This window comes from Corythoichthys intestinalis, chromosome 5, assembly GCF_030265065.1.
Source record: "Corythoichthys intestinalis isolate RoL2023-P3 chromosome 5, ASM3026506v1, whole genome shotgun sequence".
Classification (NCBI taxonomy): domain Eukaryota; kingdom Metazoa; phylum Chordata; class Actinopteri; order Syngnathiformes; family Syngnathidae; genus Corythoichthys; species Corythoichthys intestinalis.
In genome coordinates, this window is record NC_080399.1 from 57,753,448 (window position 1) to 57,825,536 (window position 72,089).

General features: G+C 38.5%; 1 protein-coding gene, 1 long non-coding RNA gene and 1 other non-coding gene across 3 annotated transcripts; 2 read left to right on the top strand and 1 right to left on the bottom strand.

Annotated features, from left to right (window-relative positions):
- Positions 1-4,031: 4,031 nt before the first annotated feature.
- LOC130916530 (uncharacterized) lies at positions 4,032-7,463 on the bottom strand. Its single transcript, XM_057837319.1, has 2 exons — positions 7,436-7,463; positions 4,032-6,771 (listed from the first exon to the last, which is right to left on the bottom strand). The coding sequence occupies exon 2, from the start codon at positions 6,757-6,759 to the stop codon at positions 5,515-5,517; it is 1,245 nt and encodes a 414-aa protein (XP_057693302.1). The 5' UTR covers positions 6,760-6,771; positions 7,436-7,463; the 3' UTR covers positions 4,032-5,514.
- A 15,989-nt stretch (positions 7,464-23,452) lies between these two features.
- trnal-uaa (transfer RNA leucine (anticodon UAA)) lies at positions 23,453-23,535 on the top strand. The gene has a single exon. It is a non-coding gene; the product is annotated as a tRNA-Leu (tRNA).
- A 14,515-nt stretch (positions 23,536-38,050) lies between these two features.
- LOC130916531 (uncharacterized) lies at positions 38,051-38,902 on the top strand. Its single transcript, XR_009063302.1, has 3 exons — positions 38,051-38,133; positions 38,668-38,713; positions 38,847-38,902. It is a non-coding gene; the product is annotated as an uncharacterized LOC130916531 (long non-coding RNA).
- The last annotated feature ends 33,187 nt before the right edge of the window (positions 38,903-72,089 follow it).

Consider the following 72,089-nt stretch of genomic DNA (forward strand, 5'->3'; position numbering starts at 1 on the left):
ACTCTGAAGCGTCTACTTTTTCCAAAGCTAGACAGCTAGTGAACGACGCCTAAATAATTAGACTTCTTCCTTTTTCATCTGATTTATTAATAAAATGGCCTCAAACCATTATCCTCTTTAGACCGTCGTAAAACTACAAAAAAAAAGTACACAAGCATTGCATTAGCAACAACGTTAGCTTAGCACGCTATACAGGTTCACTAAACATGAACAAAAAGCGTCTCATACAAAAAATATAACATTTCGCTTACTAACATAATATGTACATTCTTTAAAACAACCATACTTACGGACAAATCTTGTCCAAGGATCATATAAGCACAACATTATCAGCCCGAGACGTCGTGCAGCCATAATGAACTGGAAAGAAAACAATAAACCATGTCGCAAAGCGACCACAAGAGTTCACTGTTGGACAGCACAAAATGTCTTGCTGTAAAACTTACCAAAAGGCAGAATACTTTCTGAGCGGGACATGTGCGTTAATTGCGTCAAATATTTTAACGTGATTAATTTAAAAAATTAATTACCGCGCGTTAACGCGATAATTTTGACAGCCCTAATATATGTATATATATATATATATGTGTATACAGTTTCCTTTTTATTTTATAGATGATAGAGTTTGACCTGAAACACAAACAAATGACATTTAACAAATATTTCCTGCAAAACAACTAAATTTTGAATATAGCCTCTAATTTTAGCAAAACCAAGCCTGACCTCATTTTTCATTTTGGACCCAAGCAACACAAAATTTACAAGACAGGAACAACATTTTATGATGTTATTATTATACATTACACCATGTTGAAGAATAACTGATTACCTTTGATAAAAAAAAAAAAATCAATATTTATTGAACAATTGATGAAATTGGTGTCATGGTTCGTTGTTTACACCTAACATCTTATAGATCAGTGGCCTGTGATGGTTGGTTGTGCAGCATGGTTTCCCCAAGGACCAAGAGCAGCAGAAAAAATGGATGGCAATGGTCAGTCGTCAAAACATGGGGAAAAAAGGCTTTTTTGTTTGTTTGTTGCTATATAACAGTGCTTCTCATTTATTTTCGGTTACGCCCCCCCCCAGGAAGACATAAACGTTCCACGCCCCCCCAACTTTCTGCCACCACTGTAAATATACTGTAGTATCATTTGTCTATAAAATTCTTTTTATTATAAGTACAACTCTGCATAACATACAATGTTCTTTTTAATATTAAAGAAAAAAGTAATATAGATCAACTTACAATAAATTGTAAAAAAAAAAAAAAAAAAAAAAAAAAAACATCCATTCTGTAAAAATACACCCAAGATACATTTTTTGACCGTTTGATGCTGAAAAATAAAATTTAATAAAATCAATAAATAATAATAAATTCAAATTGATTAGCAACATTAACTCATTAGGACAATAGACCGACCAATTAGACCGAAAAAACAAAAATTAATACAACAAGAAGGACAGTGTCATTGGACAGAGGGACAGTTTTTATTTTATTTATTATTTTGCACTGAGCAGCTTGGTATGCTACCTTATATGATGCTGACAGTGCTCGCTGGTTTACTTATGTAACACTAACAAAGCAGGAGGATTGTTGGCAATATTTGGCACTCGCTGAAAAAAAAAAAATTCCTGCTGTCTGCTGCGAAAGTAAACAGTCTGGTCTTTCCTCGTCTCCCACTGTACTAAAAGTCGAAGCCAAGAGCTAAATGCTACATATGCTTCGTCATATTTCCTTGTCTAAGCTTTTCATATCTCCAGAGCTCTTTGCTTTGTGCTCTTGTTTTGTTCAAAAATACTGCGCACACGCTGAAAATGAGAGTGGCACTGCCACCCACTGAGTGGATGTGCAATTACACTTAATTCTAGTATGACAAAAATGTATGTTCCCCACGGTCACATGCGCCACCCCCAGCATTGCTCTGCGCCCCCATGGGGGGGCCTGCCACACTATTTGAGAAGTACTGCTATATAAAAATGGGTTTAGCGCACAGCCAGCAGTCACCATCAGCAGGCACCACCAGCAGCATGATGTCTATCCATCCATCTATAATCTTCCGCTTGCTCCGGGGCCGGGCCGCAGGGGCAGCAGCTTTAACAGGGAAGCCCAGACTTCCCTCTCCCCAGCCACTTCATCCAGCTCCTCCGGCGGGATCCCAAGGCGTTCCCAGGCCAGTGAGACATAGTCTCTTCAGCGTGTCCTGGGTCGTCCCCGGGGCCTCCCGCCGGTGGGACATGCCCAGAACACCTCTCCGGGGAGGCGTCCAGGAGGCACCCGAACCAGATGCCCGAGCCACCTCAGCTGGCTCCTCTCAACGCGAAGGAGTAGTGGCTCGACGCCGAGTCCCTCCCGGATGGCCGAGCTTCTCACCTTCTCTGACGGAGAGCTTGGACACCCTGCGGAGGAAACTAATTTCGGCCGCTTGTATCCGGGATCTTGTTCTTTCAGTCACGACCCACAGCTCGTGACTATAGGTTAGGGCAGGAACGTAGATCGACAGCAGCATGATGTGGATCATGAAAAAGTAACCTAAAAAAATAATATACATTAAATTAGTTTATTATAAATGTGTCTATTATTTGTTGAGATCACGTTTCAATATAATATACATATAATATATTCTCTTTATATGGCTCTGCTTACTACTACTACGGCTGCATTAGGGCCATATAAAGAGGGTTGCGATTGTAAGATTTTACGATTTTTAGTTCCAAACATGGATTCGACGAGGGCGGACCACATTCATACGAATGGCTGGCTGTCAAGTATATTCAGAGTTAAGTTGATGATAAAAATGTTCCCTTTTGAATTTTCAACAGTCCTTATTCTATCAGAGGCGCTTTATGATGTATATGTTGAGCTTTATTTGTAGGTGCGTGGTGTAATTATACATAAATTTTATCTTGGTGACAAGCGATTTTCTCCTACTTTTTAAGCTGACTCTGCTAACTGGGAATGTATAGCCAGGAATAAATTCATTAAATCGCTACCTCTTTTAAATTGTCATTTCTTTCAGAGGCCCTTTGTGATGTTCACACTCATCTGTATTTGTGAGTATTGGTAGACGACTGGCGCTCACGTGCTCATTAGCGCAATTTTGTAAGCTTTGAACTAAGGTATCACCCTCATGGAAGAGTACCAAGTCAATGCATGACAACCTGTATTCTTTACACCAAAATGTTTGCCATTATTATATTTTAGAGATCTGTATAGATTGAAAAGTGATGTCAACAAACAATAAACACAAATTTATAATTATAATAAATTAAAAAAAAAATTTTTTTTGGGTCACATTTTCATGATCCGCTTCTGCTGGGGACTGCTGCTGTTGCCTGCTGGCTGTGGGCACGAAGCCCATTTTTCAAAGCGCAAAAAACATTAAAAAAGCCTTTTCTTTCATGTTTTGACGGCTGACCATTGCCATCCATTTTTTTCTGCTGCTCTTGTCCTTTGGGGAAACCACGCTGCACAACCAACCATCACAGGCAACTGATCTATAAAATGTTAGGCGTAAACAATGTACCATGACACCAATTTCACCAATTGTTCAATAAAAAATATTTTTTTCTTTATCAAAGGGTAATAAGTTGTTATTGTTATACATTACACAATGTTACAGAAAAGAATACAATTTTGTTCCTGTCTTGTAATCATTTTATTTGTGTTGCTTGGGTCCAAACTAAATGAAAAATGCCTCTAAAAAGGCACAGGTTTGGTTTTGCTAAAATTAGAGGCTATATTCAAAATTTGAGTTAATTTCAGCAGGAAATATTTGTTAAACATCATTTCTTTGTGTTTCATGTCACACAGTCTATAAAATAAGAAGGAATATGTACACACACACACACACCCATATATATATACAGTGGGGAGAACAAGTATTTGATACACTGTCAATGGGTTTTCCCATTGGCAGTGTATCAAATACTTGTTCTCCCCACTGTGTACAGTAAAGGAAAGTGGAAATACATCTAAAAGTTGCCCATTTTCCCACCAATATCAAGAAAAATTTGCTTTCAAATAATGTTTTGAACAATATTTATTCTTGAATTAAGAACATTTCTGACTTTTCAAAGCTTTTTCAAGATGAATTATACGAATTTATTGCTTAAAATAAACCTGTTAAACCTATTTTCAGCTAACTATTTATCTTATTCTAAAAAATCAGAGTAAAATCTATTTGAAGCACTGCCAGATAATTTCACTTACCGTATTGGCCCGAATATAAGACGGCCCTGATTATAAGACAACCCCCTCATGTTATTTTGCCTCATTCATATCTTAATATCTGAACATTTAAATATGTAAACTAAAGTGCAATCAAATTCGTAAATGAATGGCTTCTGGTTTTTGAAATGTAAATAAACCAATCTATTGTGATAAAACAAAAAAAAATTGCAATAACTGCATTAACCATCAAAGTGAAGTCCAACTGTAACTGTAGTCTTGAAACAAACCTGAATAAGGAAAAACATTGCAATAAAATAATGCAAACTGGTTAAACTTGAGAGTAGCTGAGATCTGTCATGACAGAACATTGCTTCAATGATATCTGGCGCCATCTAGCGTCGTGAATAGGGAGATTAGCTGAGATATGTCATGACAAAACATCGCTTTAATGATATCTGGTGCCATCTAGCGTCGTGAATGGGTATAATGTCGCGACCGCGAATATAAGACGACCCCCTCTTATTCAGTCTTATTTCAATGCAAAAAACACCATCTTGTATTCGGGCCAATATGGTATGTGAAACTGATTTACACTAAAAACAAGGGAATTTAAATAGTTTAGAGAATGGTGTGTTCTTACAGTGTACACTTTAGCTGTTGCAACAGGCGTGTTATATCCATCGTCCTGAGCCATAAAATATCATTAAAAAAACAACAACCATTTGCACGTCTTATTTTAATATTGAGGAAGGCTGTTAAAACATATCTTTGAACATTGTAATCAACGATAAATGAATTCATATCATGACAATACAATACAAGGCAAGACAGGACATACAGTATTTGGGTTTAACAGGGCACAGTGAGGGTTGAAGCAGTCCTTGTGCAGTCAGGAATCCAGAATTAGGACGAATTACCTGTTTACTATACTAATATTATCAATCCTTAAACCAAAAAGGAATGACTGTATTATTGTTAGGTTTGTGAGTCTTCGCTATGTTTCTAGATTAATGGATTGCGATTCGATACAAAGGATATATCTTGAAATCATAGCGTTTCGATTACGAATTAATTACGTTTGGAAGCAGTATGATGCAATACGATAGCTGCAATGCACAATTGAGTTGTCCATCTCGTTTATAAAACCCCAACATGCTCCAGATTTTGGATTTTTGTTTCCCTAGTGCGCTGACAGTTGACAGAAGTGATTCTGTAGTCACAGCTGTACTTGTGCCATAATCTACATGTTTCTTTTTTTAATGTTATATCTATCACTGTCAATAGCAGCGAATGAGTTCAGATGAAGCATTGAAAATGATAGTTCAAGGTGTGCAGTACTCTCACTTCCACTCCCCTCTGCTCAGTTGCTGGGAGACATACTGACAAAAACAGACCCCTCCCTCCAGGTGACCTTGGATTGGGCACGGCTGAGCAAACGGGAAGTGCTTTTTCGCAAGGCAGCAAGCATACTCCGACGAAAAGCGAAGTAGAGCTACTTTAAAGCACTCCTCCGCGCTGGTTGAATGCTTAAATGTCGTCGCAAACTCCCCTTTGCAACCTTCCAGAGAAACATACACCAGATACATAATGGAATTGGACCTAAAGCCCATCAGGATATTTTGCTCAAAAAGGATTATATTTGCCTGACCAGCGGCTTTTTGCATCTCCTTCACTATAAACTTCTCGTCATCCATCTTCCAAAGACAAAGTTGAATGAGCACACCAAATGGAATGGAGAACAAACATAGGAAGATTACAATATCTATGGGAATGCCCTCGGGTGTATCTTGTAAAATAGATCCTGCTACATTTGTAAATATTAACGTAAAAATAACAACCAGTAACACTATTGCTATTATACCATAAATATAGAGAATAACTCTGATCCAGAGTGGACGCAGCCATACTTTATCTAAAGACACACTGTTGATGATGCCAATGGCCTCCCTGTACTTCTCTTGGTTCACAATGATCAAGCGCAGTTGGTCCGGTATTTCCATGTCACTGAATTGTCCCGCATCCCACTTGTAAAGATTTTCTACATTAGCAGCAGTTAAAGGCTGTAGGGCCTTCCCGTGGTAGATGGACGGAGGCTGGTAGGGAACCACTGTGGAGCCTTGGAGCTGCCGGTTGGGGGTGCAGAGCACCTTCAGCAACTTGGGCATAAACTCTGGGTCGCGGGCCTCCAAGTAGGTGAGGTGGCACAGATGGAGCGGGATGGTGACCCCTGGCTCCAAAAGCACAGGGACAAGGGGCTTTCTCTCCAGGCAGTCTCTGAACAGAGACATGTTGGCCTCCAGGAGACACCAGCGGCTCCTCACGAACTCCGAGCTGAGGACCAGGAGGACTTTCTGGCTCTCCTGGATGCACTCAGACATGTTCTCCAGCACGGTGCGACCTGCCGTGAAGTCGCGCTCGTGATAACACACGTGAAGGCCTTGGACTTCCAGCTGCTCTATGAGGGTGTGCGTCCACTGGTAGTCGGTACTGCTATGACTGATGAAGACATGGAACGTCTCGCCTTGCCTCAAAGGAGGAGGTATGTGGCCAGGAGTGGCAACAACATTGCATGCATTAGCGCTCATTTTATCCAGCTTCTGGGGGAGAAAAATCATAAAGCTTGATGGAACAGGTTTGACAACTTTAAAGCAATAATCTATGCCTTCATCAAATATCACTGTAATGCGCTTTGTAGTAAACTAGTCTGGCAAGTCCTCTGTAAATTCTTTGGTCAAAAAGTGACTCCATAACTTCTATTCTGGCGTTTGTCCAATGTCTCACTGTTTGTCTCACCCTTGCCTGGTGCTTCAAATTAGCTGACTTGGGGTTAGTCTTGGGGTTACCAAAGTTTCAGGGGGGCTGACTGTAGCATTCCAATTTAATGTCAATTAATTTAACAGGACGGAATTGTATATACTTTATATAGGTATTAGATATACCATATGTCATTCATACTGATACATTATATCCTGTATACTGGTAATAGACAGTCAATGTCAATAGATATCAAAAACACATGGAACTGATGAAACATGCAATAATTGTAATGCTGTTGGATTGTGGTATAAATATGTCAGTGCCATGTTTAGATAGCCTTGAGACATTTCAGTTTGCTATCTATTGATACAAGATGAAAGGAATAAGCAGAAAGCATTTTTTTTTCGCTGCTTGTGTTTTTCTTGAATACTTTTAAACAGTACATTAATTTTGATTTTCTTATCTTTACACTGGTATACAGAAGTAATCATTGGATTTACTTACAGGACGTTGAAGTGAAGCAGCCTTCCTAGAACTCGGAAATGAAAAGTGAAACCTAGCACAGTTAAAACTTTTCTTTTAAGCCATGCACTGTACTGGAATTTCACCTTTGCCCAACAGCTTGACTGTTCAAGGGCAAGTTGAGAGAAGAGACTGCAATTTTTTTAATGTTGTCCCGGTTGTTTTTGGCAAACCCATGACAAAAACTTAGTTATTTATTGGTATTTGAAAGATGGACTGAATTCATGTTTAAAGCAAGTATCAGTTATCGGTCTTCAAATATATCAAATAATTAGGGCTGTCAAAATTATTGCTTTAACGGGCGGTAATTAATTTTTTAAATTAATCACGTTAAAATATTTGACGCAATTAACGCACATTCCCCACTCAAACAGATTACAATGACAGCACAGTGCAATGTCCACTTGTTATTTGTGTTTTTGGAGTTTTGTCGCTCTCTGCTGGCGCTTGGGTGCGACTGATTTTATGGGCTTCAGCACCCATGAGCATTGTGTAATTATTAACAACAATGGCGGGCTACTAGTTTATTTTTTGATTGAAAACGTTACAAATTTTATTAAAACGAAAACATTAATAGGATTTTTAATACAAAATTTCTATAACTTGTACTAACATTTATCTTTTAAGAACTACAAGTCTTTCTATTCATGGATCGCTTTAACAGAATATCGATAATGTTAATGCCATCTTGTTGATTTATTGTTATAATGAACAAATACAGTACTTATGTACCGTATTTTGAATGTATATATCCATCTTGTGTCTTATCTTTCCATTCCAACAATAATTTACAGAAAAATATGGCATATTTTATAGATGGTTTGAATTGCGATTAATTACGATTAATTAATTTTTAAGCTGTAAGTAACTCGATTAAAAATTTCAATCATTTGACAGCCCTACAAATAATATGATAAAGAGTTCTTCACCCGAGTGGTTAAGGCGTTGGGTTTAAGTTCCATTGGATGACAGTCTTCGTGGGTTTAAACTTTCAGGCACTTTAATATGCCAAACAAGCTTGTTGCGAACCTTCCCCTGCCTTACTCAATTTGCACATTTCTGTTGTACAGAATTGTATTTGGACTTAAATTCCCTTGGTATTATTCTGCAGCCATTAACCTGTGTTTTTGTAAGCAAATATGTCTCTATTGATTTACTTCTTAGCATTATTGTAAGCTCTGTCATAATTGTATTTCCTAATTGCGTGTTCATGGTTTGACGGTGACAAATGAATAAATGTCAGTTGTAAGAAGAATGATGGTGTGATCGATGATACAGGAGGGAAAAAATATCTATCTGATATATGAGGCCTCATGAAGTGTGTCGACACAGTGACACACTGTGTTGACAGTGTTGATACTGTGTCATTGAATACTGACACCTGCTGGACATCAAAATCCCTACAGGTGAAAACAATTTTTTTTTTTTTTTTTTTTTGAAGCAACTTTTTTGATTGAAGTAATGTTTTGGGTTTGGGCCACATTTTGGCTGGGACATTTGTGTCTTTATTATTCAATCAAAAAATAAGTTGCTTAAAAAAAAAAAAAAAAAAAAAAAAAAAAGAAACACAAAAAAAAAAAATCAAAAGAAAAATCGAATCAAAAAAAAGAAAAATTTCAATCATAGAAAAAAGTTTTTGAATGCGGAAAAATATTTGAAACTCAAACATTTGCATTTAAACACTTAATTTTTCATTGAAAATGTTTTCTCTGATTGAAGCAATCCTTTTTGTATTCAGGCCATATTATGAGAAGGACATTTGTGTCTAAATCATTCAATCCACAAAAAAAGTTGCTTCAATCAAAAAATAAATAAATAAAAATAAAAAAATTTGAAAAATAAAATTGCCCTCACCATTTTTTTATATTATTAAAGTGTCACTTTTTTTTAAGTGCAATAATTTTTTGAACTGCATTTTTTTGATTGAAGAGGAAAAAGTTTTGAAGGCACTTTTTTAATTGCAATTTTGACACAAATATTCACTTCCCGCTATTAGTCAGACATGTTTGTGTGATGAATAATTACGCCGATGGCATAAACCGTAACAGTATGATGAAACAAGAATCATGGCGACCACTCGTCAGCCCCCAGCCTAAGCTCATCCATAAAAGTTAGCCATTTTTCACCTACATTTGAAAGAAATTGCTTTCAAACTATGTTTTGAACAATATATATTCTTGAATTAAGAACATTTATGATATTTGAAAGCTATTTTAAGATTAAGTAAATATCACTAAAAGTTAGTAATTTTTCACCCAAATCAGGAAGAAATTTCTTTCAAATAATGTTTTGAACAATATCTATTCTTGAATTAAGTACATTTCTGACATTTCAAAGCTATTTTAAGATTGAATATTATGATTTATTGCTTAAAATAAGCCTGTTAAGCTTATTTTCAGATAAATTTTTCCTCTTTCAAGAAATCAGAGTAAAATTTTATTTAAAGTAATGGCAGATAATTCCACTTTCTAGTAGATTTACACTGAAAACAAGATAATTTAACTAGTTTTAAGGAGGTATGTTTTTGCAATGCAGGCTTAATGCAACAATAAGAAGAGGATTGGACTATTTTCAAGATCCTATTATCCAGGACGACATTTTCCATGTTGTATAAATCAATAAAGTCACATTTGGGATGCCTGGAATGGCGTGGCTCAGTGGTAGAGTAGCTGTCTCCCAACCCAGAGTTTGTGGGTTTGATTCTCTGCCCTGATGAACTCGCCTAAGTATCCTTGTGCAAGATGCTGAACCCCACATTGCTCCTGGTGCTGCGTCACCAGTAGGTATTTGGCAATGTAGTGTAAAGCCTTGAAAGGTGGAAATGCGCTATACAAGTATATAACACCATTTACCATTTGGAGTGCTCTGTCCATGGTGCAGTTAGTAGCTTGAGTTCTTCTGGGACCGGGTTCAATTCCTGGCTATGACTGAGGCATGGCACTGAATCATAATTTGCCCCCCATGCATGGGAGCAGCACCATTGGTGTGTGAAAGGGTAAATGTGTGCTAATGTAAAGCGCTTTGGGCATGGTAACCATGTAGATAAATGTGCTAAGTACTCTCATTTTTACCAATTCGAATGATTTTTTAAAAGAATGGATGTTTCTATGATGTAATGGGCAGCCCAGATCGATTTGGCAAGTCCACGCCACCAACTGGCGTTCGAAAGATGGACCGAATTCACATGTAAACCTCGGCAGTGGCGTCGTTAGGGGTGTTTTAGGAGGGCTTCAGCCCCCCTAAAATATTCTTAAGCCCTTCTAAATAATTTGGTGTTGTTTTATTTAAAAAAAAAAAAAAAAAAAATTCCAAAAAAATGCTGACATATTCACTATGAAGTTGCCAGAATATTAGTTTAAATCAATAATCATATAACCTGTCATTATTAACTTAAATATGATCATAAATCTGTCAGTTTTCCCCTTACTTCATAGAGTAAGGCAGAGAGACCCTTCACTGCGTCACTATGCAGTCCATTCCACTAGTTCATATAAAGAACGTCCACATCTCTGAAAATCCAGTGCGCGTTTTCCCTGTAACCTAGCTAGCAGTTACCTTTTTATTTTTTCCACAGTCGGTCTCTGCCCACGTCTTTTACCTTTATTGTTTTACGGTTAAAAGTTACATCCCAGCTCCAAAATAACGCTGCTACTTAGCTGCTTCTAGCTAGTTAGTCTAAAATGCATCGTGAAGGTCCTAGTAGAGTTAAGTGTGCACTCTTGTTACCACTATCTTTGGGGTGACTTCCTTCTGGAGCATCAGCTGCGTTTCTCACTTTACGCAGATGAGTACAGGAGCTGAGCTCAATCACGTGGATAGCCATAATAGTACACTAATAATAATCACTCGACAACCTTTAACCCCCCGCACACACACACACACGCACACACACACACCCACACACACCCACACACACACACACATATACAGGACAGGTCAAAAGTTATATTGTAAATTCTCACTGAATGTAATAAAACTATGAATGAACATGTGTGGGATTATGTACTTAGTAAAAAAAAAAAAAGGTGAAAAAGCTAAAAATGTATAATATTCAAGTATCTTCAAAGTAGCCAACCTTTGTTTGATTACTTTTTTGCACACTGTTGCCATTCTTTTGATGAGCTTCAAGAAGGAGTCACCTAAAATGTTTTTAGACTTCATTGGTATGCCTTTTCAGGATTTATCAGTCGAATTTATTGCTTTATCAAGGGGTTTGGGACCTTCATTTGTGTTGCATTGAATAAGGTGGGTCCAAACTTTTGGCCTGTACTGTATGTAATGAATATTTTTTTGGGATATACAGTATGTTTGTGTGCATGTGTGCGTGTCTGTAAGGCAAATTAGCCTGACCCAGATATTACTTAAAGGGTATGAAAACGCAAAGGGGGTGTGAGACATCAATAGAACCGTTATGTGCCAAGATAACAAATATTGATAACGTTAACAAAAAAATCAATCACATTAATGAGCAATTATCAAAAATAGATCGAAAATGACAAACATTTCCGAAAGTGTTCCGGAAACAGCCGAATGGGGCGGAGACGTCATAACAAGGAAACAAAAGGTCGAGGCAGGTGCCATCGTTGTTTATCGACGAGAGAGTTGCGTTCGTGTTTTATCAAAAAAAAAAACGCTAAAATGGTTCAAACCTGTCATGCTATGTGGTTTACAAAAAGCCATTTGTCGGAATGTAGTACCCATGAGTTCCCGAACACGAGAAAAAGAGCTGGACTACGCAGACAATGAGTAAAGTTCGTCAGTGCTAAGACGGCTAATTTTGCAGACCCAGCCTCCGGCACGGTTTGTGGTGCGCGTTTTACACCTGAAAGCTGTACGAACTATGGGCAAATGAAATCAGGTTTTGCTAAGAAATTGCTGCTGAAAGCAGATGCGGTGCCCGGTGAAAGAGGACGATGACTGGCTCTGATGAGACCACCTCACCACCCCAGGCAAAGCAAAGGAGGGAAATGGCCAGAGTGAGTTCTCTTTTATAATAAAAAACATATCACGCATTGGATATAGCACTGGACACATGTATAAATTATCGCTCGTAAAATATATACTGGACTGTCTCAGAAAATTAGAATACACAATATTCTAATTTTCTGAGACAGTCCTGTATATTGTTCTATGTAAAGGACGTCAGCCAAGGTCGGCCCCCCACATTTTTACCACGCCAAATCTGGTCCCCTTTGCAAAAAGTTTGGACACCCCTGCTTTAAATGGTGGATTAATGTACAGGACTGTCTCAGAAAATTAGAATATTGTGTATTCTAATTTTCTGAGACAGTCCAGTAGAACAAATCCTCTATCCCATTCATATTTGTGTCGGTTGGCAGAGCGAAACCGATGATAGCATATTAAATGATAATTATTTTATACATTACTTTATTTTGCGGTCACGGTGTATCAGCTTCACAAAAAGAAATGCAAAACAAACCATTCGGTGATTCTGTTGCCGCCGGTGTTTCATCAGTGTGATTGTTCCCCTCAATGATCCTTTCATTCGGCTGCATTGGCTTTCGTTTGGGCTCAAATTGATAACCCAAAACACCAAAGAAAGGTTCATAACTCTCCTCGTCACCATTAGAAGAATGTTCGTTACGTCGGATTCGTCGCTGCAAATAGAAACAAAATTGTCCGCCATCATCGCCGCCATTCAGTACTAAACACTGAGCCAGTTGTTTCCCTATAGTGACGTCACGCACACAATATGCTAGATTTCCGGCACCTCGGGGGCGGGTCCTTTTAGCTTGACAATCGACCTAATTTCTATCATTTTCATAGTGTTGCGATGTGTGTAATTACACGAAGTGGAATGATATGAATTCAAAAGGCATGCGTTGATGGATAAATGATGGAATATTAGCATTTCCCCAGGTGTTGTCATACCCTTTAAATTCAAGTACTTAGTACTATTTTTCAGGTTTGAAATTACAGCCATTTTGGTTACATATGTGCCCAAAATGTAATATGTGTGATTTACAAATATTTGGGAACAAATGCTTGGCGACGGTTGTAGGTTCTATTCTTCACCCTGATGAACTCATCTAGGTGTCCTATGGATACAGAACCTCATATTGCTCCTGGTGCCGCGTCCCCACCAGGGGCGGACTGGGACTAAAAAGCAGCCCTGGACTTTGACTCAGCCCAGCCCAGAAGAATCGCTGTACGAAGGGAAACAAAGACCCTATAGGGGGATTTTTTTTAATTTTTTTTTTTTACATTTTATTGTAAAACGCATCAATTTCGTGCACTTTGAGAGAAAAATGAAGCGGCTATGAAGAACTACACACTGCATTATTATACATTTTAACTTGAATACTCACTGGGAAATTAACAGCACAGTCCAGGTCTCAATGTAGAACCAGAAACGGCAGGAGACTGCCTGAGGCACAAAGAAAACATAGTATTATTGATGATAAATCACAATGAAAAGAGGCTGCAATTATACATTTTAACTTGAATACTCATAGAGAAATGAACAGAACACTCTCAGGATCTCTATGTAGGACAAGAAAAAGGCAGGAGACTGCCTGAAGCACAAACAAAACATGGTATGATTTATGAGAAATCAACATGAAAAGAGGCTGTAATTATACATTTTTAACTTGATTACTCACAGAGAAATTAACAGCACAGTCCAGGTCTCAATGTAGAACCAGGAAAGGCAGGAGACTGATTAAAACACACAAGAATACATGGTATGAGTTATGATAAATCGCAATGAATAGAGCCTATAATTATACATTTTAACTAATACTTACTGAAAAACGCAGAAGAAAAAAAATCTGGAACAAAAATAAGCCAGCAATGATCAGTGGCATCTTGTCAACGCAATGTTGGGGGCGAAGAAGTTTCTTCAACAGGTCGCTTTTTTCTGCAACTCTGTCTATGACCACATCATTGTCAAGGGCAGTACTTCTCAAATGGTGGGGCGCGCCCCCCCAGGGGGGCGCAGAGCGATGCCAGGGGGGGCGCGAGTGACCTCGGGGAACATGCTTTTTTTTTTTTTTTTTTTTTTTTTTTTGCCGTACTAGAATAAAGTGTACTTGCACATCCACTCCGTGGGTGGCAGTGGCGCTCTCATTTTCAAAGTGCGTGCAGTATTTTTGAAGTAAGCAAGAGCACACGGAAGAGACTCATGCAGAGCTGGACTCACGCAGCGACCCACTGTCTTTCTCACGTGTCCGGCCGAGAAGTGCCGTTTTCGGCTTGGGATCGTCACGACCACCGCCCTCACCTACGGTTCTCCCTCGGCCGCCGAGAATGCGCTTTTTTCGGGCCGTTTGCCTTTGACTTTTAATATAGTGGGAAATGAGGAAAGACCACTGTTTACTGAGTCTAAAAATGATTATAGCGGAGAAGCCAAATCAGTTAAGACGCCACTTAAAGACATTAGACCTCAATCTCATTGATAAACCGCTTGATTGTTTTTCAGCGAAAATGTGCCGAATATTGCCAATTGTCACAATCGTCCCGCTTTGTCAGTGTTATATCAGTAAACCAGTGAGCACTGTGGTGAATCAGCGAAAATAAAAACTTTCCTTCTGTCCAGAGACCTTTTCCCCCCCTTCTATTCAGTTTTGTTTTTTTTCGGTCAAATTTTTTGGCATGTTGTCCTGAAGAGTAAATGTTTCTAATCAATTTGAATTTGTTATTATTTACTGATTTTATTACATTTTATTTTTCAGTATCAAATGGTCAAAAATGTACCTTGAGTGTATTTTTACAGTTTGGATGTGACTTTTTTTTTTTTTTTTTTTTTTTTTTTTAACTTCAGGCAAATTGATGCGCATTAAGTCTTTTCTGTTACAAGCAACACAATGTTAAAAAAGTTATACTTTATTATAAGTTGATCTATGTTACTTTTTTTCTTTAATAGAAAAAAAAGGACACAATGTTAGGCTGAGGCGTACTTATAATAGTAATATAGACGAATGATACTATTTACAGTGGCGGCAGAGAGTTGGGGGGGGGCGCGAAACATTTACGTCTTCCTTGGGGGGGCGTAACAGAAAATAATTGAGAAGCACTGGTCAAGGGACAAGAGGATGTCTTTCTCTGATGTCATAAGCATGAATGCTTCCAGGTGTTCTTGTGACTGTGTGCTCCTTAGTCGACTTTTAATGTGCTTGAGAACAGAGAAACTTCTCTCACAGGCTACTTGAGTCACAGGCAGAGTGAGGAGGAACTTGTATCCCAATCCAAGGATGTGATAGGCATCTGTGAAAAGGTTGTAGCGTTTCAGAAGCTGGTAGCGACAGATTGGGCATTCCTTACAAGACTTGCACTGTTTGTTCAGGATATCTTTGACCTCATCGTCTGGGGCCATCCCCTACCATTATGACTTTATACTCCTCCAGTACAGACATTTTAAGTCGTGGCCATTGAGCTGCCAGACACTTCAACTCAAACTGCAAATTGGCAGCTGTTGCTCTGCTGTCAAACCTAAGCAAGCATTTGCTCAGATCTTGAAATGTGGAATCCGCAAGAGAATCTAACGAAGACACTCGATCAAAGTTTCTTGGATTGAGAAGAGCCAAGTCAGCATAGAGTGTTCCATGAGTTAAAAAACGCCTGTGGATGCTCTCTGTGATTGTATCCATAATCTGGTTATGGACCTCCACTTCATTGGCACCGTTTACATCTGTGAGACTCTCGTCACTTGACATTTCACCAGCTATCATCTTCCTTTTCCTCTTCCTTTTCTGTGGAAGTGCTGCCTCCTACTCAAGTTCACAGTCTTCCTCCTGCTTGAGCTGAACTGTTGCCCACTGGACAAAGGCATCAGCAGCTTGCTTAACCGGCTGAAAATCCTGTGCCATTTTCTCCATGGCATCTTGAGTTGTCATAACCATCCTGTGCGCAGTTAAGATGTCCAGTCCACTTGACTGTAGGTATTATGACAGAGGTGTTGTCACCTCAAAGATCCGCAGGAAAAGCTGTGCTGTTAACACTGTGTCATACCTCATTAGCCCCTCCAAGAATCCTCTGGCTTCTCGCACGGTTGTTTTTAAATTGGCCTGACTTTGAAGGATGCTGAGTGTCATGATGACATCAACGTACAAACCCTGGTCTGGTTTTCCAAATGATCCAAAGATCCTCTTCAAGGCTACATCTTTGGCCAACCACCTTGTCTCTCCAATAGTGGAGAGACATCTGTGTCGAGTGTCCTGGCTTCTTTGCTCCCACTCGTTCATCTTCTGATATGATTCACGAATGAACACAGCTATATCATTCATGAGGGAGAAGAGGGACCCACTGGATATGGCTACTTCAGTGGTGTCAGCCAAAACTAGGTTCAGCACATGTGCATAATGTCAGGAAAGCTCAAGTTTGAACTCCAAGACAAGTGTTACCTCGATAGCTCGATTAGAGAAATGAATACGACCCCAACCATGGATTGCTTTGCTTCAAAGGCTTTATGAACAAGAGCTCTCGACTACAAAATGATGTGAGCCAGCCAGGAGCTGTGATCACCCAAAAGTACAAAGAAGTACAATAGAGGCTGGACATTTATACTGTTGAAAGGGCGGTGCCGAAGCCCACCATGAAACGAAACTTACTAAGAAACGAAACTCATCATCTCACAAACCTGGGTATTTTTCCATACAAAAACATCTTTGAGCTGAGACCTTGAACACCGGCTCTGGCTAGAACGATGATAAGAAACCACAGTCCTCCCATGTATTCATTCAGGGCATATTGAAAAACATAGGAACGTAACAGTCCGTATTTGGGCATATTGCGATACAGTCTACAATCGTCAAGGCCATGGGAACGCACACTCAAACAGATTATTATAACAATGACGCTCTATGCTACAATGTTCTCATGCAAGCATAACAAAAGCAAAATATAATGTATAATGGTTGTGTTTTAAGCATGAATAAAACTCTCTCACACATAACACCAAACATGTACCTGGTTTGGGGCTTTGGATAACAGGAGTGTAGTGAAGCTGCTGTAAAGGCAAGTTATATCGTGACAGAAGAAATCACCAAATCAGCCCGACCCTTTAATGAGGAGAGTTTGCAAAAAAATGCATGAGAAATGTTTATGACCAAGTGTGCCCGGAGAAGAAGCAAGCCTTTGCAAACGTAAGCCTGAGCAGAAACACAATAGACCCTACCCACGTGACGTCACAACTCCTTCCTCCTGACTGGTGCCGCCCAATTGTCCGTCAACACATCATGTTTCCCTGTTACGGCTACGTACATTCCTTCTATTTACGACGTGTTTTTCTGCTCGTTAACATTAATAATCAAAATGGTGAAGGCGTGTGTGGCGGTCGGTTGCAATAACAGAGAAGATAGACGGAGAGACTTAAAGTTCTACCGGATTCCGAGAGACCCGGAGAGGAGAGAGCGAGATGGGCTGCTGCAATTCGACGAGAAAACTGGGCTCCAAACGATTACCACAGATTATGTAGTAGTCATTTTATATCTGGTAAGATGCATTTAATATATATTTAGAGGGTTTTGGGCTGACAACCACAATTAAGATCATTGCTAGGCTAATCGCCGACAACATACACGTATGTATGTAGTGAGAGTGCTATCGCTAAACCATATAAACATGAAAAGCCCTAACTCCATTGACAAACGACATGAAATACATTAGACTTGACAGTGGATGTTAGCAATAACAAAAGATTTTGAATTGAAAATTTCGTAACTCACCTTTCCAAGCACAAGATAGATTCCTGCCGAATTTTCGTGGACGAGGACCTGTTTCACCCAACCAGCAACGAAGTATTTATAAGCCTCCAAGCTCTTAAAGTTTTTCAAACTTTCGTGAGAATAGGCTGGTTTTGTGTGGACAAGATAGTTGTACAGTTCAGGGTAGCTAGCAGATGTCAGGCAAATACGGCGGAGACAGCGGGTCGAAAAACATCGATTTAGGCATCAAATATGGATCTGGCGAATGGATAAACTGAAGCTTTTCCACATAACGCCTTTTATGCAACGCATCAAGTGAGTTTACGGCATCCGAAAGCACCGGGTCTTCCATGAAATGCATTATAAATTGCTCGATCAATTGAGACCATTGATAATACAGACACAAAATGACGGACAAGTGGGCGGAACCATACAGCGAGCACGTGATTTTGTGACGTCGGTGGGTAGGGTCTATAGCTGAGCGCACATGCGAGCTTGCTACCAATCTACATGTCCAGTTGATGGAGAAGTGAAATTTTTTTATTTTTCCCTTGCTTTGGATGACAGTACTGACGCGTCTGATACTGCGAAGCTGTCAGTCTTCGTCCGCGGCCATTGATATGTTTTTTTTTTTTTTTATTATTATTATTATTATTATTACTACTATTGTTATTAGTAGTATTATGAGCAACTCAATTTTGCACGCCTGTAGTTTAAAGTTATATAAGCCTCGCTTGTTTAATATTCATTGTCAAATCAAAACTTGTTTGGTTCCATATGAAAACGTTCATTTGTTCAAACGCGGCGTTGTTCAATTTCAAATTTTGGCCCACTGTGAATTTGAGTTTGACACCCCTGATCTAGAGTGTAAGTTCCCTCAGACTGCTTTCCTCTGTAGCTTAATCCTCTCTTTCCTATGAACTTTACTACATCTACGGCACGTTCCAACACCTGTCGTCTCTTCTTCACTTGCTCTCTGTGAGCCACAATTTGGGGACCATGTAGTAGGCTGGCTCTATCTGATTTAGATATCCTCAAAAAATATGCCTCAGCAGAACCTCTGTGCATGTTGCTTCTTTCATGTTCCTCCACTCTTTGACTGATATGGCTCCAGTCCTGCATTACACTTATGAATGGATTGCTTTCAGTTGGTTTGGCAAATGCTAAACATACTGCACAATAGTATAAGTATAATATAGTTTATGATTTTCTTCACAGTATGTTAGCCATTGTCTATCTGTGCCATCTTTGCGTATGAATACTGTTTGTACGGTCAGATGTTTTGTCTTCTTCTGAGGGTGGTAAGTAAAAAATGTGTCTAGACTGTGACTGTCTGACTTGGGGCGCTCAAAGTACTGCAAGGCTGAACTGGAGTTGGATTCATCTTCTGCCCTAGCTCTATCATCAACCTGAACAAACAAAGGAAAGAATTTATTTTTTTAAAGCAAGTTTTATGTATCCAATTGATTATAATAGCACCTATCCCTTGTGTCTATATAATGACTTCATTGTTTATGCCATAATTAATCTTGCCACACAAATTATAAATTTCAATGAAAATACAATAAACATTTCAAGACAAATCCTGTATACACAACTTCATTGGAGAGTATTAGCCAGAAAACAAAACGATATAGGAATGATTAAAAATATATATCATATCAATTTAACTACCTAAACTTTAACCCTTTAACACTGAACGTGTCAGCGGCGACGTGTTTACGCATATCATCTTTGAAGCCTCATCACGCTGTAAGTACGTCACCCACGTGCCGCGGGTTGCTGTTATTTGAAAGTCGGAAGTTGATGTCCACACCAATTTTTATTTGAAGTCAATCGACCGAGTAAAACGCGAGATAATGTCATTTGAGTTTTATAGTTTTATTGCACTCATAAATCAGCATTAAAACACTGCATGGACCATGTGTTTATCTCCATATTTCCATCATTTCTTGTCCTTTTTCAAAACCGAAAGCAGCACGAAAGACTATACTGGACTGTCTCAGAAAATTAGAATACACAATATTCTAATTTTCTGAGACGGTCCTGTATATTGTTCTATGTAAAGGACGTCAGCCAAGGTCGGCCCCCCACATTTTTACCACGCCAAATCTGGTCCCCTTTGCAAAAAGTTTGGACACCCCTGCTTTAAATGGTGGATTAATGTACAGGACTGTCTCAGAAAATTAGAATATTGTGTATTCTAATTTTCTGAGACAGTCCAGTATATCCCAAGAGCTGTTGTGAGGTCAAGAAAGACGAACCTATCGTGAACATTTTTAATAAATTGCCGAGCGAGGCTCCACCTAAGGAAAGGGAGGCATGCTAAGCGAGCACCGGCTGGTTGGATTGAGCGAGCGACTTTGAAACGTGCGGAATTTGTCTAAAACTAAATTTAGCGCAAGCTAATGCACTATTTGATTAACTCAAGGAAGAGGATGAGACATTTTTGTCGTTGTTTTCCTCGGATGAGTCGGCGTCTCGGCGAGTAGAAGTGACAGCGCGCAAACGGCGGAAGAGTGGGCTGTGCGACGTGTCCTGTTCAAGAGGAAGCTTTATTGAGTCGCAAGAAAGAAAAACGTTATTGAGTCGCTTGTCTGAAAAAATTGAACTGAACTACTTGTCATTATTTTTTAAAATATGGGTACAATGGGTACAATACCTAAGTCTTATCTTTTTCTATTGAATGTTTATGCTAACAAGTTGAATAAATATTATCAAGCTTCAAAACGGTTGGTCGAGCATGTTTGGTTGTCAATGGGGCATCAACATGACAAATTTTGAAAAATGATTTTGGGATTTTTTTGTCTTTTTGGGTCCAAAATGTTGATTATACTTGGTCAGTGAATAAAACAACAGATTGGGCATGGAGGCTATGGTGCCCTGAAAAAAAGGACCCAACCTGGCCATTGTGAACACGTTTTTCTTTGAAATTTAAAGGCAACATCAAAGCATGCAAAATTTTTTTGGGCAAAATTTTGTGTTATGTAAAACCATTAATTTTATTAATATTTTTGTTATATTTCTTCTGAATTATTATTGCTGCTGCGTGTGCATACGTTGTTTTACAGCTAAAATATTTTTTCTCAGGCCAGGGATAGTAAGACTAGCATACTGTAACTTGACACGATTGCAAACGGGGACATGGACTAGCTGGCACTAACCCTTTAATTGCCAGTTATTTCATTTAAAATGTAGGTACCTGGTGGGTAACAATTGCCAATATACATAGCAAGTAACCCTCTTCATCCCTACTTACTTGCCCTGCGCTTGTCTGGGGAACTTCCACCAGCTCATCATTACCCTCTCCCTCGTCTGTTGTCTCTCCCTGCACCGGCTGCACGTAAGAGCGGCTGCTGCTCCCACTCTCACCGTCGCTGGGGGATTGGCTGTTGCTAGCCGGCGTGGCCGTTGCAGCCAGACTGCTGCTTGCAAACATGTGTCAACTTATGACATTTAGATGCTTCGCGCTCGAGTTTCTTCAGTTTTTTTCTCTCTAACCTTCTCCGCGCCACCCTTCTCTTTTCTTTTTTTGCCACCACCATCCATATTGTTTATCCACGCTCGTAGTTATTTTGCATCCACAAGGAGTGAGGCTTTACCAAAGTAGGCTACTCTGTGCTTTCCTGTTCTTTTCCTATCAGATTGACGGTTAACAGCCAGGGGAATTGCTGCCACCTGTTGGATTGGATGCGAACTGTAGATAATCATATATGATAGGGGGGATAAAAACAGTGATGTGTGTATGGCAGCCGCCGGCCGTCCAGAGTCGTTCTGTGATCCTCCAGAAGCTACAGATTACCAGTCCGCACCTGGTCACCAGTAAGTGGATGGGGTGTAGTGCAAAAGCGCTTTGAGGGCCTTAAAGATGGAAAGACGCTGTACAAGTATAACTCCATTTACCAAACAATTACTGTGTTGCGAGTGTAAGTCATGACATTAGCCTCTACGATTAAGGGTATATATATATTAGGGCTGTCAAACGATTAACATTTTTAATCGAGTTAATTACAGCTTAAAAATTAATTAATCGTAATTAATCGCAATTAATCGCAATTCAAACCATCTCTAAAATATGCCATATTTTTCTGTAAATTATTGTTGGAATGGAAAGATAAGACACACGACGGATATATACATACAACATACTGTACATCAGTACTGTATTTGTTTATTGTAACAATAAATCCATAAATGACATTATTAACATTCTTTCTGTTAATGTGATCCAAGGATAGAAAGACTTGTAGTTCTTAAACGATAAATGTTACAGTTACAAGTTATAGTAATTTTAAATTAAAACCCCTCTTCATGTTTTCGTTTTAATAAAATTTGGAAAATTTTCAATCAAAAGTAGAGTTAATAATAATAAGAATAAAAATAACAATAATAATAATAGAGTGAAAAGTTTTATGTGTATTTTGCATAGTTATTTTGAAATGGAATGCCAGTTCATTTTGCGTTGTTATTTAACTGTGTGTCAGAATAGGGCCTCATTACGATAGACTGAAGTGCTTTTCTTTTTGTGAACATTATTTTTTTTTTGGAGAGGTAAAAATATTATTTTTGTTGTGCTTTCACTAAACGATACTTATGTTTGTTGCGAAGGAGAAGCTTATGCCAATAAACAGCACGGTCCAAAGAACGCCTGTGTCCACTCGCCTTTACTGTATAACTTATACGTATCTGTACATATCTTACCCAAAATAAAACAAGAGACACATAATTGCCAACTTACCGAAATATGTGTGGAGCAGAAATAGCAATTTGGATTGCATTGTGAATACAGCATAAACGTCTCACAACTACTAATTCTCCCACGTTTAGAAGAGCTAACATGAGTATGGAATGGCGCTGCCCCCAAGCGGCCGGTGGCATTCTCTTCACTCTTAATGTCCATGAACGGCCTCATTGTAATGTTTGAGGCAATATGCCAGCGGGTCATTCATTGCATGCGTTAATTGCGTCAAATATTTTAACGTGATTAATTGAAAAAATTAATTAATGCCCGTTAACGCGATAATTTTGACAGCCCTAATATAAATATATATATGTATGTAATATATATATGTGTGTATGTAATATATATATGTATGTATGTAATATATGTATGTATATAATATATTATATATGTATGTAATATATAAATCAGTCTTTGTTTGCTGTTTGAAGTTTTGTGTTTGTAAGCTACATTCACTTACATCCTGTGTAACTCCTGGGGGCTAGTTTCTAGTGACGCCCCTGTTCTGCAGCATTAAAAACATTTTGCTTTCACAGGAAAAAAACCCTCCAGTTTACTGTGCTGAACAATATCAAAGAAGATGGCTGTGTCATGATCAGGATGGCCGAGCGGTTAAGGCGTTGGACTTAAGATCCAATGGACAGTAGTCCTCGTGGGTTCGAACCCCACTCCTGGTACTGGTTCTTGGTGAACACCAAGCTTTTGGGGCAAATGTCAAAGCATGTTAGTTTAACCACCGAATTGTCAATAGGATCACTCTTACTTTGTACATACTTGCATTGAGTAAAATGTCACCATAGACTTGGTGAAACAGAGGTGTACGTTCAATTGTATCTAAGGGCGTATTCACACCAGGGAAGGCTGTAGTCGCTTTCTTTGGTCCGCACCAAAATACATTTGGTCCGGACTTTGTTGAAGCGTTTTGTTTTCACATTGCTATTTGAGCAAACGACCGCGGATTTGACAACACCGCAGATGGAAAGCAAACGGAGATGGCCAGAAGACGTATCCAGAGTCGCCTTCGGAGCTTTCTGCGTTTCATCAATCTCGACATGCTTCATAGCATTCAGAAATGGACTATTCAGCATGCACGGCAAAAGGAGGAATTGGACTGGTTCATGGCTGTCCCTGAACTAATGGCATTTATTGCTGTCATCTTGCGTGGGGTTGCCAAAGTACCAGCACTGCATGATTGCTGGTCGGCAGACCTGGGAAACCAAGTGATCATTGCAATAATGTCCCGAAATCGATTTCAAAACATCATGCAACACCTGCGCTTTGATGACATGTTCACACGCAGTGAACGAGTGGAGACCGATAAGTTTGCTGCAATTTCCGATGTGTGGGGATCGTTTGTGATCAACTGCATCACATCCTACAACCCTGGTCGACACATCACTATCGATGAACAGCTTTTTCCAAAGAAAGCACGATGCATTTTTCTGCAACACACTGCAACCAAACCTAATGAGTTTGGTATCAAGTTTTGGGTGGCTTGCGACTTGAAATCTCCATCCTCGGCACAATCAACATGATTCGCCGGGAAATTCCTCAGTCAACCAAGGAGACAGACCACAAACAATTTACCACTCAGGTGTGTAGCAGGATTTTTCTAATCAACTTCTAAGTGTGACACTGTGTAAAAGAAACTAATTTCTGTTATTTTTTAGGTGTTTTCAACCACTGGTGCCGCGCTGACAGTGTATGCGCTCAAAAGGAAGAAGACTGTCTACATCCTCAGCAACATGCACAGTGTGGTTGAGACTCAGGGGTGGGGTGGGGTTGAACTGTCACTGATTGAAGGCTTCATGGCAGCGATATTTACCACATATGTGCACAGGAAAATGAATATTTTGTATGATCACCATAATAATGATTTGCAATGAAACAGTATATACAGTGCATGTTGTCAGGGAAGTTGAATTTGAACCCCGAGAAAAATACCAAAACATAGCTCAAAATGAGAATGATGAATGAAACAGCCAAGGACTGCCTTCTTCGAAGATTTTTATATAACATGATATATCACGGGTACAGACGCGGAGTAACACACAAAGCGCCTCTCCGCATGTGGACAAAAGAGAGATACAGGACATGCCTCTATTTATGGGTTGACACCATAGAAACGAAATCGAAAGTTAGTAAAAACATCTCAAGTTACAGAAAAACATTTCTCATTGGGGAAAATCCACCTTTAGCTATAACCTTGAATCAGCAGCTGTGGCCAGGAAGAAGTTTGATAAGCCACAGTTGCTATATTGTACTCATTCAGGGCATATTGGAAACAACAGGAACACGACAGTCCAAATTTGGGCATATTGACTCCGTCTACGATCGTAAAGGCTATGAGAAGGCCCACTCAAAAAGAATACAACAGATTGTTCTAACAATGATACACTATGCTATAATGTTCACATGCAAGCATAACAAAAGCATTCAACGTATAATTATATAATGGTTGTGTTTTAAGCATGAATAAATTCTCTCACAATTCCCACCTGTTTATCATGATTATAAACACAATACATGACATGACACTCATTGCTTGAGTAGGAAAGAAACCCATCAAAAAAACTTAGCAAAGGAAAAAGATGGAAACCAAACTCTCATTATACGCTGTTTTTTGGTCCTATAAATGTATGTACATCGCACCATCTAAAACCCCTGACAATGCTTTGCGATTAATCCTTCATAAACCATTAGTTTATATGATAGTTTACACACAAGTAATTTCATCATCACTAACAGAACCTTTAGTGTGTGTGGGTGCACAAGTCCCTCTTTTCTTTGGGTGCGGTGTCATCCTCAACGAAGTCTTGGAGGTCTGGTAGGGTGCCCGGCGCTGGACCGTAAGAACACATTGTTGTCTCACGTAGCGGGGTTGTGAGCCTCATATACCCACAACACCCGTTCCTATCACTTGACCGCTGTAGGTGTGGCGATGAGAACCTTGTAGGGGCCTTCCCAACTTGGGCTGGACCAGGGGTCTTCTTTTAATGACTTTGACGAAGACTTGGTCCCCTGGAGCGACAGGCTTGGCTGTGGTCTTTCGTAGGAGCGGACGGGCTGCCAGCAGGGCGGAAAACCCTTCCACCACTCTTGATGACTTTGGGTGAGGTCGGGACATTTAGAATCAGTGCCTGGGGACTGGCGTCGCTAGGTCCTTCTGTGAACCGACCGAGCTTGCACTGGGATTGATGAGGCCATTCTGTGCCTCCGTCAACTTTCACTGCAGTCGGGCTGATGCCAACCATCTCATAAGGACCGTCCCAGCGTTCACTGTCCCACCTGGCACGCTGCAACACTTTCAGGAACACCAAGTCTCCGACCCGCACCTTGAAAGTCTGTGGATCAGAACATTCTGGCAGATCATTGTTGTTTCGAACTTGTCTTGGATCAAACCGTTTCCTTATGTGAGCTGGAATGCTGCCAGAACCTTTAACAGGTCCTGGGGTTAATCTGGATAATTTCAAAAGGTGGCAAAGTCTTCCCTTTCGCACCAGTCTGTTATTAATTTGTCCCAATTGTCCTTTCCAATAGTCTGGCAGACTGGGGTCAGTACATGCAATGTTTTTTTTTGTTTTTTTTACTTTTTTCCAAGTCAATGTTTAACAGTCTGCCCACTTCCACTAGACCCTCAGCTCTGAGGTGGGGTCCATATTCACTTCGGACAATGGCAGGTATGCCAAATGTTGGAATAATTCTATCACACATTGCATTAATTACTGTTTTTGCGTCCGCATGTGCGCTAGGAAAAATCTTAACCCATCTAGAAAATACATCTAGTATCACCAGGCAATATCTTTTCCACAATACTCTATTTAACTCAATATAATCCATGTCCAATGTATGAAATAGTTCGGGTGGTTCTGGGAACCTCCCTCTTTTCAGTCTCAAATAACCATGTTAATGCAAAGTAAACACTGTTTTAAAAAAAAAAATTGTAAGTATGAATTGAATTGAAGCCATACGTATTATCATGGTGTCTATTAACCAACTATAAACCAACTCAGTCCTCCCCCCTGTAGACACTTGACAATCGTGTGGCTCAATTCAGCTGCCCATTTGATCATTGACTTTGGTAACCATGGTTTTTTGTCAGGGCCTACATATCGGCCGTCAATAAGTGTTAAACCTTTCATTGCCCATTTTTGCTTTTCTGTTTGCGATGCTCTACTTTGATAGCCTTTAGGTTTTTCATCTATTAGTTGTTGCAGTTCAGTTTCAGCTAATAGTTGTATTTTAGCTTTATTGCGTTGATTTAAAACCGCTATTTTGGCTGCTTCACGGGGCCGGATCTATGGGTGGGCCAGGGTGGGCACGGCCCACCCAGATGTGAGTCGTGCCCACCCAATCAAAATGTCGGTGTTCTGTTATGCATAAAAGATTGATGGGTTTTGTGATTGAATACCTGAGTTTATTGCTTTTACGTCTTATTAGCATCATCTAGTGGACGCCTTAATTTACTGCATCCCATGTGCACTTTATTTGAAAGAAACTGTCTCACGGATGTTCAGTAGTTGTTCAGTAGGGAATCACACGACGACGGCCGCAGTCAGTTCGCACCATCTCTGTGACCACTTTGCCTTGAATTTGAGGTTGCATCGCCGGTATGTATTGTTTAAATGTGTTTAAAAACGTAAATATGTGAATTGTGTGTACTTCAGTGCTAAAAAAGTGAGACAGATTTACTTAGCATGAAACTTGTGATATGCTAATTACCCACGAGTTAGAGGGTCGGCAAAATGGCGTCTCGGGCGCTCTGCTAATTGTTTATTCATATTTTCATATGCAGTTTGCTACAGATAGGGCAGTACATATGCGATTTCATATATTGTGCATAATTTGATTGTGTTGTTTTGTCTGTTTTCTTTAGTTTGACCCTTTTGAGTGTTAATAAACCTGCTTAGACATAGCCACGTCTGTAGAGTCGTTGATACGAGAAAGGTGTTCATAGCCACGACTATCGTGACGGCACAGTCTCTATTTAGCGTCACACTGGATATAGAGAACGCACGGAGAGTTGGTCTCACCTACTTTTTTATTGCAGGATTAACGGTTACTGCAACGGCCGCAACCACGCCGAACAAGCAATCACCAAAACAAGCTGTTTTTCCAACCTCATTTGTTAACCGCGCGCTTCCTCTCTCTCCTCCAGACACATTCTCGCAGTCGGACATCCGGGCATTAATGATGTCACCAGCCACAACAAAGCGTCGCCATATTGAAATGGGGGCAAAACACGAGTCACAAGCAGTTGCTCTGTCCTTGATTGAAGTACAAACGCGTTGAACTTTTGTCTTATTTGCGGTCTTTTTTTACATCGGAATGACTAAAAGTTGCCGTGTTGAGGTTTGTAACACAAGGAAGAGTTCGGAGCCGCATTTGAAGTTCTTTATTCTTCCTCGTGAGAAGAAAAGGACAAGCAAATGGCTGAAAGCAATTGATTAAGGAACAGTAAAACAAGACGGTTCAGTGGACCATTCTCGCCAGTGGGAACCTAAATCCAGGCACATTTACTGTACGTTTGCAGCTGACATTTTATTACTGGTGAGTAAAATTTAATCGATTTTTCTTGCCCCAATTAGCTGCTAGGATTCAATAGACTAAGCATTTTTATTATTACCGTAACTGACAACTTGCAAAGCGTTATTTTTCTTTTGCCATGAACTGCTCTGATCGGTCAATCGGTATAATATTGGCCTGGTGGGAATTGGTTATTTTGCCGTGACGTGTTCACAGCTAAATAACGCTTGGAGGCGAATTACCGGTTACGGCAGAAATGATCACTCCGTATATACTACCAGTTTTATTAGTTCCTCACAGTACATATTCCACGTAATTGGTAAAGGTCAACTTACTGGGTGACTTTGTGAGGTGGTTGTAGATGTTACCGAACTCCACTGCAGGCAATTCCTTTGGATTGTTTATCCAGCTATCAGCTGCGACTTTGTATGGGCAGATTTGCAGGCCAATACACGCTAATTTTAAGTTGTATCGCCTCCTCGCGTCTGTCAGCAGTGACTCGTGATAATAAGTCATGTTTAAGATGTTTTTAATGAAAAAAAGACGCAAAACACACCTGAAATATATGAATTTCAGGCGTTTGTCTACGGATGTTTACCTGTGTGTGCCCCCATCTCAAAATGGCGACACGTTGCTATGCGAGATGACGTCATCGTGACTTCATGCCGACAGCGAGAATGAAAAAAAACTAACAAACAAAAAACAAACCCCCCCAAAATTAATGCAGCCTCAACGGGACACAAGCCAGTGTCCTACTTGCGCCGTTCCCAAGCCTGGAGAAATGCAGAGGGTTAAAAAAAAGCCCACATTTGGGGTGCCCCCTCAAGTTTTCTTAGTGCCCACCCTGGTGGGTAAACCTAGATCCGGGCCTGCTGCTTCATCTGCTAGCCTGTTTCCAACTGACACGTTATCAACGCCATTAAATTGGGCTTCGCATTTACAAATGGTTAACACTTTCGGTAGTTTGATTACATCCAGTAATTGTTTTAATAATTCGGCGTGTGTTACTATGTTCCCGCTTGATGTTTTGAAACCTCTTATGTTCCATTGTTTACAAAATTTGGTGAGCTGATCCATACGCATACTGGCTATCAGTATAAATAGTGACATTCTTGTTTTATACAATTTGCAAGCTTCGATCAGTGCAGTCAATTCAGCTGCTTGGGCTGACATATTAGACGGTAACTATCCTATCAGTAAGACTTTGGTTTGTGTTATGATCGCGAATCCTACTCGATTTTTTTCCTTGGTCTTTTTGCTTTCTGAACCGTCAATAAATATTGTTTTCGCCCTTTGTAAAAGGTGTTTCCTGCAAATCTGGTCTCGGTTTGCAAATTATTTCTGACAATGTAATGCAATTATGTGGTTCACCGTTGGTTTCTATTGGTAACAGAAATGCCATAATTGTTTGCAATAGCAATGCTGAGACCATGCGTGGCACCTGAAGAGTTAACGGATGGAAAAGCACCACCTCCCCTGAGGCCTGCACAGCCAAAGCTGCTGCAAGAACAGCTCGAACACAGGGAGGTGTGGCTCTAGCCACCGGATCAAGTTGAGTTGAGTAAAATGCTGCTATGGGTCTTCTTACTCAATTTGCTTCTGGTCTTTGCCAAATATTTTAATTAAGCCAAAGTGTCTGTTCTACATTTGTCTTTTGTTGTTCCCGCCACCATGATGTCATACACGCATACATGTACTCGGCTGCCACATGGTGGGGTAAAATTACTTCATAACACACACCGCTGGACTGGCCACCGGGCATACCGGGCATTTGCCCGGTGGGCCGATGGCGATTTTGGGCTGGTCCTGAATTATTATTATTTTTTTTTTTCCTAACGGCATTAATCACATGGGTACACAAAACTGGTAGATTGGCCCATCAGTCAAGATTGGTTATGGGCTGGACCAATTACAAACGAGGGCCAATGCGCCCTCCCTCTTGATCAGAGGTATCAGATATACATTAATCAGACATACAGAGAGAGGAGATAAACAAAATGGATAACTACAAGAAAAGGAAAGGAGGCGCGGAAAAAATTAGAGATAGAAAGAGACAAGCCCTTCATGCGGATGCCGCTAAATGTGTTAAAATAACACAGATGTTTGCCGGTGGCGGAGCTTCTTCTTCAGCGACAGCAGCAACCGCAGGTTACGATGGCGGGGGTGGCCGTCAGGTGGATGAGGGGAAGGGGAGGCAGGAGGAGAGACCCGCGGCCGCCGGCGGTCCGAGTGGAGGGGAATCTGAACTTCAGGTAAGAAGTGTTGAACTGCAGTCTATCTGGTTCAGATATGAATTAAGCGTGGGTGTAGTTTATTTTCATTGCGCTCGCTAACTTTTAACACCGCCAGTAGTTATAATTAGGCCGTTAAGCAATTTAGCTAGCTGTGCATGCAAACTAACATGATGGGGTTTCTCTAATGCTGGACGGTTTCTATGATGCTATTCTAGTTGTAATTATGTTAGTGCTTAAGTAACTTTATTTTATTAATTTAGTTAAGTATTATCTCTATTTGTCAGGTAGTTAAAAACTTTATAAGGTCGAGCGGACGCGCCGGCGCGTCCGAGCACATAACTTTTTTTTTGTAAGACAACACAGGCAAGATCTAGCCTGGTAGTTTCCATTCAAACTTCTGTCAAAAGTGCGAAATCTCAACTATATGACAGTTTATGAGTGGTCTCAATTGGCCAAGTTAAACCATATTCATGATAAGTCGATCACTCCATACTTTTCATGATTATTTGTTTCATCTTTGAAGAGATTGTGCTATACGGTCGTACAAATTCTGTCATAATGAGTCATGATCTGTTAACGAAAACGGCAATAATCATGTATAATTATCACAATGAACTGAAGTAAAATGTTCGTGTAACAGATTTCACCGCTTGTCAACGGTGTTTTTGATTGCTTATCCGGGTGAGTCGTGTAGCCATCACTCTGACTATGACGTGAAAATGACGAAGCAATCTTCCATTTCTACCGATTACATTATGATCTATAAAGCGATCCATTGATCGAACAATTCTGCCAAAGAGGGAGAATAACTGGTTTATCGATCTCTGGTTTGGTGCAGCAGGCATACCACATGGTAAGTGTATCCACATGGTAGGGACAGGCGAATAGGGAATGGGACGTACTACGTCACTGTTTGGACGCGCCTCCATGCTGGCAATATGATTTACTTCCGGTTTGGCAGAGTCAATGCGGATTGTAACGTGTGGTAGTGCTAAGCTAACTCCTTCGGTGTTTTAGAAAGAAAATATGGACGTTTATTGTTGCGTTACCGGGTGCAGCAGCGTCTCCCACAGACAAAAAGGGGTTAGGAAAAATGGACTCACTTTTCACCGTTTTCCTGCATGGAGGACCAAATATCAGATCACGAAGGTACTACGGATGGCTGGATTGCAGCGGTTCGTCGGAAAAGCATTTCTTATGATCATATTTCTGCTGGAATGAGAGTATTCCCCTCATCTCTACTCTTGTAAGTTGAACGATTTATCCGTTTTGGTTTCAATACGTTTTTTTTTTTTTTTTTTTTTTTACTGTTGTGTAAATCTGCCTCGGTAGCAATGCTAACCTACTCCTCCTCCTCACCTACCTGTTGTGTTACTAGGAAAACCTGCATATGAAATGCTGACAACACATCCCGATTGGTCACCATATCTCTTCTTGGGTTATTCTGAGGTCAAGCGCACCACATCGGAGCGTTATGAGAGGTTGGAAAGGCGAAGAGTGCACGCTGAAACTTCAGTTTGCTCTGCTCTTACAAACACGATCCCAAGTGTTGTTGTGAAAAGTCAATAAAATATGAATACCAAAACATGACTTGAACAACTTCTTGACAAACTGTAACTGCTTGTTGTTTACTTCAGGTCTTCAAAATAAACAGGTGTAATAATTACAAAGTCAGGTGACTTAATTTTGTTATTCTATTTGGAATATGCATTGACAATGTGTGGACAGTGTTGTAGACAAGAACTGGGACTGATAAGTTGCAATAGATTTATTTCAAGTAATGCAACTTCTCCAATACAGTATTTGAGCTGACAGTTTAAAATCTTTAAATTAGTGCAAACAAGGCCCACCCTCTGACGGGGTCAGCAAATATTATATAATTATAAGTAATATATACAAGTTTAACATAAATGTGTCTTTGTCAAAGCAGTTTAAAAACTATTTACTGGCCTTGGGTAAATTGCCAGACAGAATAAATATGTGGTTTAAAGTTCTTGCATTTCCATTTTAAGTATTGCAAGTACTAGTCTCCAACACAGTATTTGAACTGACAATTTAAAATCCTTTTAGTACAAAATGGCCCACACTCTGGCAGGGGGCAGCAAATATTATAATACATAATACATTATAATAAGCTATATACTATATAAATACAAGATCACAACAAAACCTGTATTTTTCAAAGCAGTTAAAAAACATCCAGTGGCCTTAGGCAAATAAACGTGTATAAATATGTACTTTACAGTTCTTGCATTTCTATTTTAGGTATTGCAACTTTTCCAACACTATTTGAATTGACAGTCTAAAGTCTACATTAGTGCAAATAAGAATATTATAAATTAAAAATAATAGAATATATAAATTCAACATTACAATGAAACGTGTCTTTGTCAAAGTGATTAAAAAAAACAACGTCACTGGCCATAGTTAAATAGCCAGGCAGAATAAATATGTGCATTACAGTTCTTGCATTTTCACAAGTTAAAAGCCCGCAGTTCATCGACGAGAAGGGCAGACCCAGATGGCGTCTGCAGCAGGGGCTTGTTTGAGTCCGACACAGGACAAATGGAACCACTCCATTGAACAAATTTTCTTTGTCAAATGATCCAAGAAGAGAGATGGTGACCAATCGGGATGTGTTGTCAGCAGGTTTACCTAGGAACACAACAGGTAGGTGAGTCGTAGTAGGCGAGCATTGCTACCGAGGCAGATTTACACAACGGTGTAAAAAAAGAAAAACGTATTGAAACCAAAAGTGGATAAATCGTTCAACTTACAAGAGTAGAGATGACAGGAACACACTCTCATTCCAGCAGAAATATGATCATAAGAAATGCTTTTCCGACGAACCGCTGCAATCCAGCCATCCGTAGTACCTTCGTGATCTGATATTTGGTCCTCCATGCAGGAAAACGGTGAAAAGTGAGTCCATTTTTCCTAACCCCTTTTTGTCTGTGGGAGACGCTGCTGCACCCGGTAACGCAACAATAAACGCCCATATTTTCTTTCTAAAACACCGAAGGAGTTAGCTTAGCACTACCACACGTTACAATCCGCATTGACTCTGCCGAACCGGAAGTAAATCATATTGCCAGCATGGAGGCGCGTCCAAACAGTGACGTAGTACGTCCCATTCCCTATATCTGGGACCTACAAGGGGCTCTAGTGGGAGGAAAAATGGCCTCACCAAAGAAATGTGGCAGAGGATCAATGAGATGGATCTGGGAGAGATAGTACATCTAATTAATACACTATAATGGAGGGATTATACAACTATTAATTATATTATTTATATAAAATGACGAATTTATAAATAATGACATCATGGAATAATGATATTATAATTTAGATAACATATAATGATCACTAGCGAAAAAAAGATACCAAATATGGAAAGGTAAACTGTTCTTAATATGAGACATAAATAAATAGGCACCCCAATAGAACCAGTTCTATTTATCTATATACCCCGCTGGGACCGTGGAGGGTTAAATATGTCAATGTTTATTAACTGATATAAGTGCAGTGCACTATGCAGTAATGTTTTTACTCAGAAACAGCTTAAGTTCAACAGAGCAAAAATGTTCACCTAAAACCAAATGATTAGGCCAGTATTCATCATAAACCCTCTACACATGCATATACTGGACTGTCTCAGAAAATTAGAATACACAATATTCTAATTTTCTGAGACAGTCCTGTATATTGTTCTATGTAAAGGACGTCAGCCAAGGTCGGCCCCCCACATTTTTACCACGCCAAATCTGGTCCCCTTTGCAAAAAGTTTGGACACCCCTGCTTTAAATGGTGGATTAATGTACAGGACTGTCTCAGAAAATTAGAATATTGTGTATTCTAATTTCCTGAGACAGTCCAGTAATTTAGATTGAATCAAATTAGGATTTGCCAGCAGATGTGATGCTGCTTAGTGATATGAAAGTGGCATTAAGTTAAAAGTAAGCACTTAAATGTATTTGTCTTTCATACATAAATATCATCTATATTCTAGATACGTTATGATTTAATCTTATTCTCTTTTTTCAAACTAACATTTAAGAGCAAAATGTGGACATTAATTTCCTGGGGGTTTTTTTTCTTTCTTTTGTCTGAGCATGTTTCTGTTCAGTGTGAAATATTTTTTGGGTAAAATGTTCTTGTGGGTATTGGCTAATTTCTCAGGGCAAAAGGCAGGCCTTGAGGTTGTAACTATGTGGCATGAATATGGTATGGGGCCACCCTACTTGTACTTAAAACATTACAGATTTAATAAAGATAAAGATTGCATCTTGTACAATAATTGTTCACCTGGTTTATGTTTGTTTTTAATAAACAATAATCTGCCCATTAAATTACTGATTATTGTAATGCAGCTTTTCAACACCTTGTTGTCTGGGAACTCCTCAAAACCTCAACAAATTGTGTCAATCCTTATGTTACACCAGGTTGATCCACCATCCCAAGTGGAGCAGTGTGTGAGAGAGGAGGCAGAAGAGCAAGAGAAAGAAATAGAGCAACAGGAAAGAGAGACGGAAGAGCAGGAGGGAGAGAGCCAGGGCATAGATTACTTTGCTCGCCCTGAGCCTGCCATATTACAGGCATTCTTAGATCACCACCCACAGCAGAACACCACCAGTGCAGTTGTGATGAGGGTGTTCACCTGTAAAGATGGCACAAGCAGGAAGTGGCTCACTTATTGCAAAGAGCGCCATTCATTGTTCTGCTTTGTGTGTCTGGCATTTGCAAGGAGGACTGATACCAACACATTTATTACAGGCATGACTGATTGGCGACATGTCCATCTGCGCACAGAAAAGCATGAACGGAGCACTGCACACCAGGCCTGTGCTGAAGCTTTTTTCTTAAGGTGCTCAAAAGTAATATCAGCAGCTTGTTCGCTGGTAGTCAGATGTCAGCTCATAGGGAACAAGTGAAAAAGAGGCGCCAAGTTTTGGAGCGAGTAGATGTGGAAGAGGGGCCTGAGCTATAGGCAGGTGGAGAATGAGGCTGCATACACTTTGGATGATAACACCATCGATCATGGAAACTTCTTGGAACTGATTGTGTTATTAGGCAAGTATGATATCTGTCTCAGAGAACATCTGAATGACTGCGTTGAGAAGAGCAGGAAGTTGCATGAGTCCGGTGGATCAAAAGGTAGAGGGTCGCTCATCACTCTACTCTCCAAAACAACCACTAACTCGGTGATTGATGCACTTGGGCGCCTCATTCAAGAGAGCATTGCCAGTGACGTCCAGAAAGCTGGAATGTTTTCTGTACAGCTAGACACAACTCAGGACATAACAGGTTATGATCAGTGTTCAGTAATCCTTAGGTATTTCACTGAGGCTGTGCAGGAGAGGCTTGTTGCCATAGTGAGGTGTGAAGCATCTACAGGGCAGTACTTCACTACTACAGTAACTCTCTGGAGTTTTAGAGCATCTGAATCTAGACAAGTCCATTTGCATCGGGAATGCAACAGATGGAGCATCAAATATGCAGGGCCAGTACAAAGGTTTTTCAGCATTGATGACCTCTCAGTCTCCAACTCATGTGCATGTGTGGTGCTATGCACATGTACTTAATCTTGTGCTTGCTAACATAACACAAACTGTAATTGAAAGTGGATCACTATTCAGTTTACTTAATGACATTGCTGTGTTCATCAAAGAGTCCTGTCAGAGGGTTAATCTGTGGGGACAACAAACCCAAGGAGACACAAGACACACGCCTCAGTCAAATTGGTGAAACACGGTGGTGGGCCAAGCATAATGCTCTCCAAATAATCTTTGGACATTTTGGAAAGCCAGAGAATGGCCTCTTCATTGATGCAGTGCTCACACTGGAAGCCATTGAAAAGAGGGGAAAAGAAAAGCCAGCTGTTCATGCCAAAGCACGTGGCTTTAAAGAGTGTCTCTTAAAATACGAGACTGTGTTAACAGCACAGATTTTCCTCAGAGTGTTCGAGCAAACAACTCCACTGTCCAAGTACCTCCAGTCAAAGGGGATGGACATCCTCTCTGCCCATCGTATGGTGACTGCGACTCAAGAGAGCCTCAAAAGCATAGCCAGGGACTTCACAACTGTGAAGGCAGCAGCTGACACATTTGTGAAATGGACAAATGAGAAACTGGAGGAGGGGGAGGACACAGACATGGAAGTGGAGGCTGCACTACCTGAGAAGAGAGCCAAGAAGAAAAAAAGCAGGGCTGGAGCGATGGCTCAAGATGAGGTACACGTCAATGCTGAGAAATCATATGAGGTAAAAGTGCACAACTTCATCCTGGATACAGCTATTGAGGCAATCCACAGACAATTTGTCACACATGGCACTCTCCTTGCTGATTTGGCATGGCTGGACCCCAAGTCAGAACTGTGTCTCTTCCTAATAATGCACTTCAAAACCTCAGCACTTGTCTCCTCAAATTTGACAACAATGCCACAGTAAACAATCTTCATTCAGAACTAAAAAGTTTTGCTGGGCAGTGGTACAGGCTGAAGACATCACATGTGGATGAGTACAAGACCAGGACAGCACAAGATGGATTTGCAGAATGGGAAGAAGAAAATGAAATTGTGACCAAAAGCTGTGATTCTTGCAAAAATTGCCCGCTGTGCTGCTATCAGATACTCAGGCGGTTTAGCATGCTGTCAAATGCCCATCGTCACCTTGGGCTTGCATACAAGTACCTGCTAACCCTCTCCCTGACTCAGGTGGCCTGTGAAAGAACATTTTCAACTCTCAAGTTCATCAAAAGCAGACTCCGAAGCAGCCCGTCTGCAAACAAGCTTGAGATGTTTATGCTGATGGCCACTGAAAAGGACATTCTCATGTCATTAGACTCCGACATGGTCATTGACAGGGTAGCTGAGAGGAGTGAGCTATTGAGAAAGCTGCTTTTGTAGCCTGATGAGGTAAAATAATATTATCAAAACATTCATTATATTGTATCAGATAAGATAAATTGAACTTTGTCATTGCACAAAGTACAGTCCAAAGAAAAGGTTTTGCATCTTACTTGAGCACAAACAAGTAACGTGCTCAGAAATGCTTATATCAGAATTACTTAGAATTAGTGCATCTTAATAGGCTCATGTGCATAAGACACTAGGTAGGATGAATATAAGAATGAGATATTGTATATACAAACAGCTGTTTTCTTCCAGCCTTAACCTCTCACTGTCTCTTATAGGGTGCTGTCACTCATTTTTGGAAGGCTGCCGTGGTCACATTTTGATATTCATCTCATCTCTGTTCCTCTCTGTCCTTTTTTTCAGGATCCCATCATGTTCTATGTTTGTTCAGGAGGTTCCCTCTAAGTAAGTACTGTATAGAATACATGATTCAACTGAGTAAAAATACCAGTACTGTGATCATCAGAGCAAGTCCATCAGGTGACATTCTTTTTCACCTCTGTCTCCTTTCACTTTGAAGGTTCCCATGTTTGAGGAAGCATTTGGTGTTGCTGTGCAAAGTGTTGCTGCAGTGGAGGTTCAAGGTTACTGTTTATTGATATGGTAAGTACATTAGTCTGTAAAAATATCACTTAATAACTTCTGCTAAGTTGGTTTGTTTGTGTACGGTATAATTCAAAAAGTTATGGACGGATCTTAATGAAATTTTCAGGAAATGTCCACTCTGGGACAAGGAAGAGATGATTCAATTTAGATTTAGAGGTGATCCGGATCACTGTCTTGATCCAGGATTTTTTTGAAGGATTCTTTATCATTGCAGGATAGGGCGATTTTCAGCATATGTGTATGCAACTCCAAGAAAATTGCCCAGATTGCTTGTAAAAAAAAAAAATACAGGACATGGCCATGGTAGTTGCTATGAAATGACACATTATGATTTGAATTCTGCCAATATTCTGGGTACTGTGATCCAGTACATGAGAAAAATAGGGGCTTATCACATTTTTTTGACACAGTGAGGTAACAGATGAGGGTACAGACATACAAACAGGTCTGTGCTCTCTGAGTGTTTTTATAGTTACAGTCTGTATTTTACACATTTTAATATTTATCTCAACTCTGTGTCCTAATTTTCAGGATCCCATCATACTTTGTTCATTGTTTGTTCAGGAGTTTGCCCTAAGTAAGTACTATATGGCGTATATGATGCAACTATTTTCCCAGATTTTTCTAGAAACCAGTACTGTGATCATACAAGTCCATAAAGTGTTATTCTTTATCACTTATCTTCCTCTGTCTCCTTTCACTTTTTAAAGGTCTCCGTGTTTGAGGGCCTATTCTGTGGATATATTTATTTGCACTTTTATTGATGCAGTAAATCAATAGTCTATGAAAAAATCACTAAATCTGCCATTTATTTATTTTAATATATTAATCAATGATCATGTCTCACCTCTATTCCGTATTAATCCCTGTCCTAATTTCGGGATCCCATCATACGTTGTACATTGTTCAGGAGGTTAACTAGACCATGCAGCCTTTTGATATCCGCTAAGTACTGTATAGAATATTGGGACTGGAAGGATGGTGTATGTTTAAGTTTATGTTTAAGTATATATACACCAACAAGACAGTGTGAAAGCATTGTCACAAGAAAGTTTGTTTTCATTCATAGGCTTAATTGTCTTTCCATCAATACCTGGTGGGCCGGTCTCGGCTCAAAATGCCCGGGCCGATTTTTTGTCCCAGTCCAGCCCTGTTAACACATCAGGGACATCATCAAGGACAATTGGAGGGAAATTTTGTTGTCAACTGAGCTGCATTTGGCAGGCCGGCCAATAGTCTTGCATGTTTACAATCGGAATACTCAGTCAACAAGTTATTCCAAATCTCATATCGAAAAAAACATAACCTAATCTAACAGCATGTTCTAAACAATTGACTCATTATTCAAAACAGGAAACCAAGTTAAATTAGCTTTTATAAACTCTACGTTAAAACATAACCACAAAATAAAGCAAAGGTCAGTTCAATGAAAGTACACAAGTAAAAACATCAAAAATAAAAGTAATGTATTTAAAGTCCAAAATCAAAAATTAAGCTTATTTTGGGAGAATTGCTATCATATACCGTAAATTAAAGAATAACGAACAACCCGTCTCTAAAACCCCATACTATTACTGTTACCATTACTATTACCGCATCAAAAAGTGTTATGTTTTGCAGTCAACCCAAAGTTGCAGAATTACAATTCTCCCAGTATAATCATTTCCACTTGGCAAAGTGCCAATATTCGCTTCTCTTCCCAAATTTTTCAGTTTTGTCTTCTGTAATTTACTGTAATTACATCCCATTATTCATGTATATACCATACATTATAAATTTTTCCGTGGTTACTCATTACAAAATTGGCCACTAATCCCCTCTATAATTACGTAAAAACAAAATCCAGAATTGTCTCAACTATTTGGGTCACAGCCGAACAAAGATAGCCAAATTCTATCAGCATGTGATCCAAAAGCAATAAGCCTAAGCAATAGTTGGCATTTTCGATTCCCTAAAAAATTTTAAGTCAAATTTTTTTTATGTCAAAAACAACTCATGACAGTGATAGTACATAAGTAGTCCCAAGGTTTTCTTTGAATTTGCTACTAACTACCACACCTCAATGTTCACAGATGCATCAAGATGAATTATCACTTTATCACTGTTCCCATTAACATAATTTGTCAACACTATCAATCATTATAATTTGTTCATAAACATATTTCAATTTTTGTTGTTGTTGATAAAACCCACAAAAATAAATGTTTGGATCTTTTTTGTTTTGGGTTTCTGGGCGGGAATTGGAACACAAACATTTGTTGATCAAGCAAATGCTTTGTAGATTCCTTTTCCTCCCAGTCATATCTCTTATAAACCTTCTTCTACAGCTACAATTCCGCTCGACAAGAATTATTAATTAATCAGTTGATCAAATGTTTAAACATAGTTTAATTCATGAGCTTGTTTATGATTAAATTCATTCTCCTTACGTCTGACTAAACCATCAATATCATTATCTCATAATGAAAACAATTTTTTATTTCTTCCCAAAATGTTTCTTTTAAGAGCATTCTATAAGTTACAATTGAGCTCAATAGTCTATTTTTATCTGTAATGAAATTCCATTTCAAAAATAATTTTTATTTTCCCTGTTTTCCCAATGTGTCCTCAATTTTATCCTAAATAATATAAGGGAAAGGCTGGAATATTCCCAGCTGCAATTACAACCTCCCCTTATAGTTAATTTGGGCAAAAACCCAGCGGATGCCGTCGAGGACCCCATGTTGCAAATAGGGGCCACCGAAGGGCCGCACTCCTTATGTTGAAAAACTTCTAGTTTTTTCCGATTTTACGCAATAAACGGTCAGCTATTTACGCAATAAACGGTCAGCTATTTATGCAATAAACGGTCAGCTATTTACGAACAATTTCCTCACTTATCGACGCTCCTCTCACACGCCCAAAACTTTCTCAGTCAGACTTTCTCAACTCCTTTTTTCCACTTCAGACGTCCACCAAACAACCAAACACATTTCCAACCGTCAGTACTACTATCTCAAACCTTCAACAATACTATTCAACAATTATCACTATCCACACGAAAAATCATGGAAGAAAACACAACGCAGCCTCATCAAATAATTCTCATGCTCCTTAAGGGCAGATGTGTCATCAATTTCGTCTGAAGAGTCTAGACACGGCATGTCTATAAGCGGGCCGTCTGGGCCTAGTTATGAATGGTCATCATGACAATTTGAGTCAGAATCATGGTCACTCTCCTCGTTTTTCCAATATTTCTGCGTTTTTTTTTTTTATTTGATCTACACTGGCTTGCCTTGTGGCCTATTTTCCCACATTTAAAGCATTTGCCATCTCTAAACAGCTGTTGCTTTTCAGGCGTCAATTTGTCTGGGTCAGACGTTTTCCTTCTGTGGTTACCTTTTCGTCTTATACCAGGGTGGCCTGCGTAGTAGTTTTGAACCACCATTGCTGACGGCCCTTTATCTGACTTTTTTGCACTAGCTGTCCAAGGCCGATATACTAAAATTTGGGGTCCGGCCTGACCGATAGGTTTCACTGGGCCGGGAAATGCTTTAATTGGATAGGTTTCAACTGAATTGGTTTCCAGCCCTATTGGCTGCAGGGGTTGACTTGAATCCATGGCCTTGTTCCAGACTCCTACTGGACCAGTGGATCTGGTTTTGAGCCTAACTACGGAAGTTGTGGGGGCTGCATTTACCTCTGGACCCTGAATGCCTCGCGAAGACATAACGGCCACATCTACTTCTTTTCCTGCCTTTTGGCGAACCATTCGCTGCCTGTTGGCCCAGACTCGGTCCAACAGGACTTTACAACACACAAACTACTTGCCATGCTCACCTTTAATTTTTCCTTTAGTCTCATCCTTTATTGCCAACTTACTCAACAACGTGATCAAATCTTTCTCATTCTCAACATCTCTGGAAAACCCATGGATTTTCTCCCACTTCGGAACAAATTTACAACAACCCTTATTCTCACTTTCTGCCCTTTTTACGGCTTCTTCCCTTTCTCCTTTGATATTAGTTGCGTCTGGATTTAATCCAGCTGATTTATCAACTTTATTCATTTTATTTTATTAATACAATACAATGAAGTAGGTTCGTGATATTAATTACGCCTATTAAGCAAACATTATACACACCAGACCAAAAATAAAAAACATACAAACAATTTGAGCTCAATGACAACCTGTCAACACAATTCCATGGACCGTCCCTTTGTTCGTTGGTGCCGATTGCGTTTGGATTAATGGTAAATGGTTTTATACTTGTATAGCGCTTTTCCACCTTTCAAGGTTCTCAAAAGCGCTCTACACTACAATGTCATCCACCGATCAATGCAGGCGACTTACCAACTTCCTACGTACGTGGGGACACCTCTTGTATACAAGTACCTAGACTGGTGGACTAACCGAGTCTTTCTAACCAACCTGACAAAATGCTTTTGTCAAACGTCGGACATACGCTTCCGATACGTTTCCTATGTCTTGGATTTAAAAATACAGATAAGTAGACTTCTTGTGGTTTTTAAGCCATTACCACGTCTATCCGACCTGAAGGTCTCACGTGCATGGGACCTACGTGGTTTTCCCACGTATCCACATGGGGCCCATAGGTTTCCCAAACGTGTCTGAGCTGTCAATTTCGTCCCCAATAACAAACAGGTTTGCATCAACGTAAATCAGCGATGATTAGCTGCTAATAACAGTAATAACAAATGGTTAGCATTCGTTCGCTAGCATTAGCACATCGTTCAAACCACTACAAAACTGGATTTAAGTGTCCGATCGCGAGTGGAAACACAACAACAACAACAACACAAAAGATGATACATACAGGCGTTGCCTCTGTAGATATTAACATTAACAAAGAACGTAGGCTCGTAGTAGTGTTTCCCTCTCTCACTAACTCGCTCACTCGCTTGGATGCGGCATTTATTCTTCGGGTGTCAGCGCGCTCTTCTTCACGTGAGCGCATTCTTCTTCGCGTGAGGAAGCGCAAGGGCGCCCCCACTTGAGCGTGTAAGCGCCACAAAAACTAAAAGGCATGCCTTTCAATGTAATGGTAAATAATACACGTTAACCCAGTAGTCTCCAAACTGCGGCCCGCGGCCCAAATGTGGTCCTCCACATTTGGTCCGGCCATTTTTAATTTTTTTTTTTTCTCAATCGTGTTATTTATTTCCTGGCCTTTTCCTTGAAGAATTCAGAGAGGGTTGTTTGGTTATCATCTATTTAATTAATAGTGTTTTTATTATTAATTATTATTATTATTATTCTATTATATTATTATTTTTATTTTATTTACTTTCATTTCGTGAAGAATCCAGAAAGGGTTATTTGATTGTGGCTTTCTGAAAAACAATAATTTTTTACATTTATGCACTTCTGCAATCGTCACACTTTTTCTGTTATAAACTGACCCCGGCCCCTCATCAGAGAAGGAAAAAGTTATGTGGCCCTCACAGGAAAGGCAGAACAACAACCTATCTGCCAATATATACCAATATTTTTTATTTCTATTAGATAAATTTTTCAGTAAAATGTTACACATTCTTGTGTATTTGCCACTTATTGCCACAGTTAACATTGAGGCTTTGGGCCTCTTTTGATCTCGTTGTGAGTTTGTAAGGTTGTGACTTCTGATTAAACAGACTGGATGCCAATCAAAACGTTTGTTCTTCTTTTTCCCCAAATTAGAATCGATAAGAGAATCGATAAAGAATCGAATCGTTAAGCAATATCGATAATGGAATCGGAATCGTAAAAATCCTATCAATTCCCATCCCTAGTTATTTGTGTCATCTTTTTGGAAATCAAAATATGATCACCCTGGAATGACATACAGCAAGCATGTGTAATTTGTTTTGACGCTTCTGCGCATGCTGTTCACTTTGCTGAGCGCATCTCGGACTGTGAATTAATGCGCATGCGTGATACTTGAACGGGCTCCATGGACAAAGGCAGTCTCAACGGGCACACCTAAAAAACAGATATGACAAAAAATCGGATTTGTGCATTAAGACCTGCAGTAGGAACCTAGCCTTAGTGAAGCTACTTGTTACTTTTGCTACTTAATTAATCTATTTTTGTCCGTTGTTGTTGAAGTGCATTTGTTGGAGTTACTAAAACTTTATACCTCTGTGCCTAAATGCTTAAGTTATTGAAGTGCAATCTTGTTTTTTCTTGAAAAAGACATTTTATTTATTCTGTGCGATATTGATATTGTCTTTTACGTAAAAGAGGCATGTTGTATTGTTTTTAGTTGTGATTTCTTATAAAGTATTTTTTAATTTAAGAGTAAACGTTTATTGCGTTTAAATGGTTTATTTAATATTACTAAGTATTAATATATACTGTATTCTTACTGTGTTATTGTAAATTGCTTAAAAAAAATTGGGGGGGGGGGCAATAAAATCGCATATCGCAATAATTTATGAGGGACTTTATCGCACACTAAAATTTGTTTTCGTGACAGGCCTATGCATTACTCCTTGCTTGTCAGTCGAAGCTCCCTCTGCTGCATAGCACGAGGAGACCCATGGGTGTCCCTTTTTGGGACGTCCTGGGACCCCCGCCAAGACTGTCCCCCTGTGGGACAGAGTGTAAGGGCTAACAGCCAGGCAAAGGTGCAACGAACTGCCTTTGTTTTTTAAGTGTTGCCATTACTGATGCACCGCAGGGGGGCACGTGAAGAAGACACTACTGGCTGTTGTTTTATCCTGTACTGTGTTGGTTTAGGAGGTAAAGGGGGGGGGCTTGTTTTTATATAGCGCTTTATCAACCTACAGCAGGCTCTCAAAGCTGTGATTGATTCTAATAAAAACTGTTAAAGCGAAAACAGTTGTCCAATTAGTTTTAGTTTGCTTTAATTTAAAGATGTTTTATGCCAAATTAACTGTTTCAATACGTATGTCACACTTGTGCGTTTAGCAAAACTGAAAAACCAAACAAACATTACAAATGAAGAAACAAAATGAACAATGAACTAACATTACAATTAGTGGTGTCAATTTTTTATCTATTACACCCCTAATTGGTTAAATTTTTATTATCATGATTAATCTCTTTTTTAACTATTACTTTTCTGACTGAAGAAAACACATTGACAGTAGATAATAGTTGTCATCAGCTGTTAGAATATTATTTGGATGTATCAGGCTTGTTTCATTTAATTTAAGTAAAGCAAACAAAACAAACACTTGTAACTAACTGAAGGGTCCACAACACATGCAAATAGATGTTGAGCACTAGTTCAGTTTAATTTAGCTTTGTTTCAAATTAAATGTAATATTTACACCATTGTATGAAACCTGAATGATAGTTTGTTTCTGAACCAAGAGTGGTATTTACTAATCTTGCATAGTTTTTCCAGCAATTTCATGTGAGATTAAAAATAGATTAACGAGATTAATTCATTACAGATTATAATTAATCTCATGTCTTTTTAATCGACTGACCCCCCCTAATTACAGTTATGAAATATTTATTTTAAAGAATACAGATCTACTATTAGTGGGATTTGCTTTAGGATGAACTTTTTATCATGTATTTCTCCACCAGTAAAAAATGCGGAAAAGAAAAATTAATATAAAACGTTTGGAAAATTTGTTGTTGATGAATTGCTCTCACTGTTAAGTAAATTGAGATTGAAATCGCCATGGAGATAACATATTTTACCCTCCTTTGTTATATCTTCAATTATATCTGCTAATGCTTCAGTGAATGAATTGATGTCAGTGTCCGGCGGTCGGTAAATACAAGCAATGATTATGGATTTTTTGGCAAAGAGAGTCCAGGAGGGTATTTCAATGAAAACTGATTCTGCTCCAGCTGGTACAAACTTTCAAACCAAATGATCTCTCAAAATGAATTGCAACAGTTTACCTTATGAGCTGCACGCAGCTAGACTATATAAAAGACTGCCCCCCCACCCCACCCCCACCCACACACTTGTAGGTCACCACTGGAAAGTTTTAACTCTTCCAAGACATCATGAAGCTGAGGGATGACTGATAAACATTATTGTATACAAACACCTTCTCAAATAAACTGAAATATTAACCCTTAAACACCGAACGTGTCAGCGGCGACGTGTTTACGCATGTCATCTTTGAAGCCTTGTCACGCTGTAATTACGTCACCCACGTGCTGCTGGTTGCTCTCATTTGAAAGTGCGGAAGTTGATGTCCACACAAGTTTTTATTTGAAGTCAATCGACCAAGTAAAACTGGAGATAATGTCATTTGAGTTTTATAGATTTATTGCGCTCATAAATAAGCATTAAAACGCTGCATGGACCATGTGTTAATCTCCATATTTCCATCATTTCTTGTCCTTTTTCAAAACCGAAAGCAGCACGAAAGACTACATATCCCAAGAGCCGTTGTGAGGTCAAGAAGGAAGAACCTAATGTTAACATTTTTAATAAATTGCCGAGCGAGGCGCCACCTAAGGAAAGGGAGACATGCGAAGCGATCACCGGCCGGTTGGATTGAGTGAGCGACTTTGAAACGTGCGGAATGTATCATAAACTAAATTTAGCGCAAGCTAATGCATTATTACATTAACTCAAGGAAGAGGATGAGACGTTTTTGTCGTTGTTTTCCTTGGATGAGTCCGCGTCTCGGCCAGTAGTAGTGAGCGCGCAAACGGCGGAAGAGTGGGCTGTGCGAAGTGTGTGACGTAGTAGCTCCGTGTCATGTTCAAGACGAAACTTTATTGAGTCGCAAAAACAAACAAAAAAAACCTTTATTGAGTCGCTTGCCTGAAAAAAATGAACTGAAATACTTGTCATTATTTTTTAAAATACTTTTTTTCAAGGTTATATTCATTATCAATCTTTTCAATTTGTATATATATGCAGTATATGTATATGTATGTGTATATATATATATATATATATATTTATACACACAGTGTTGTTAATAACGGCGTTAGAATATAACGGCGTTACTAACGGCGTTATTTTTTTCAGTAACGAGTAATCTAATTAATTACTTTTCTCATCTTGGCAACGCCGTTACCGTTACTGAGGCGGGAAAAGCGTGCGTTACTATGCGTTACTAAGTTGGTTGAATAAAAAAAGTCTGAGAGAAACGGACTCACGGAGACGAGAGAGCAGAGCAGGAGTGGGGAAGACGCCGTTGCAACCGCGATGCTAGGTGGCTCCAATAATACCTGACTGTAGCCATAGCCGACAAACTACGCCCACATTACACGGTAGATATCATATTATAGAACTAGATGCAAATGACAGACACAGCTGCATTGGCAACATGTTTTAAGGACTACATGCGTTAGTAAACAGCCGCCATCTTAAAGCAGTAGACCTCTCAGGAAGGCTCTGATGTAGAGATCCTTCCTAGCGAACCTAAGTAATTTTTTTTTTTTAATCTAAAATGCTCCTAAATTGGCAAAATCTTAACTTAAATCTATCTTTAAATGATGAAACAGTATTAAAACTTACACATGTTTAAAGTAGACAGAAGGGAACTACTGCAATAACGGGAGCAATTTTAACAACTTTAACGGTTGATTCTCAACTTTTAAATGACTTCCACACATAGCAAAGGTTACTATCTCGTTATCGCAATACCCTTGTTTCTAGTTAAGTGGAGGGTAAAGAATTGGGCTAGAGCCAATTGTCCCCAAAATCCTTTAAACTTCACATTGCTTTACCTGTTTTTTGTTGTTGTTGTTTTTTGAGACAAAAAAGAAAATTATCACTAGTTATTTTGCCAAGTAACTAATTACTCTTACGTTCAGGTAACTGAGTTACTAACGCAATTACTTTTTGGGAGAAATAATTTGTAACTGTAATTAATTACTTTTTTAAAGTAAAATTAACAACACTGCATATATATACATATATATATATATATACATATATATATATATATATATTCAGTGGGAGAAATAAGTATTTAGTCAACCACTAATTGGGCAAGTTCTCCCACATGGTTAAACCTCAACCATGAGAGACAGAATGTGAAAAAAAAAAACAACAGAAAATCACATTGTTTGATTTTTGAATACCGTATTTTTCGGACTACAAGACGCACCTGAGTATAAGTTGCACCAGCCATAAAATGCCCAACGAAGAGAAAAAAAACATATACAAGTCGCACCGGAGTATAAGTCACATCTTTGGGGGAAATTTACTTATAAAATCCAACACATAGAACAGACATGTCATCTTGAAAGGCAATTTAATATAAGAATTAGGGCTGTCAAACGATTAAAATTTTTAATCGAGTTAACTACAGCTTAAAAATTAATTAATCGTAATTAATCGCAATGAATCGCAATTCAAACCATCTATAAAATATGCCATATTTTTCTGTAAATTATATATATATTCTGTAAAATAAATTGTTGGAATGGAAAGATAAGACACAAGATGGATATACACATTCAACATACGGTAGTGGGCATTTCACTCTACTGTCATTTAAATCTGTCTATGCTGTCCTCACTCCGAAGCGTCTACTTTTTCCAAAGCTAGACAGCTAGTGAACAACGCCTTAATAATCAGACTTCTTCCTTTTTCATGTGCTTTATTAATAAAATGGCCTCAAACCATTGTCCTCTTTAGACAGTCGTAAAACTACAAAAAAAAAGTACACAAGCATTGCATTAGCAACAACGTTAGCTTAGCACGCTATACAGGTTCACTAAACAAACAAAAAGCGTCTCATACAAAAAATATAACATTTCGCTTACTAACATAATATGTACATTCTTTACAACAACCATACTTACGGACAAATCTTGTCCAAGGATCATATAAGCACAACATTACAACGTAGGCGTCAGCCCGAGATGTCGTGCAGCCATATTGAACTGGCAAGAAAAAAATAAACCATGTTGCAAAGCGACCACAAAAGTTCGCTGTTAGACAGCACAAAAAGCCTTGCTGTAAAACTTACCAAAAGGCAGAATACTGTCTGAGCGGGACATGTGCGTTAATTGCGTCAAATATTTTAACGTGATTAATTTAAAAAATTAATTACCGCGCGCTAACGCGATAATTTTGACAGCCCTTATAAGAATACAATAGAGAACAACATGCTGAATAAGTGTACAGTGTACAGTGCATGAACAATGAAATGCGAATATACTGTCCTCACAACGAAATGCGAATATACTGTCCTCACCAGGACGCTACGGCTCGGTCCTGGTTATTCAGCGGGCCAAACTCCCAAATGACGATGCTGGGTGTCCGTATAATTTGCTGAATCAATTTCGTACTCGATACCAAACAGGTTCGCATCGACAAAAATAAATGATAATTAGGTGCTTTTACAGCAATGACATGACACAAACGGTTAGCATGCGTTCACTACCATTAGCACATCGTTCAAACAACCACACAACTGGCTCTAAGTGTCCGATCGCGGGTGGAAAACACACAACAACAACAGAATAGATGGTACACACAGGCGTTGCCTCTGTAGAGATATTTTACAAGCATAAACAATGAACGTAGGTTCGCAGCAGTGTTTCTCTCTTGCTAACTCGCCCACTCAGTCAGAGGCTCAGAGCTACGTAGCTGTGGATCTTCTTCTGGCATGTGAGCGCTCTTCTTCACGTAAAACAAGTTCAAGTGTGCCACCACATGGGCGTGAAAGCGCCAAAACTAAAAGCATGCATTTCAATATAAAAAAGTCAATAATACAATTGAACACACATTGCCAAAGGCAGAACGCAAACGTGGCCATAGCTATTAAGTTATTAAGATAACTAAAGCATAAAGAACATGCTAACAAGTTAATCAAACCATCAGTGTCACTCCAAAACACCAAAATAACATGTGAAATGATATCATAATGTGTTAATAATTTCACACATAAGTGGCTCCAGAGTATAAGTCCCACCCCCAGCCAAACTACGAAAAAAAACTGCGACTTATAGTCCAAAAAATACGGTAATTTCTTTGCAAATCATGGTGGAAAATAAGTATTTGGTCAATACCAAAAGTATATCTCAATACATTGTTATGTACCCTTTGTTGGCAATAACGGAGGCCAAATGTTTTCTTTAACTCTTCACAAACTTTTCACACACTGTTGCTGGTATTTTGGCCCATTCCTCCATGCAGATCTCGTTTAGAGCAGTGATGTTTTGGGGCTGTCGTTGGGCAACATGGACTTTCAACTCCCTCCACAGAGTTTCTATGGGGTTGAGATATGGAGACTGGCTAGGCCACTCCAGGACCTTGAAATGCTTCTTACGAAGCCACTCCTTTGTTGCCCTGGCTGTGTGTTTGGGATCATTGTCATGCTGAAAGACCCAGCCACGTCTCATCTTCAATGCCCTTGCTAATGGAAGGAGATTTTCACTCAAAATCTCTCGATACATGGCCTCATTCATTCTTTCCTTTACACAGATCGTCCTGTTCCCCTTGCAGAAAAACAGCCCCAAAGCATGATGTTTCCACTAGGGCTGCAGCTATCGAATATTTTAGTAATCGAGTAATCGACTGAAAATTCTATCGATTAATCGAGTAATCGGATAAAACAAATATATTTTTAGGTGAAGAGCAATTATAAATATACATGAGAAAACAAGACATTTCATCTAATTTTGAACCATTTTCAGTCAATCAATGTCTTTATTTTCGATGTATATTGGTGAAAACAGCCAACAATTGCATCTCAGATGTAACTAGAATTAAAAAAAAAAAAAAAAAAAAGACTAATTCACTGCTTTCACTCAAAAAACTTTAGATCTTATTACAAAAAAATATATATATATCTTACCTAAAAATGCCGTTACGCTTGATAACACACATCACTGAAAAGTTTGGATTTTTTCCCACGTCTTTCAATTGAATTTCTCTTTGTGTCAAGCCATTTTTAAGTTCTAGTTAAGTTTTAAGTTAGTCTAAACTGTAAGTCCTGATAGGATTTTGAGTTTTTGCAGTGTTCAAAATAAATGTATGATACAGGCTGTATTGGAGCACATTAGCACCAGTGCTACTTGGTGTTTTATCCAGCAATGACTACTGAGCTAAAATTGATAGTTAGCATGATTAAGTTTTTATTTTACACCCTCATCACTCCACAATGCTATGTTATGTTAAAGCCTGTATGTAAGACACGTTAGCCAAGCATCGACAGTGGTCATAATTAATAGAAACCTAGCCCTCCGCAGGGCTAACGTGACTTCAGAACAGGAACGTTAATCTTATTTATTAGCGCTTAGCGCTCTATATTAGCGCTTAGCGCTCGACTGCTTTAAGATGGCGGCTGTTTACTAAAGCTGCCCAGACGCGGCCGAGTCTGTCATTTAGCATCTAGTTCAACATACATGTGATCTCTATGAGACGCATGAGACGCTACCTGTACCAACGTAGCATCGTACAGGCTAGTATTTAGCAACGTCGGCGTTGTTTGTGGCGGCTGTCGGCTGCAGTAAGTTTCCCCCCCCCCCCTTCTTCCTCTCCGCACGTGACAGCGCGTTGTCCCGCATTAAAAGTAGTCCGAGCAAAACGTGATGCTTAGAGCTGTCAAAATAAATGATTACTCGAGGTGAATAAAATTACTCGGATCAGTTTTTAAACTCGAGTTACTCGAGTTGCTCGAGTACTCGTTTCAGCTCTAGTTTCCACCCCCATGCTTCACAGTGGGTATGGTGCAATTCAGTATTCTTTTTCCTCCAAACAAGAGAACCTGTGTTTCTACCAAAAAGTTATATTTTGGTTTCATCTGACCATAACACATTCTCCCAGTCCCCTTCTGGATCATCCATATGCTCTCTAGCAAACCGCAGACGGCCCTGGACGTGTACTTTCTCCAGCAGGGGGACACGTCTGGCAGTGCAGGATTTGAGTTCCTGGTGGCGCATTGTGTTACTGATAGTAGCCTTTGTTACTGTGGTCCCAGCTCTTTGTAGGTCATTCACTAGGTCCCCCCGTGTGGTTCAGGGATTTTTGCTCCCCGTTCTTGTTATCATTTTGACACCACGGGGTGAAGAGGGAGTTAAAAGTCCGTGTTGCCCAACGACAGCCCCAAAACATCACTGCTCTAGAGGAAATCTGCTTAGAGGAATGGGCCAAAATACCAGCAACAGTGTGTGAGAAGAATGTAAAGAGTTCCAGAAAACATTTGGCCTCCGTTATTGCCAACAAAGGGTACATATAGGCTGTATTGGCTGAGCGAAAATTGTGTTGGTTCGTTCCACTAAAGTGGATCTACATAACCTCTGCATTGTAATTTACATACGTTGCTAATTAGTACAAAAAAAAAAGTGCTACTCACGGTTTCCAGTCATTTTTTAGTAATTAGCGTTTTTGTGTCGGTCTTTTTTTCCCCTGTGGCGCAGTGATATTGATACGGCGGAGTCGTATCGTCAGTGTGTGAAGCCATTTTAGGTCACGTGCACCAATAGGAGACGAGGATTGTTGCTATGGGTTTGGAAAACAAACAACATGGCGGCGACCGTGTCAAACTACGACACGAGCGAAGATGAACAAAAGATAAGAAAACCGCATTCGAAATTTAGTCAAAAGGCATCGAAACGATGCTATATGCATCTCTCAACTGTCCAAGGGCGAAAAAATACAGGAATTTGGAAAAAACGTGCAGAGCCGCGTGGTTGCGTCAGACAATGGCTTTCTCCCCAGGCTCCGTCGAAGGATATTGCTGAAAATGCGTCGACTGGGATTTTTAACGACATTCACTACAGGTAAGCCACACGCACGCCTTTGCTATAAGGTTAATTGTTATTAACCTATGCTCACAAAAATCTTATTTAAACTAGTGTTGTAACGATACCATTTTTTAGCCCAGATATCAATACCACTTTGTTATAAAAAGTATGTACAGTGTATAGAAACTGAATCCAGTAGAACTTTTTATTGCATACCTGTTATGGGTGACAATGGTTAAATAAACCTTTTGGCTCAAGAACATCAAGCTGTCGTCAATAAAAGCCCTGATACTGACGTGGCAGTGATTGCTCTAAGTATGCAGATAGATTTACAGTGTAAATTGCATTTTTTCACAGGAGGCAACAGAACGAGGACTGACGTCTCTGAGGTCTCTGCAGCTCCTGGCACTAGTGTGTGTTTAGCACTCATTGGCATCCATACATTCACAGGTTGTGACTCTGCTTGTGCCTTTCATGGCAAAGGGGGGAAAAAATTCTTTTGTTTGGCCAGTTATATGCCAAAAATGATGCCAAATGCAGATCTTTCTGTATGGCCTCGTCAATCTTGCCAGAACATTCTATTCCCCCAAAAACTGATGCTCTGTACCAACATTGCAGGACAGCAAACTATCAAGCAGCAATTATGAAACGTTGTCTGACAGGTAAAATGTGTGCCCCTTCACCCATTGGGAATGGGTGGGACATTGAGGATGGGCAGTTGGCAGTGACATGGATGACTAAAAATCCTGCCCCTGATACTGTTTTGCAAGTAGTCAACTGTAGTTGAAAGGCAACCACTTGTGACACGGGAAGATGTTCCTATGTGTCTGCAAAACTTTCTTGTACTGATTTATATCGGTGCCAAGCATGCGAGAATGTTTCCAAAGAAACAGAAGACACTTGGATGGGCTGATGACTTTGATGAAAGCGATTTTGAGGAGTAATGTTGTCATGTACCGTTTCACTATTTTTTATTTCTATATATATATTTTTTAAATTCGTTTTTCAATATTTGTATGTGTATTTTTATAGTATGAGACACTTCCATGTTTAAATAAATGTTGTGTACCAACAGTACCATACTTGACTGATTCCAACCTTTTGTGTATATACAGTGTGATTAAAAAAGGCTGTGCCAAAATCATAATGCCAAGTCAAAACAAAAAACATTTAAAAAAAATATGGAGATAGAATAGTGCCAAAAGAAGTGAGGTTGTAAAATGAAAATTATACCTGTAAAATGACCAATTTTAACTAAAAAACACTTGTATTTCCAAATTTCGCGTTGTGTAATAAACATGGAAAAAAAACACGATGTAAAAAATAAATTCTACAAGTGTTTTTTTTCCAATTACAATTTTTTTTTGTTCTACAGGTTTTTTTTCCTCACTACGGGTTAAAAATTAGCAATTACAAGTGCACAAGTTTTGTCACATTCTTGTCGAGTTTTATGAGCCAAAAAAGATACTCGTAACCTAGTTTTAAAATAAAAACATACCTGTAAAATGACAAATTTTAACTTGTGAAACAAAAAAACAACAACTTGTATTTCCAAATTTTGCGTTGTGAAATAAACATGAAAAAAACACAATGTAAAAAATAAATTCTACAAGTGTTTTTTTTTTTCCAATTACAAGTGATTTTTTTGTTCTACGGGTGTTTTTTCTTAGCTACGGGTTAAAAATTACCAATTACAAGTGCACAAGTTTTGTCACATTCTTGTCGAGTTTTATGGGCCAGAAAAGATACTCATAACCTAGTCTTAAAATAAAAACATACCTGTACATTTGACTAATTTTAACTTGTAAAACAAAAACAAAAAAAAACTTGTATTTCCAAATTTTGCGTTGTGAAATAAACATAAAAAACAACAATATAAAAAAAATTCTACAAGTGTTTTTTTTCCCATTTACAAGTGATTTTTTTTGTTCTACAGGTGTTTTTTCTTTGCTTACAACCTCGCGAGTTTTGTCTCCCCCTTGTCGCGTTTTCAGAGACAAAAGTCACTTGTAACCAAAGATGAAAAAATCTACTTGTACATCGAAATAATCTGTTGTAAAAAACAAACACAAAAATATCATTCCAAGTCGTGGTCAAAAGAAGACGTTAAGAACACAATCTAGTGAATAGTTCTTCGGGTGTTTTTTCTTCAATGATCTACAAGTGTTTTCTGAGCATGTACACCTAAATTTCGGGACAAGCATGTGAGCCAAAATTCTGACCAATCAGAACGGCGATTGTTCAGGAGGAGGGCGGGACACACCATTGCCGACCTGCTGGCTTCTGCTTCCACTTCCATATGATGGCAGATGATAATGATGATAGAAATGGCGAAACCCTTTAGGTAAGGAGTTTACTTTGTTTTCTCTTGTGTGTCATGTACTAAAATGATTTTTCAAGCAAATGTAATCCCAATTTTAATATCAGTTGATTTTGCATTTTTAAAGAAGGGCACGAAAATCGATGTCGAGCCAGTTAGCCACAGTTAGCTATGTTACCTTTGCATAGCCACGGACAGTAACTTGGTAAGGTCCTGGGTGACACGTACGCGAAGGATGGGAAGAAGTTGGAAAAACATTTGATAGAAAGTAGCTAACGACGACGCGTACCGTAACTAGCTAAGATCTTTCACACACAGGTGTTCTACTGTTCTTCTGCATTCATTAATCATTGCCTGGCAAGTGTATTAGTTTGCTACTCAATAATGCAACTAAAGCAAAAAAAAAAAAATCATTGACAAAGAATAATTTCCTCCGTAAATATTAAACTTTTGTGTATAAACTGTATGACTGTCATGATTATGCACTGAATTTTGTCATGGCTGTCTTTGGAACTTTGCTTGCAACTTAACCATGTCACAATGCTCATATACAGTATTACCTCTTGTGTTATTGCTCAAATTGGTGCATTATATTTTAACAGGATCTAGATTCTGGATTGACTGGGAAAACAAGTGAGCCAAACTCTGGAATTTTCATACCACATATTGAATGCCAATTCACGACTGCAGAACATGCTTGATTGGCTGATGCTTTGGACCCACTAACATCAAGTAATCTTGGTGCAGACATTTTTTATGACACTGTAATGCATGTACATTGAATATGTATAATTTCATTAAACGCCCTTTAAATTGGGGGAAACATGACGTACCTTTTGAACATTTTATTTCGCCAACATTTTTGATTAGCAATTCTTGGAACATTTGTACTATGGAGGACCAAAGCTGCAAAAATTAAAAATTAAGGAAAAATAAAAGTGCATATGAAAACGAGAATGATTGAAACATAAGATTCAAAGATGAAATATATGGAAATGCATCAAGGTAGAAATTTTAATTTTGGTGGCTTTGGACCTCCATATTGAACAGGGAACATGTAACAAATTTACTGTTTTACCATTGTCAAATATTTTAAGAAGATCAGCACCCTAGCAAAAGCAGTCTGGTACAGGGGTGCCCAAGTCCAGTCCTCGAGAGCCCCTATCCAGCTTGTTTTTCATGTCTCCTTCCAACACACCTGACTCAAATAATCACGACTGTTATCAGGCTCCTGCAGAGCTTGCTGATGAGCTGATCATTTGATTTTGGTGTGTTAAAGGAGGGAGACATGGGAACACAAGCTGGATAGGGGCTCTCGAGGACTGGACTTGGGCACCCCTGGTCTAGTACGACAGGTCAAACAAATTTTTAAAAAATAGGACCACGAGATTATCCTCTTAATATTGCAATACATGACTTCATTCTTCTAATGTTAAGACTTTTTTTCTTGCACTAATACTACGACTTTGTTTTACGAAATTTCGGGATCACACTTTTATGGAAGATGAAAGAAATTTCGTAACAGGTTCGCAGTGAGTAGAATAACAGGCACACTTTTGCTTAATAGACAATGTTTATTGAATAGAAATTGCAAATAAATGAATGAATGAAGCTTAATTGATTACAATCCCACAAAAGCAAGCAGAAACAAAATCAAGAATAACTACAACGCTAGGTCTGAATTGTCAAAAAAACCCTTACGAAGCAGTTAAAAACACGTCAACACACATAACAATGGCACTAGATAATTAGTTGTCAAAGCTAAAATATCCTCATACGCCTCTCCCGCATACAGAATGATTTTTCTGCAGCCGTTTGGCTGGCGTGATGCAAAAAATAAAAGTATTAATCCGCAAAATCAGCTGAATCCTTCGTCCTCATACACAACAGTACACTGTATAGTAAAGAGAACGTCTTCTACCGTACACGTCACAGCGCCCTCCTCCTCAATGCAAGACCGAAGCCGGAAGTCACTCATTTTCATGGCGCGGGATTCAAAAAACTAAATAAATATAGCGATCGCTTCCACACACATCCAAGCGGTCCATATCATTCAGGGGCATAAAATACCGCGTGTATTATGAAATAAACATGCTTTTTCGTGTCACAGGCACTTTAATGCCCTGTACTGTTCACTCATGCACAAAAAAAAAAAAAAAAAAAAAAAAAAAAAAAAAAAAATCAAATTAAAACGATAACATCTCTAGTTTTCATGAATCTATCACACGGGCGACGGTACGCGCCGTCGTTAATTACCGTTTTTCCTGTCATGTCTTTCGATTTCTTCCTATGCTTGTAACACCGTATCAACTCAACACTCGAAGTCAACATAGCTAACTGTGGCTAACTGGCTCGACATCGATTTTCGTGCCCTTCTTTAAAAATGCAAAATCAACTGATATTGAAATTGGGATTACATTTGCTTGAAAAATCATTTTAGTACATGACACACAAGAGAAAACAAAGTAAACTTCTTACCTAAGGGGTTTCACCATTTCTATCATCATTATCATCTGCCATCATATGGAAGTGGAAGCAGAAGCCAGCAGGTCGGCAATGGTGTGTCCCGCCCTCCTCCTGAACAATCGCCGTTCTGATTGGTCAGAATGTTGGCTCACATGCTTGCCCCGAAATTTAGTTGTACATGCTCAGAAAACACTTGTAGATCATTAAAGAAAAAACACCCGAAGAACTATTCACTAGATTGTGTTCTTAACGTCTTCTTTTCACCACGACTTGGAATGATATTTTTGTGTTTGTTTTTTACAACAGATTATTTCGATGTACAAGTAGATTTTTTCATCTTTGGTTACAAGTGACTTTTGTCTCTGAAAACGCGACAAGGGGGAGACAAAACTCGCGAGGTTGTAAGCAAAGAAAAAACACCTGTAGAACAAAAAAAATCACTTGTAAATGGAAAAAAAAACACTTGTAGATTTTTTTTATGTTTATTTCACAACGCAAAATTTGGAAATACAAGTTTTTTTTTCTGTTATACAAGTTAAAATTAGTCAAATGTACAGGTATGTTTTTATTTTAAGACTAGGTTACGAGTATCTTTTTTGGCCCATAAAACTCGACAAGAATGTGACAAAACTTGTGCACTTGTAATTGGTAATTTTTAACCCGTAGTGATGAAAAAACACCTGTAGAACAAAAAAAATCACTTGTAATTGGAAAAAAACCCACTTGTAGAATTTATTTTTTACATTGTGTTTTTTTCATGTTTATTTCACAGCGCAAATTTTGGAAATACAAGTTGTTGTTTTTTTTGTTTTACAAGTTAAAATTAGTCATTTTACAGGTATGTTTTTATTTTAAAACTAGGTTACGAGTATCTTTTTTGGCTCATAAAACTCGACAAGAATGTGACAAAACTTGTGTACTTGTAATTGGTAATTTTTAACCCGTAGCTAAGAAAAAACACCCGTAGAACAAAAAAATCACTTGTAATTGGAAAAAAAACACTTGTAGAATTTATTTTTTACATTGTGTTTTTTTCATGTTTATTTCACAACGCAAAATTTGGAAATACAAGTTGTTGTTTTTTGTTTTACAAGTTAAAATGAGTCATTTTACAGGTATGTTTTTATTTTAAAACTAGGTTACGAGTATCTTTTTTGGCTCATAAAACTCGACAAGAATGTGACAAAACTTGTGCACTTGTAATTGCTAATTTTTAACCCGTAGTGAAGAAAAAAAAACCTGTAGAACAAAAAAAATCACTTGTAATTGGAAAAAAAACACTTGTAGAATTTATTTTTTACATCGTGTTTTTTTCATGTTTATTACACAACGCAAAATTTGGAAATACAAGTGTTTTTTAGTTAAAATTGGTCATTTTACAGGTATAATTTTAATTTTACAACCTCACTTCTTTTGGCACTATTCTATCTCCATAAAAAAACTCTACCTTGGACAGATGTAGGAAGTAACTATGTTCAATTTCATGTTTTCATAGTATTCAAATATGGCCATCACCAGCAGCATGGACAACATCCAAGTTGACATGAGAATTCCTCCCTCCCGCGTTGATATAGTCTGTTATTCGATCTTTCATGTCATCAATATTTGCTGGAAGTGGTGGAATATACACTTAGTGTATAACATACGTTATGTGCCATACAGATGGATAATGAACTTTGTCTTTAACATACCAACACGTCCAGCAAGTACTGATGATGTGAAATATCGAACAACAGTTGCAATCAAGACAATAACTGCGACATGCACAAGTTTGAGAGGAATTCTCATCGTGGCTTGATTTTGTCCGTGCTGCTGGGTGTGCTCACATTTGAGCACTTGTGAAACATGAAATAAAACTTGGAAGTTATCTTCAACACGTGTCCATCACTTCTTTTGTGATGTCTTTTATTTTTTAAGTATCACCTTATGATTTTGGCACATTATTTTTTGATCACCCTATAATTTTTTGTCTTATTCCATTTTTGCCATGATTCACATTTAGGAGGGTGTGGTAGGAATTCGGTTGATTTTCAGCCATTTATGATCATGGTGTGCATTTTTTATTTTATATATTTCATTGCATAGTAGGTTGTGATATTTTTAATATATGATACATAAGCCTTTAGCTTAATTCAATATATATTTCATTGTGCTGGGTGCAAATCATTAATGTTGAAGTGTTTCCTTCAAGAAATTAGCTACATTTGCATTTGATTTCATTTCATTTGATTTCATTTACATGAATTCACCTATGTGTATACTAAGGCACCAATACTTGTTTCAAATGATTGGTCGATGTGTTTATGACATTTGATAAAGATTTTGTGTTGCCAGAATTAATATAACACTTAAAACAAGAAAAACAGCAACACCAGATCTGTATTTTTGTGTATTCACATCAAGATACATTTCTGGCTGGTGACTAAGTTAGAAGGGTATTGGCTTAGAAAAAATGCATTGAACGCATAGATCCAGCGTAGTGGAATGAAATCCATTTTCTTAGCACTTTTTCCATGGTCCCAATAAAGCCATATTTCCACAAGCTTGTCCATTCGCAGCAGATCCTGGTCAACTCTAATCTTTTAATGGACAATGGTCCCACAGAAGAAGTTGTAGCTGTCAGTGAAGGGTGTTTCAGTTCTGAAAAACACGCACACACACATAAACCATGTGTGAACTGTTTCATCCATATCATATTTACATAATCTTCCAATCCAAATTATCTAGGCTTGTCTATTCTGCCATTTTTTCCTGAATAATATTATCAAATAGGTTTTTGGAACTACAGTTAAACAAACTAAATACTATGAAAAACCTATGTTATTTGTCAATCTAAACTTTTTGCTCAAAGTTAACAATCTAACATCATAATAATGACCACTACAGCCCAGAATTCACATACACGTCTTATGTGATCTGACCAGAAGCCCCCCAACTCCCATAGTTATTCACAACAAAAGGCGTGTGTGTGGCTTACCTTGAGTCAATGTCGTTAAAAATCCCAGTCGACGCATTTTCAGCAAGATCCTTCAACGGAGCCTGGAGAGAAAGCCATTGTCTGACGTAGCCACGAAGGCTTAGCAAGTTGCATGCCGTTTCGGCCAAATTCCTGCCCTTTTTCACCCTTGGACAGATGAGAGATGCATATAGCATCGTTTCCATGCCTTTTGACTACATTTCGAATGCGGTTTTCTTATCTTTTGTTCATCTTCGTTCGTGTCGTAGCTTGACACGGTCGCCGCCATGTTGTTTGTTTTCCAAACCCATAGCAACAATCCTCGTCTCCTATTGGTGCACGTGACCTAAAATGGCTTCACACACTGACGATACGACTCCGCCGTATCAATATCACTGCGCCACGGGGGAAAAAAAAGACCGACACAAAAACGCTAATTACTAAAAAATGACTGGAAACCGTGAGTAGAACTTTTTTTTTTGGTACTAGTTAGCAATGTATGTATATTATAATGCAGCAGTCATGTAGATCCATTTCAGTGGAACGAAGTCTATTTTCTAAGCACTTTTTCCATGGTGCCAATACAGCCTAATAAAAATATTGAGATGAACTTTTGGTATAGACCAAATACTTATATTTCACCATAATTTGCAAATAATTTTTTAAAAAATCAACCAATGTGATTTTCTGTTTTTTTCTACATTCTGTCTCTCATGGTTGAGGTTTACCCAAGTTGACAATTACAGGCCTCTCTAATATTTTCAAGTGGGAGAACTTGCACAGATAGTAGTTGACTAAATACTAATTTGCCCCATTGTGTGTGTGTATATATATATATATATATATATATATATATATATATCTTGTGTGTTCAAGAAGCTTGATTGCATGTATATACTTTTGAGAAGGTAATGGGTACAATATCTAACCTCACAAAGTGATATCATCTAAACCCTTTTTGTGTTAGATGATGTATACATCAATATTTTTTTTTAAATTCTCACTATTTTGCACTTTATATTACCCGTTTTGACCATAGTATGTGTAAAGGCCAAAAACACCTATGACCATACCCGCTGTTTGTGTTGAATTGTCAGACATAAAACTATTCTGTCTTATCTTTTTCTATTGAACATTTATGCTAACAAGTTGAATAAATATTATCAAGCTTCAAAGCGGTTGGTCGAGCATGTTTGGGAGTCAATGGGACATCAACATGACAAATTTTGAAAAAAGATTTTGGGACTTTTTTGTCTTTTTGGGTCAAAAATATTGATTTTAATTGGGTCGTTGAAGAAAACAACGGATTGGACATGGAAGTTATGGTGTCCCAAAAAAAGGGACCCAACCTGGCCATTGTGAACATTTTTTTTCTTTGAAATATAAAGGCAACATCAAAGGCATGCAATTCGGCCAATATAGGCTTGGGTGTTAAAGGGTTAAAATAAGATCAGTATTTCTAAGAGGGTGCTATATAAAGATATATATCAAAAGCAAAATATACCAAAACACCAATATTTCTGAGTATCTTTTTTATTATCGTCATCGTGCAAAATACAAAAAAAGGGAATCCATAGGCTTTTATCAAAATCTACATTGTCCTGGCTAAATGAATGGTGTTTCAGCGGTTGCGTAGTTCGTCTGGCTGTCAGAACAGGGTCGGCACTCCAATGCTGGCTCCTTCTTGCATTTGCCACAAGTGTACCTGTAGCAGTGAACACATCTGCCGGCTGCAGAGTTCCGTGTGCATCCATCCCTAACCTGACACTTGGCTCTTTTACCGTGGCTGGGTGTGAGGGGCTGCTGAAAAAGCTTGTTCTCTTTGCGTGATTCCATCGCATTGATGTGAGATTTGGCCAGCTCTTTTGCCAGTTGAACCAGGAACTCTGCTCGTATTTCCTGCACCCCTGTGCATGCCTGATGAACAATGTGAGCATTCAGTGCGGCCATGTCGATCATGTTGTAGAACACAGCAATTGGCCATCTCCGTGTTTCGTCACGCACAGTGTACTCCCGCACCATCTGGTCCATCACATTCACTTCACACTTGGCTTGGTTGTACTGGGTCAGAGTGTTTGGCTTTTGCTTGTATGTATCCTCAGTCTCAACTTGGCTGTGCGTGCTGCTGAGGATATAGACAGTCTTCTTGCGTTTTGGTGCATATACTGTCAGGGTTGCTGCAGGGGTGGAAAACACTCGTGTGGTGAATTCAATCTGGTCACTCTGTCTTGTTAATGGAGGAATTTCACAGCGAATCTTGTTGACAGTTCCAAGGATGGAGGTTCTTCGGCTACGCAGGCGTTGTGCAAGGGAGAGTGACGTAAAGAAATTGTCTGTAGTTACAGTTCTACCTTTGTCCATGAATGGCTCCATCAGCTTCATCACTACACTCTCTGACAGTCTCTCACCACGGAGGCGACTGTGGTCCTTGCCAAGATATGGGATTGCATTGCAAACGTACTTTGATTTCAAGTCACATGCTACCCAAAACTTGATGCCAAACTTGTCAGGTTTTGCAGCAAAGTACTGGAGGAAACTGCACCGAGTCTTTGATGGGAAAAGTTGTTTGTCAATAGTAATGTGTCGGCCAGGGTTGAAGACTGAGATACAGTTTTTGACAAAGTGTTCCCAAACAGTAGAAATAGCAGCAAACTTATCAGTCTCTACTCTCGCGGAACGTGTGAGCATGTCATCAAAGCGGAGATGTTGCATGATGCTTTGGAAGCGGTTCCGAGCCATTGTAGCAATGATCCGTGGGTTCCCCATGTCCTCAGACCAGTTGTCGCTCATGGATGGAACATGAGTCACCCCGTTCCAGATTAGGACAGCAATGAATGCCATCAGTTCTGGAACATCCATGAACCAATCCTCCTGTTCCGTATGACGTCCATGCTGAACAGTCCAATGCTGAATCATGCTAAGCATCTCCAACGATATGAAACACAAGAAGCTCTGAAGTCGACTTGTGACGATTCTCCTGGTGTTGGCTGTTGGAGCTCCATCAGCGGTGTATGGCTCAACTGGAGTGAAAAGGAGAGGTTTTGCCAATTGTTCTTCACGCCACACAGTGCCATCTTTTGCAGTCACTGTCGCTGGAAGAGCATTCTCTTTATCTGCAGTGTGGACAAATTCAAATTATGAGCATGGGAAAATCAAATGATGTCACTTACATGCATAGATGCTAATAATTCCAATTCATCTCAAACATACCTCCTGTGTAGCAAGCATTCACCGTTGTTGACGGCTTAGTGCCCAATTGGAATCTCTTTTTTGGTGGAAGAGCATTCTCCTTATCTGCAGTGTGGACAAATTGAAATTATGACCATGGGAAAATCCAATGATGTCACTTATTACATGCATGGATGCTAATAATTCCAATACATCTCAAACATACCTCCTGTGTAGCAAGCATTCACCGTTGTTGTCGGCTTAATCCCCAATTGGAATCTCTTTTTTGGTGGAAGAGCACTCTTATCTGCAGTGTGAACAAATTCAATTTATGAGCATGGAAAAGTCAAATGATATCACTGGATGCATAGATGCTAATAATAATGCTAATACATCTCAAACATACCTCCTGTGTAGCCAGCATTCACAGTTGCTGTTGGCTGAGTCCCCAAGCGGGATCTTTTTCTTGGTGGAGGAGCGGTCTCCTCATCTGCAGTGTGAACAGTTTCAAATTATGAGCACAGAAAAGTCAAATGATATCACAAATGCATGCATAGCAAAAAATGTCTTGTGCTTTAGATGACACTGAATATCTGATAAAGTGCAGGGACCTCAGAAAACAAAAGAAACACTGCAACAAAATGGAGGCTGTCCAATGCAAGAAAGCACCAAACTGTAGTCACCTGGTGCTGCGTGCAAGAAATACAATGGAAATGGAATGGAAATACAAAAAAAAAATCTGTATTTTCCACTTTCTTGCTTCAAATTAAATGTGAAATAAATATAGAATGTTTAGGAAATCTAACCTGAAGACAGCTCAGAGTCCGAACTCAGATGAAAGTTGATCTCCTCTCCATCTGAGTCACATGGGTGGACTTCATTCAGGATACTTTCCAGTTCCTCTTGGGTCTTGGATCTTCTCTGAATCCTTGTTCTTTGAAGAGGATGTTTGTACACCACAGAATTCCTCGGGGCACTGAAATACGCAGTGAAATATTTATTGAGCTCAGACGGAATTACTTTTCGAAGGCAAACTGCAGCTTTTGTGACCAGCACTGTTCCACACCCAGGCACTGACCACAGAGGAATAGGTAAAAAGGTTTTCTTCTTGATTGCTTGTTTGTGTGGTCTACCATTTGACAAAGCCAAGGTAGCCCTGCATTACCTGAGTAGTCAGTTTGATATCGGGGTCTTCTGACTACTTTCTGGGCTTGCTTTATAACCCCAAAAAACCCTGGACTTCAATACCTAACAAGACCTCTTAATAATCAGGTTTCCAAAATACAAACTTGACAAATTAAAAAAAACACTCACTGGACGTATTTCACTGCAAGTACAAAAATAGTTTTAGTTGGTATCAATAAATGAACTATTAATGTGCTGTTTACACTAACAGTCTCCATTCTGAAAAAAAAAAAATAAATAAATAAAAACTATCAAGACTAAATAAACCAGCAAAATATATCAACTGAATCCATTGTTTACCACATGGAGGTTATTAAAAAAACCCAAAGTATTTTAAATCAGTATACAACAAATGTTCTTACTGTGCAGAAGGCATGGAAGGCATGGAGCTACTGGTGAAGAGAGTCATGGTAAAAGATTCTCAGCAGAAGGTACGAAGGTCTTGGTCTCACTGAGGAAACTGAAAGACTGCCTCTTGGATGTGCTCACCTTTATACAAGTAGGAAAGGATGTGGGCGTGTCTGCTGAAGTTACAAGTCTATTGTGTCTGATCCAAATTTCGGCCATCAACATATCAGAGTCGTTAGTGTGGTATAGGCCATCAACATTTCAGAGTCGTTAGTTTGCTTTCACAGTCATCCATTCATTCGATCGATACACAGCCAGGGTCACGCATCAACATATCAGGTATAGGTGTTGGCCTTTGCCCAAAAGATGCTTTCTTGACTATAAACTGGCTATTTTTGTGATTGCATAATAAATGACACAAACATGGCCGAAGCGATTACTTTGAAAAAAATAGATTGTTCCAAGCAGAGTTAATTTTGGGTCACTTACTTTTGGTTTTGGGGGATTTTAGAGTCACTCATTTAATTCACTGGCTGCAATTGACAGCACTAGACATCCAATCCGTTTTGACTGTGCGCACCAATGTCCAAATTGAAACATGTGATTCTGTATAAACTGGATAAATGAGCTACAAGGTGCCGGCAGGTAGGAAAACAACGCGGCCGAATTGGATCCCCCAGCGTGTCGCATCCGCCCGGGCCGTACGGTTGACACCGCTGCTTCTAGCCGGCATGTTTAGACAGGTGTATAATTAAAAAAAAAAAACACACAACAAAAACCACACCCATCTACAGATAGCAATTCATGCTGCTATTGTACAGCAATTTTGTAGAGAAGAATAGGTCAAGATTAGTCCTGATCGATGTGCCAGACTGATCTGCAGCTACAGGAAGCATCTAGTGGAAGTTATTGCTGCATATTATCTTCATTAAAATATCAAAACCTATAAACGTTTGGATGGTTTTAGTTAAAGCAGAAACCGTTTGACTTTAACAAAGATCAGATCACATTTGATGGTGATTTTATGCAGATATGTGAGAAATTCCAAAAGGTTCAGATACTTTTTTTATATGACTATTTCTAAATACACGTATGGTTGAAACCATTTCTTTTTAGCACATAACAAAGACACAAATATGGCCCACCAAAACACAAAGCAACATTATTTCATCCAAAAATATACTTCAATCCACAAACACCCTTTATTTGACAACCAACAAATTTGGGCTTTGTGCATAGGTAACAACCTAAGCGATGCAATGCTGGAATACACCAAGAGATCAGATCATCCATTTGATTTGAATTTGTACTTCCTTTGGCATTTTTCCAACACAAAACTTTTCGGGTATCTCTGCAGCATCAGTGGAGTGGGTCAAGTTGTTGTAGTTGTAGTTAGCTGGATAAACTTCATTCTGTTTGCTCAGGAAGGCTTTTTTTTTTTTTGTAAATGCTCTTTTTGCAGATACAAAATCAATTATTTATTTTTAGTTCTTTTGGCCCAACAGTCAGAAATAAATGTTTTGAACAACACTGCACTTTTTAATTGACTACATAATTTTGCGAACTCCAGTAGTTACTTGACTAAACTAGAATTAGCTCACTGAAACAGAACTTCTCGGCATTATGCTAGCTGGCCTACCACATGGGGAATGTAGCAAAAACGTTGAAGAAATCAACAATGCTGGCTAAACTACAGTAGCCATTGTAAAAATAGGTATGAACACTTGGATAAAATTGATTCATTTTGCTATAAGGGAGCCCTGGGGCTTTAAGGGTTAATGCACTGTTTACAAACAAAAATAAAAACCTTATCTACCCCTAAACTAAAATGGGGTAAACAAAGTAACTAAAATGCCAAAATAAAATGAAGAAATGATTTGGAGACCGCGTGGGGAGACAAAAAAAAAATGTGATAGAACATCCACAATTAAAAAGATCAGCAATGTTTACACAACTACAGCAGCCTTTCTAAAGCCAGTAGAAGTCATCGTAATTTAAGTCGGTGTAATTTACAAAATATATATGTTTTCGTGTTATGTTCAGAAGCCTTGAGTTTAGGAGCAGCAAAGGTGGGAGAAAAACAACTCATTTAGCATATTGATGACTGATTGAACTCATTGACGAGACTGATGCTTCACTGAAAGTAGGTCAAATAGCTGATAATGCCTACTTATTAGCATTGGCCATCATGCATGCTTTGTGTCATCCTTTTGATTTGGAATTTCTATAGCCTGGCCATACGCCCCTCTCTGCACAAAAAAAATCACAAAAATATAATTTGCAAAAAATAATAAAATAAGAGTCAAATGTTTTTCTGAATGATTTTTAAGGGACATAAGAGTATTGAAATTGAGCACACATACAATACTAGATCATGTGCAATTTAAAAACCCATCATTTTATTTCAATTAAATGTTTAGCATGAGTCAGTGACTGGCTTATCACGCAGTTTAAAGAGAACATAAAAGTATACTCAAGTTTTAGTATTGAAGTATGAGTTTAAGTCTTATTATGAATGGAAGAGCGAGACTTTTCTTTATACTTACTAGTATAAGCCAGGTATACCTTGCTGTGTTTGTTTTAAGTCTATGAAATATACTTTATTAAAAGTGAAATTCAAGTATACTCCCTGTTTTAGTAAAAATTGGTATTCTCATTGTACGCTTGGATAAACTATATTCTGTTTGCTCAGGAGGTTTAGGGGATTAAGTGTATAAAATATACAGTACTTTATAAAAAGTCAACTTCGAGCATACTACCTCCATTTGAGTAAAACAAATTTATACTCATAGCACTCTTGGATAAACATCAGTCTTTTAGCTGAGGAAGCCTTCGGGCTTTTAAGTATATAAAATATAGAATGGAAATTGTTTACTTCGAGCATACACCCCCGTTTGAGTAAAGAAATATGGATAGTCATTTTACACTTGGAAAAACTTTTCTTTGCAACCGAAGCCTTGAGGGCTTTAAGGGTTATAGCACTGTTTACAAACAAAAAATACAAACCTCATATACCCTCATGAAATTGTCTCGCAATGAAGGCATAAATAAAATGACAAAATAAAATCAATGTACAGTATAAATTGTCTAACGTGTGGGGATGATACAAAAAATTGATGAAACATCTGCATTTCAACAGTGCTTACAAAACTACAGTTGCCCTTCTAAAGCTAGTAAAAATGACTGGTATTTAGGACAATATTAAAAAAATGTTTTTATTTTCATGTCTTTGCTCAGAAGCCCTGAGTTTAGGAACAGGCAGAGGTGTGAGAATAACAAATCATTGAGCATATTGATGACTGATTGAACTCATTGATTGGGACTCACTGAAAGTAGGTCAAATAGCTGATCATGCACACTTATTAGCATTGGCCATCAGGCATGTTTTGTGTCAGCCTTTTGATGGAATTTCTATAGCCTGATCACCCCCCCCCCCCCCCGCTCCACCAAAATAACAAAAATCACATTAATATCAATTGCAAAAAAATAAAAATAAAAATAAAACTCCTGTTTTTTCTGAATGATTTTAAGGGACCTAAGAATATTGAAATTGAATACACATATTAGATCATGTACAATTTTAAAACTCATCATTTTATTTCAATTAAATTATATCATGAGTCAGTGATTTCATGCGCTTTAAAGAGAACATAAAAGTATACTCAAGTACAAGTTTTAGTATTAAAGTATGAGTTCAAGTCTTAGTATGAATGGACGAGTGAGTATATACTATATAGTATATACTTTTTAGTATAAGCCAGGTATACCTTTCTGTTTTAGTTTTAAGTATATAAAATATACTTCATAAAAAGTCAAATTTGAGTATACTCCCTTTGTTTTAGTAAAAATATGTTTTTTCATCGTACACTTGGACCAAATACATTCTGTTTTCTAAGAAGGCTTAGGGCTTTAAGTGTATTAAATATACTTTAAAAACTCAACTTCAAGCATAATCCCTCTGTTTTAGTAGAAATGAAATATGAAGAAAAGAAATATGTATGGTCATATTACACTTGGAAAAAAAATTCTTTGCAAAGGGCTTTAATGGTCAATGCACTTTTTACAAACAGAAATTATCAACCTCACATACCCTCATAAAATTGTCTCGTAATGAAGGCGTCAATAAAATGACAAAATAAAATCAAGGTATTGGGGATGATACAAAAAATGTGATGAAACATCCACATTTCAGCAATGCTTACAAAACTAGTTGCCTTTCTAAAGCTTGTAAAAGTCACTGTTATTTAAGTCAGTGATACAGATACAGGTGAGAGAAAAACAACTCTTTGACCATATTGATGACATTGATGAGATTGATGCTTCACTGAAAGTGGGTCAAATAGCTGATAATGCCTACTAATTAGCATCGGCAATCAGGTATGCCTTTTGATTTGGAATTTCTATAGCCTGCTAAAGGCCAGAGAAAAAAGAAAAAAAAACTGAAAAAATCAATTGCAAAAAATAATAAAGTCCAGTCAAATGTTTTTCTGAATGATTTTAATGTACATAAGAATATCGCAATTGAGCACACATAATATTTCACGTACAATTCTAAAAAGCATCTTTGTATTTAAAGTAAATGTTAAGCAATGACTCAAAGTCAATGAGAACATAAAAGTATACCCAAGTAAGTAAAGTATTTAAGTTTTAAGTCTTAGTATGAATGAACTCGTCAGACTTAAAAAAAATAAAATTTTTTAATACTTTTTAGTTTCGTTAGAAGCTCCAGCAATGTCGGTGGATGGCACGCCAGTCACAACATTATGCCTAAGATGAAACTCCTAAATCATCCTATAAAATAGAAATAGAGGAACTAGTTCGCAGTCTTCATAGCATACCTCCGGTTTTGTGGGTTGCTTTTGTTTTTAAATTTAATGAATGAACCGACCCACTCATTGGTTGTTCTAAAACTCTTGAGGAGATCGTTGGAGCTCATGTTTTTCTGTAGGAGCTGGTGACTGTCGACCTGTCCATGCCTCAGAAGATTGTGCTCCTCGGCTTTATTCACAATTTCCCGAATAACCTCTGGACGTGCATCTTTGCTGCATGTGCTATGGAGATGGCATGACAGGCCCTGTTGTCTTTTGCGGCAGTAGGGGCACACTAAAAAACGGAGGTGGATATCACTACGAGGACAAAAAGCATTTTAGTTAGTATCACTAAACTATTAATGTGCTTTTTGCACCAAGTCTCCATTCAAAGAATAAATAAAATAACAAATTAAAATGAATCAATCCCATTGTTAACCACATAGGGATGATTAAAAAAATGTGCTGAAAACATTTTCAATTCCTAAAAAACCCTCTTAATATTCAGGTTTCTGAAATACAAATTTGACAAATTAACACTAGAACAACCTAAGGGTGGATCAGTTGATACAAATCCCTGTTGTATCCAGAGAAGGGTTATTTGATCCTTGGTACAATCTATTGAATCCAGAGAAAGTCATCTGACTCTTATCAGCATGTGGCGGAAAACACAGACAAGGCTGAAAAAGCAGTTTCTCCTCTTGCACCAATTTCTATAGCCTGACCAGCCCCCCCAAAATCACAAAAATATCAATTGCAAAAAAAATAAGAGTCAAATGTTTTTCTGAATAATTTTAAGGGACATAGGAATATTGAAATTGAGCACACATACGAGATCATGTACAATTTTAAAACCCATCATTTTATTTCAATTGAATGTTTATCATGAGTCAATGACTTATCATGCACTTTAAAGAGAACATAAACGTTTACTCAAGTACCTGTACAAGTTTTCGAATTGAAGTATGAGTTTAATTCTTAGTATGAATGGACGAGCCAGACTTTTCTTTATACTTTTTAGTATAAGCCAGGTACACCTTGCTGTTTTTATTTTAAGTATATAAAATATACTTCATAAAAAGTCATATTCGAGTATACTCCCTCTGTTTTTGTAAAAAAAGGTATTCTCATCGTACACATGGATAAACTATATTCTGTTTGCTAAGGAGGTTTAGGGCATTAAGTGTATAAAATATACAGTACTTTATAAAAAGTCAACTTCAAGCATACGCCCTCCTTTTGAGTAAATAACATGGATACTTATAGTACTCTTGGATAAACTTCATTCTTTTTGCTGAGGGAGGTATAGGGCTTTAGGTATATAAAATATACTTTGTAAAAAGTCAACTTCAAGCATACCCCCTCCATTTTAGTGAAGAAATATGCATAGTCATATTACACTTGGAAAAGCTTTTCAAAGGCTTTAAGGGTTATAGAACTGTTTACAAACCAAGAATATAAACCTCATATATTCCTCATGAAAATGTCTTCCAATTAAAGCATTAATAAAATGACAAACTAAAATCAAGGTATAAATTGTGTACCGCGTAGGGATGATACAAAAAAATGTGATGAAACATCGGCATTTCAGCAGTGCTTACAAAACTATTGTTGCCTGTCCAAAATCTAAAACCCCTGTTATTTAAGACAGTATTAAAAAATGTTATTTATTTTCATGTCTTTGCTGAGAAGCCCTGAGTTTAGGAGCAGGCAGAGGTGTGAGAAAAACAAATAATTGAGCATATTGATGACTGATTGAACTCAGTAATTGGGGCTCACTAAAAGGAGGTCAAATAGCTGATAATGGCCACTTACTAGCATTGGCCATCAGGCATGTTTTGTTTCAGCCTTTTGATTTGGAATTTCTATAGCCTGCCCAGGTCACCCCCCCAAATATAACAGAAATATCAAATGGAAAAAAAAGATTAAATATAATAACAATGAAATGTGTTTCTGAATGATTTTAAGGGATTTAAGAAGATTGAAATTGAGATCACATACTAGATAATATACAATTTTAATACCCATCATTATATTTAAATGTTTATCATGAGTCAATGACTTCAC

Coding starts and splice junctions, on each gene's coding strand:
- LOC130916530 (XM_057837319.1), bottom strand. CDS start 6,759: ATGAGCGCTAATGCATGCAATGTTGTTGCCACTCCTGGCCACATACCT.